This window comes from Protopterus annectens, chromosome 11.part0 (assembly GCF_019279795.1).
Source record: "Protopterus annectens isolate FY-2018-M chromosome 11.part0, PAN1.0, whole genome shotgun sequence".
Classification (NCBI taxonomy): Eukaryota; Metazoa; Chordata; order Ceratodontiformes; family Protopteridae; genus Protopterus; species Protopterus annectens.
This window is the reverse complement of record NC_056745.1, coordinates 1210162878-1210234966: the sequence shown is the minus strand read 5'-3', so window position 1 is coordinate 1210234966 and position 72089 is coordinate 1210162878.

Sequence of the window (72089 nt, the reverse complement as noted above, 5' to 3'; positions counted from 1 at the left end):
ACCTTTGGATGGTGCATTATTTCTGTAAGCAGAGGACCTCCCCATCTTTGGATGGTGCATTATTTCTGTAAGCAGAGGACCTCCCCATCTTTGGATGGTGCATTATTTCCCTGTAATCCCCACCATGTAGGGCATCATTGCGCTTACACATATATATACATGTGTGTGTGTGTGTGTGTGTGTGTGTGTGTGTGTGTGTGTGTGTGTGTTATATATATATATATATATATATATATATATATATAAAATATATACATATTTATATATATATATATATATATATATATATGTATCCTAATATATGTATGTGCCTATATGTTTATATAGCTATACCTATCTATATCTATCTATATGTATATACATGTATACAGACACACACACACACACACACATACACACACACATATATATATATATATATATATATATATATATATATGTATGTATGTATGTATAGGGTCGATGTTAAATAACTGACAAACAAAAGACTGAAAAAAAAAACATGTCAATCATTCATAATATCGAAAACTAAAATAACTAATTCCAAGTATATCAAAAAAGAAACAAATTTCCTTTCTGATTTACTTACTGTAAGCCTACCAGACATTCAATTCAAATTTGAATAATGGTAGTGTTACAGAAAGTTTTTTTTTTAAGGTAAAGTGCACCATTAAGGTTGGGAAAGGGGCAGCTTTAGGATTAGCACACATTACTATGGTAGGCGGGGAGGGGGGATTGTACGAAATGCATTATAGATCACATAGTTACACACAAGTGTTCATATAAATTAACTCTAACCATTTATATAAATACAGATATAGATATAATTATGTGTGCATGATTTCATATCTATATATAGATATATATATATCTATATATATATCTATATATATAAATACATATGCACACACATGCATATGCATATACAAGTATATGCATATGAATATTTTTGTTGTAAAATAGTTCTTCTACCTGATGGTTCAAAGTCTAACCCAAAGGGTTAAAAGGACACACAGACAAACCAATCAGTAAAAACTGAAAGAATAACTCAGCCAAGCTACTGCTTTCACTGAGTAGTACCTTAAACCTCCTGTAATGGAGGACCATGGGATATATATAGATGACCCCGGGCCCTTAAAGACATCAAGTGTTTCAGCTACATTGCTTCTGAATATCCATGACTTTTTTTTTCACTTTTTAAGTCTTTATGGTCACATTCAGGCTAATGAAGCCAAACTCCACTGGCTGTGGACATGCATATTTCAGCCTTTTTATTGATCTCATCAGCACCGCATAAGTGGATAGTTTGGCTGTACTTCAGAAATGCAGGTTCTTTAAACCTGGCCGATGACCATAAATATTCAAAGTTGGTGTAGTATATGTAATTGTTGTTGAAGAAAGTATTTTATGCCCAAAATGTAAGTTGTACAAGTATTGATGTCTTCACATGCACACACAAATAGACATACAAACAGATGCAGTCCAATGGCTAAATGGCTTACTGATAGAACCCACACTGTAAAAGTAGCCGACTCCAAATCCAGCAACAGACAAGTGACAAGTGGAGTACCTCAGGGTTCAGTCCTGGGGCCGCTCTTGTTTGGCATCTACTTCTCTGAAGTACAGGTCAACACTAAGGGACTCTGGCTAACAAAGTTTGCAGATGACTGCAAACTGGGAGCCATTATTGAATTCCCAAATGATGTGGATACTCTACAAAAGGGCCTTACAGAAACAGATGCTTGGTGCCAGAGCCATGGGCTCAAGCTCAATGCCAAGAAATGTATTGTTATCCCCTTTGGGAAAAAACATGTATCCGTGAATTACCATATAGGTGGCAGTACACTAAACACAGAAAGTGTGATAAGAGACTTAGGGACACAGGTGGACAGTGGTCTCACCTTCGATAACCACATTGCCACAACAGTCAGGAAATCCTTCTATGTGGCACACCTCATCATGAAGGGCTTTTCATCCAGCAAAAAGGAGGTCATTGTCCCACTGTACTCATCCCTCATTAGACCCATTATAGAATACAACGCCCCATTTGGTATGTACCTCTCAAGACCTGCAACAACTGGAAAGGCCTCAGAAATACCTCACTAAAAGAATCACAGGCCTAAAGCAGATGCCCTACGCTGACCGCCTTAAAAAACTCCAGCTATACTCTGTCGCATATCGTCTACTCAGAGGCGATCTCTGCTTAACATACAAGGCCATGTCAAACCCAGAGCTGTTGGACATGCTACACTTAAAGAAATCCCAATCCCTCAGAGCTACACGCTCCAGGGATCTAAACCTTGTCATCACAGTAAACAAAACATGCTGGAGGGATAGATTCCTGACCCAGAGACTCCCCAGACTCTGGAATAGATTGTCCATACATGTCAAGCAGATTGCCTCTTTGGACCTCTTCAAGAGGAACCTTGACGATTGGATGGGAGAAAGGAAATTCACCCCAGGGATCACGTCAGTCGCCCTGCTAGACAGGGGTCCAGGAAAGTAAATAATGTGGGAAGAAATAACCAGGGAATTGTTATGGCTAGGCTTGTATAGGCCCTAGGGCTGATAGCCTAGTACCAACCTATGAACCTATGAACAGGCAAACAGTCCTTCTGAAATATACATATACTCAGAGACACACACACACATAGATGCAGAGGCACCTATTCGTAGACTCACACGTATTTACACTAAAGATCAGTCAATGTACCTGTCCAAACATGCACTTAGAGATTCATTCATACATACATAAACACCACAAACAGACACAGAAATGTGTCCACCAATTGCAGCCACTTTCTTAGCTGTGAACACCTCAAATTTGAAATGTCTGTGATTAAGGACTTCCAAGATGGCTACACATTGAGTAATGGCTTACTTTCAGCTCTCCCTGTTTGAAAATAGAAACTCAGAAGAGAGAGCCAGTAAACTCATATTTTTGGGTAAATTTTAGTAACTGGCTAGTAAGTGCACTAACTGAATGCCAGCAAAAAAAGAAATTCAGTGAACCTGAAAGAAAATCAATCACAAAAGGTGAAGAAAAAACACTTACTGGGAAGAATTCTGAAGCTGTTCAGCAAAAAGCAGTGCAAGCTCCAGCTTTGGTGCAAAACATAACGTTGAGTAATCTAGAGGCAAAAAATAGTCAAATGTACTCAGAGGTGATTAATATAAATAAAACTCTGAAGGAGTATATCAACTCAAATAAAAAAAGGCTGGAAAAATAGAGAAAGCTTTAAAAAGATATTAAGATGACGTGATAAAACTGCAAAAATCAGAGATTAGAATGAAGAAAAAGCTGGCTGAATATGAGACTACTGAAGAAGAGATGTTTAAAAAATAATAGAATTAGAGGACAGAGCACATAGGGAAAACCTGAGATTTTCTGCTGTACCAGAGAAGCTGGAAGGAACAGATTGTGTTAATTTTATGAAAGCACAAATAAGCAACTGGACTTGTATTCCACAGCAGGAGCTGTTAATTGAAAGACCACAGCCTGTGTATGCTCCACACCTGGCTGTGAGAAAGCAACCTAGACCTTTAAGAGTAAAGATGCAATCCTACGAGCAGAATGAGTTGATTCTGACAACACTGTGGCAGAAGGACAAAATACTAAAAGTGGGAGACAGTAGAGTGTTTGTGGAGAATGATTACTCGTACACCAGGCAGAAGAGGAGTAAATTTATTCCAATAATCAGGGAATGTCAGAAGCAGGCATGAGATTCAAGCTGCTGTACCCAGCTATAAAAGAAAGAGAGATATGGTGAAGAAGTAATAGAGGGACTGACAAAGGTTAAAGTACTGCAGAATAAGAAGATTCTCACAGAACAGGAAGAGGGGCAATTGCAGAGTGCTAAACAGAAAATAAGGGATTACCTTGATAATACGCATAAATTTAAAAAGATTGCTGTTAAGCAGCTATTTTTTGATAATAACTCCAGAGAACAAACACTTTTAGCTCAACAACTTAAGCAACAGAATGAAGAAAGGTTTGTCACCAAGCTTAGGGAGCCTATAACAAGGAAGATAACAAGAGATCCTGTAGATGTACTACAAATATTTTGAAAATGTTTTGAAAGTCTGCATAAAGCACAGAAATATGGAAATCAAAAAAGTTACAAATGGAAATGTTCATGGAAGACTTAAATATGCCAAGGTTAGAGGTAGATGAGGCTCAATTACTAACAGGATAGGAGAAGATGAGATAAAAATGTGATGCATAACCAATTCTAAGAACAACAGTTGTCACAGAAACACAGAACTTTAATGAAGCTTTCGGGCTCTCAACCCTTCATCAGCATTACACAATGTTACAATTTACATCATTTAAATAGAGGAACAGTTAAAATCACATGATCAACCAGCCAATGAATTTTAAAAAAGTTTTTTAAAAGGGAAATGTTTAAAACATGAAATATATGCAAGTAGCGTGTTGTGCATAATATATTACTTAAATAATATTTTATAAGTTATTTAATTGGCGTTTAACTAGTATTGGTTTTATACTAGTAGTGTTATTTAATCCTGGTGGAGTTTCAGCCTGTAGTCTTATTATCCACTCTAGTTCTCTTGTTTCTACAAGGTTATTTATATCGCCCCCCCCTCATACCCACTTGTATTGCATCTATACATCTGAATCTAAAAGTATGTGTATTGAACTCATATATATGCTTATATAGGGCATTGGTCTGTATTTGTCTGTTTATTTCAGACCTATGTTCAATTATACGGTCTTTCAACCTCCGTATAGTCTTTCCTACATAAAATGCTTGACAATTCACACAAGTGGCAAGGTAGATAATTTTTGTGGTGTTACATACATAACGTTGAGTAATCTAGAGGCAAAAATTAGTCAAATGTACTCAGAGGTGATTAAAATAAATAAAACTCTGAAGGAGTATATCAACTCAAATAAAAAAAAGGCTGGAAAAATAGAGAAAGCTTTAAAAAGATATTAAGATGACGTGATAAAACTGCAAAAATCAGAGATTGGAATAAAGAAAAAGCTGGCTGAATATGAGACTACTGAAGAAGAGATGTTTAAAAAATAATAGAATTAGAGGACAGAGCACATAGGGAAAACCTGAGATTTTCTGCTGTACCAGAGAAGCTGGAAGGAACAGATTGTGTTAATTTTATGAAAGCACAAATAAGCAACTGGACTTGTATTCCACAGCAAGAGCTGTTAATTGAAAGGCCACAGCCTGTGTATGCTCCACACCTGGCTGTGAGAAAGCAACCTAGACCTTTAAGAGTAAAGATGCAATCCTACCAGCAGAATGAGTTGATTCTGACAACACTGTGGCAGAAGGACAAAATACTAAAAGTGGGAGACGGTAGAGTGTTTGTGGAGAATGATTACTCGTACACCAGGCAGAAGAGGAGTAAATTTATTCCAATAATCAGGGAATGTCAGAAGCAGGCATGAGATTCAAGCTGCTGTACCCAGCTATAAAAGAAAGAGAGATATGGTGAAGAAGTAATGAATTATTTAGAGGGACTGACAAAGGTTAAAGTACTGCAGAATAAGAAGATTCTCACAGAACAGGAAGAGGGGCAATTGCAGAGTGCTAAACAGAAAATAAGGGATTACCTTGATAATACGCATAAATTTAAAAAGATTGCTGTTAAGCAGCTATTTTTTGATAATAACTCCAGAGAACAAACACTTTTAGCTCAACAACTTAAGCAACAGAATGAAGAAAGGTTTGTCACCAAGCTTAGGGAGCCTATAACAAGGAAGATAACAAGAGATCCTGTAGATGTACTACAAATATTTTGAAAATGTTTTGAAAGTCTGCATAAAGCACAGAAATATGGAAATCAAAAAAGTTACAAATGGAAATGTTCATGGAAGACTTAAATATGCCAAGGTTAGAGGTAGATGAGGCTCAATTACTAACAGGATAGGAGAAGATGAGATAAAAATGTGATGCATAACCAATTCACAGGAAAGTCCCAAGGAACAGATGGTTTTATTGTGGAAGTCTGAAAGCTAGGAGGGAAAAAAGCTGATACAGATCTGGAAGGTTTTGTTTAAAAGTATTTTAAGAGGAGGAGAAGCACCAACATCCTGGAAGAAAGTGGTGATGGCTATAATACCTAAAAGGGTAAAGACCCATCAAATCCAGCTTCATGCAGATACATTTCAATCCTAAACCATAAATTGAAAGTGTTTATGTCTATAATGGCTAAAAGAATGGAAAAGATGATGCCAAAAGTAATGGATATCATTTAGTGTGTGGTTTTGTGAAGGGGAGGCAAACATTTGACAATTAACAAAACAGTGATAATCCAGAGGGAAGCGGAATGTAAGAAAATCCCACTGTTGTTGGTAGGTCTTGATGCAGAGAAAGCATCTGACACAGTAAGCTGGGACTTTATAAGCATGGCAATGGAGGCATTTGCATTCCCTGATAAAATTATAAGGTTGAGTAAGAGGATATATGAGGGATTGGAGGTGAAAATTAAAGCCCTTGGGTTCCTCTCTGATAATTTCTGTTTAAACAGAGGAACCAGACAAGGGTGTCCTCTTCCCCTTTTTTATTTGTGTTATATTTAGAAACACTGGTAAAGAAAATAAGCGACTCATAAATTCAGGGATATAATTGGTATGGTAGTCAAGAAAAGCTGGCTGTATTTGAAGATGATATTATTTTATACCTGACAAAAGCAGAAGGAGACATTACAGTGTTGTGGAACATTTTGAGACAGTTTCATATCTTTTTGGAATACAAAATTAATGAAGTTAAAATAAAGGCAAGAGCTGTAAATTATGTGCCCACACAAGAATTGGTTCAGCAATATCCATATTTATGGGGACATGTTAAAATGAAGTTCTTAGGAGTATGGTTTTAAAAGGATTCTGGTGTGGCAGCTAAGGATATGCGGGAAGAGACTGAACAAAAGATAAATCAAAAACTGAGAAATTGGAAGCTCTGTTTTATGGATATGGATAGCAAGATACAAGCAATTAAAATGTTTTAGTCCCTTTAGTTTTATACACAGGTCAGGCATAGAGGTCAGGCATATTTTTATCAAGACTCCTATACATAGCACAAGCATAAACCTATAATTCAAAGTGAAAAGGGATGATGATGAAACAGAGGGGAAGCTCAAAAAACAAGGAGAGACTGGGATTTTGGATTAGGTTCATAGGTTTATAGGTTTGTACTAGGCTAATGGCCCTGGAGCCCTTACAAGCCTAGCCCATAGAATTGCCCTGGCTCAACTTTAGTTCCCAGTGCCTCTATCGAGTAGAGCCACTGGAGTGATCCCCGGGGTGAACTTTCTATTTCCCATCTACTCTTCAAGGTTCCTCTTGAAGAGGGCCAGTGAGGTGCTCTGCCTGACATGTATGGGAAGTCTATTTCATAGCATCGGTAGTCTCTGGGTTATGAACCTGTCCCTTCAGCATGCTCTGTTGATTGTGGTAATGAGGTTTAGGTCCCTGGAGCGTGTGGTGCAGAGGGACTGGGATTTCTTTAGATGTAGCATTTCTAACAGAGCTGGGTCAGACATGGCTTTGTAAGTCAAGCAGAGATTGCCTCTTAGTAGACGATATGAGACAGAGAATAGTCAAAGGTCTTTGAGTCTGTCCATGTAAGACATGTGTTTAACCCTAGGATCCTCTTTGTGAGGTACTTTTGTGGCCTCTCCAGCTGTTGCAGGTGTCTAGTCAGGTACATGCCAAATAGGGCATTATATGTGATGACTGGTCTAATGAGGGAAGAGTAGAGAGAGAGAGAGACAATATCCTCTTTCTTCCTAGATGCAAAACCCTTGGTAATGAGATGTGCCTCATAGAAGGACTTCTGACCACAGTGGCAATGTGGTGGTCGAAGGAGAGGTTACTGTCAACCTGTGTCTCCAGATCTCTTATAACGCCTTCAGTGTTTAGTGGACTACCATCTATGTCGTAATTTGTGGGAACTGAGTTTTTCCCAAAGGGGATGATGATGATTTTTGGCATTAAGCTTAAGGCCATGGCTTTGACACCAGTCGTTTGTCTCAGCGAGGCCTTTCTGAAGAATGTCTGCATCACCTGGGGAGTTAGTAATGGCTCCCAGCTTGCAATTGTCTGTGAACTATGTCAGCCAGAGTCCCCCCGTGTTGGCTTGGACTTCTGAGAAGTATATGCCAAACAGGAGAGGACCCAGGACTGATCCTTGAGGGACTCCACTCATGACTGGTCAGCAGTCAGACTTGCTACTTTCACACTGTGGGATCTATCTGTGAGCCAGTTTGCAACCCATCTAGTGATATAGGGGTTGATGCCTAGTTTGGTGAGTCTATCAATAATTCCTGAGTGGAGAATGGTATCAAAGCCTTAGCCAGATTGAGGTAGGCTGTATGAACCACCTTGCCTTCATCCGTAGCTCTGGTGACTGACTCAAAGAAGTCCACCAGGTTGAACAGGCATGATCTGCCCTTCACAAAACCAAACTGCATTGGGTCCAGAGTTTGAAGATTCCCTATATGCTTATTAATTAGGTCCATGATGATGTGCTCCATAGCCTTACATATTAGACTCGTTAGGCTGATGGGTTGATAGTTCCCAAAATCTGTAGTCGCTCCCCATTTATGGAGAGGGATGACTGTAGCAGTGCGCCATTCGGAAGGGACAAAGCCTGAGGTGAAGCTATGATTGAACAGGGCACACAGGTGTGGTGCCAGTTCACGTTGTATTTCATGTAGAACACAGCCAGAGATATTGTTTGGTCCCATGGAAGCTGTATTCTTGGTCTTGGACAATGCAGCCTTAACCTGTGCAGCAGTAATGCTGGGTGCCTGGCATTCTTCCGGTATTGTGATTGGTCCTTTGGGGGGGGGGGGGTAAAGTTGGCTCTGAATCTGTAGGTGAGTATGTTGGCCATATCTGTTGGCTCACTATAGGAGGTACCATTGTGCAGTATCTCAGAGCAAATCTGGGTATTGCCATGGAGATTCTTGACAAAGAAAGTTAGCTTTGGAGAAGTTTTTCATGGTGGTTACTTTTGCTGATTAGTTTGTGGTTGGATCTAACCATGGAGGAAATGACTATTGGTGTAGAACAACGATCCCCCATGTTGGTAATAACCAGGTCAAGGATGTTGCACCCACTAGTGGGGTTAAGAATGAGCTGATCCAGGGCATTGGAATTAATGAATTCCAGGAAACGTTGGGCAAGTGTATTGGTTAATAAATAGTATTCCCAGTTAAAGTCACCCAGTATGAGGGTATTGGGTTGGACCATAATATTTTCCAGGGTGCTTAGGAATGTGGAGTGAAAGTCTTGGGACATGGTTGGGGACCTATAGCAGGCTACGACCTGAATCACTGTCTTGCCCAATGTTAGTTGTACCTGTAGTATCTCCGATGCATTATGCTGGATGCAGATCCTTAAGGAGAATAATAATAATCATAGGAAATATTATATTCATAATATAGAGAAAGTATTCTAAGAAATAAGGCAAGATGGGAATGGAGAAAGGAGATTCTGCTGCTAGGAATGATTGCAATTAGGGATACAGACAATAGGCAAGAAGGGGCTGGAATTTATTGCAGAAAACTGACAAAAGAGTCAAGCTATTGGGAGCAAGTAATAGACAGGGAAAGTTAAAAGAATGGGAAGAGGCCAAGAATTTATTTGGACTGCAGGCCAGAGATTGCTTTCCCTATCAAGGATTGATATCAGAGCAGAGGCAAAGAGAAAGAAATAGGAGGATCCTAAGTGAAAGATCAGCACTGGCAGAGTTTTTAGTAGAATATAGAACAGAAGCTGCTGTTAAAAAAGGAATAATTAGTAGAGCATATAAAATATTACATAATAACTGCAAGAGTCAATCAGAGGAGGTTAGAAAAGATTGGTAAAAGAGACGGGATAAGCAATTCACAAAGAAACAATGGGGGATATATGTCTCTCAGATATGTAACAAAGTCTAGAAGATTTAGGATCTTTGCTTGGATATGTTTTTATACCCCAAGTAGATTCCAAAGAATTTTTCCTCAGGTACATAGCAAATGCTGAAGGTGTGATGGGGAAGAAATAGGTAATTGAGAACACATTTTCTGGGGGTGTGATGAGCTAGCAGACTAAAAATTCCCTGTAGACTACTCTATCAGAAATACTGGGTGAGCAAATTGGTATGACTAAAGAAATTATGTTTTTGAGCTATGATACAGTATTGGAATTGCCTAGACATATTAAGGCCTTGCTGAGTCTATTTTATGGTGGCTGCCAAAAAGCAATTACTAGGAAATGGAAATCAAAGTCTAAACCAACTGTACTAAAAGTAGTGAATATAGTAACAGAGATAAAACAACTGGAAATGGGATCTATAGAAAAGGGTAGGAGCCAATTCCATAAAAAATGGAATTTGTGGGAACAATTCATGTAGAAAAGAAATGTGGTTTAAAAAATGCAGGATTTGAATGAGCTATGTAATGTTTGACTGACAGTGACTGGATAGATTATAAGTGATGTATAATGTTTGCAAGTAAAATTATGTCAATATGGTTTGTTTTCATTTATATAAATGTATGATTACCTATGTCATAAATGATAACTTAAAGATGTATCTTGTTTAATAAAAAAATGCCTGTGATTAAATTAATAAGTACATAAATACTAACCAAATTAATATGTTTGAGGTTATTCCTATTATTATACCTTCCCCTCACAAATACAATTCTGTCATTATACCATCCCTCACAGATACACACATGTGCGAGCACACGTGCGTGCGCACACACACACACACACACACACACACACACACACACACACACACACACACACACACACACACACACACACACACGCACGCACACACACACACTACCATATGGATGCAGAGGTACAGAGACACAGACTCATATACATATACATAGAAATGCACACACACATGTAGCCACCTTTTGACTGTGTATAGCTCAGATGTCTGATTGTGATGAAATGAATGAGGTAATACTTAAAATTAGCACAATAATGCTTTTTGCCTAGTTGTCAGATGCATACAGTATATGCGCACACACACACACACACACACACACACACACACACACATATAGATATTTTGTTGATTGTGTAAAGAACAGATGTCTGACTGTGATCAAATGAATTAATACATAAAAATAGACACCATAATTTATTTTTGGATGGTTGCTTTCAGATATCACAGTATTCACACACACACACACACACACACACACACACACACACACACACACACACACACACACACACACACACACTTGTAAATGCTTCTATTGCAGTTACTAACATTATTTTTCCCACTTTATAACCACAGTTCTAATGAACAGAAAGAAAATGGTGGTTGTAGTAAAATATTTCAGTCACCATACACGACTTTTGTGCTTAAATAAACATACTTCTTTTTAACAACCTCTCCCTGTACATTAATACATTCATTTGGAGCACTGCGTATCCAGTGGGGTTTGGTGATTTCTCTAAGCCCATTTCCTAAGTGCCTGTGCTGCTTTGGGGATGTGCCTAAGCTATTTAAATGTCACATCTGTGAAGAATTTTCCAGCTGCACATTAAGAATTAGGAAACACCACCATAACTGTCATTTAACTGAAACATTTTATCAGCCAAAGATACTGCTGAAACTTTGCTTCTTTTTCCTTCGTTTCTCCAGCAAGAAAAGGTAGAAATGGTATTGGGTAGCCAATCACATACTTAAAATGCAAGTCCTTTCCTACTGAATTTGTCAGTCAAGTCTCTCCATCTTTTAGTACTTATGAATAAATCAGTGTGAAAAATTATTTTCAACATTTATGAGTTTCTTTGTGATGCAATAAAGCTGATTTGTTTAACTGAATCTGTACATTTTTGGCTCTAAGACTCAGACAGGGCTATCTCCCCTGATGCAAAGAGATTGAGGGAACCTAATCAAGGGAGGAAAGGCACTCTGGTGCCTCTTTCCCTACTCTTTCTTGGGATTGTTTTGCAACAACATAGGAGACCTCACCATTTCTCACCATCTCCAGTACCACAATATCTTCTCCCTGTACTGGACCTGAGGATGTTGGCAGCAATCCCTATGACATCAATTCCTTTATATGTGCCTATATCAACACTGAGCACTGAGGTGTCAATTTCTGCAGTGTATGAATTAATAGTAATGCTTCTTACATTAGACATCACCTCAACACTGATGTTTATTTATTTATCCTTTGTTGACTGGGTTAGTCTCAATAGGCTAGTAGCCTGCTTTCAGGGAAGACCTAAGGTGGTGTTTATACTAGTAGGGAAATTTGGCCAAGGCATTGGGATACTTCCCCCACTCTTTTCAATAGGTGCTGTGAGATCTTTAATATCCACCTGAGCTACCACCAACTCAAGCAGATAGAGTTTTGGTTTAGTGTCACATCTGAAGAACAACACACTCAGGAGTGCAGTAATCCCCTTATGGTGCACTGCAGTGTCAGCAATCTGTCTACCTGGTGTGGGAATCAAACCCACAGCCTTCTCTACCAAAGGCAAGTGGGCTACCTGTTGTGCCACTGACATGATGTCACTGCCATTGCTCTCATAGCTAATAGTGCTCTTGATGCCAGTGCTGGTGTCAAGTGCTCAGCATAGATTTCAGTACTAGACCTTTCGGTATCAGTGCCTGACCTGACTTACTTGGTCCTGGGTGTCTCAACAAAGAGTCTCTGTTGATGTATCTTTCAGTGCAAATTATGATCAGCAAGCAGCCTTGTAGTGGTTCCCACTGATGCCTTATATTCCAGCCCTGATGCTGGCATTCATTACACCAGAACAGCCTGTTCCTAAGCTGCCACCCTGCAATCTATCCAGCACAAGCAAGTCAAGCAGGCTGTAATCCCTATAGAGCCTTCCACCATGACACCTACGCTAATGAAGGTCTCATCCTTCTGTTTGGATTTCCCCTTTCAAAGAAAACCTTGTAAGGCCCTGTGTAAGAGGAAGCATTATGACCCCCCTCATGAGTGTAAGCTATTTATATCAATGACAAAGAGAATACCAACTTCCAACATTCTCCCACTTGCACCTAGAACTGCTATAACAATGGGGGATGGACCACTGACCCGGCATTCATCCCACAAAGGAAGCTTCAGAAGGCCTGCGGTCTGCCCAACAATCTACTTGATGGTACATCCTTTAGTTGACATTCTGAGGATGCCACCAAAGTGGCTTGGGAAAACCCTATTACAGGTCAACCACATCTTTAACCTCTGAGAAAGCTTTACTCAGAGAATTTCATACCCAATACCTTTCCCCTACAACAGTCCTTAAAAAGGCTCAAACTACCAAGACCCCACTGCCATCCTACAAATAAATAATCTATAGTGATAGGCAAATTAGGGAAGCAGGAGTACAGATTGACCACATTTGCTGTGTGGAGGTTGAATTATGTAATGCATGTGATGGATTTCAAGTGTGACATCACCAGTGAATTGGACTGTGTAACCAAGGGGTTGCTGGATGGGCCCATACAAGATAAACTGCTTTTTCAGTCCACAGCTGTTTCTCATATAACCAGCCTCATGATGTACTTGTTTTATAATGGTGCAGAAGGCATGGTCAAAGCCTCAGAATTTGGTATTTCCATGTGCCAGCACACTTGCCTTTATCTAATATACTTCACCGAAGACACAAAGACAATGTTTATGCACACACCCTTCCAAGATTCATACATCTGTTAAATGATATGGAGGAAGACAGCATGATCTTCATGGCTGTTAGCATAAACTTTTAGCCATTTCAGTGCTCCTTTCTGAGGATGTTAGGAGTCAGCACTACATGTATGAAGGTGGTGGTATTGAATGTAGATTCATGATTATGTTTTGAATGCTTCTTGTCAAATGGACAAAATAGTAAAATAAAATCACTGAAGGCCATTTTCAGCAAATAAGACTTTATGGTTCCTATTACCTTATTGAAGTTTTACAACTTTGAATGTTATATGGTCGAATCCATATGTTCGAAGTTGTAAAACTTCAAATACCTAAAAAAGAAAAAAAGAAAAAAGTTTCCTAACAGTTGTAAGTAGTGGGGCAAGCCCCCCGGCACCCCCATGGGGGTTCTGCACCCCCATACCCCCCACTCTTTAAAAATACCAACTCCAAGATTGCACTACAGTGTAGTAAAGAGAAATCTTCCCTTTCTGCACTGTACTGCATTGTAGTGCGGTCTTGGAGTTAATATATTTCAAGAGTGGGGGGTGCAGGGAGGCTTGCCCCCCTGCTTACAACAGCCTGGTAAGTTTTTTTTTTTTTTATGTTTTTCAAAGTTTTACAACTTCGAACATATGGGTTCGACCATATGACATTCGAAGTTGTAAAACTTCGACAATGTAATAGGAATCCAAGACTTTAAACCTTTTTTGCAGGGGACAAGCTCCATTTGAGGGAAATCCCTCCCTCTCCCCAACTTATATATACCAATTCCACTGTTGCACAACAGTGGAGAAAGGACAACAACACCTGTTTGCTGACAGCCACTTTTAGTGATTAAGACATCACACTGTTGTCAGTCAGACAAACAACATTCAGCTGAAACACACTGTTAGTATGTATACTAGTCTGTCAGCATGTGTTCAGATATGCTTGCACTGTATAGGTCTGTATGTCTACATATAAGGGTCACACATTTGGCTGTTGGCTGGGAAAAGGAATGAAGGGTATAGGTGGAGAGCACTAAGCTCTATTTGCTGTTCTGAAAGCTTTTTCCATCAGTAATCACAGTCCAGCAATATGTACCTTATTCTTACAGCACACGATAAATGCATTTAGGCTCCCACAGGAAGCAGCATTGGCTATCAGCAAAGTAGGGGTAGCATGAGTAAATTATGCTATAGTGTACTGTAATTCAGGTGCAGATTTTACACTGATACACTTATGACACCCTTTTGCACTGTGTCTCCACTTTACAATTCTGGAGGAGCAAGAAGATGGAGTCTTGATGACTCTACCATAGTCTGTCTCTGTTGAGGGTACAGCTGAGGACAGTGTCTGGGTGGGAGTGCCTCATTCATAGGCAGTGGTGGTCACTCTCAGGCAAGTAGCCCTGCCTCATTGCCTGTGTTGGCCCAGCCACAGCTGCAGCAGATGGTAGAGGCTGTGGTGTGGTAAGAGTTGGATGTCCAACTTGGTTGTATAGAATCAGTCCTGGAATTCACTCACCCAGCAGGCCACAACCATTGGACTACCAGAGGTTGAACCAGCCCATGGCACCAGCCATACAGATTCATCATCTGGCAATGGTTTAATGTAGGTTGCCGTCTGGGCCAGATGGCAGCCAACATAATGTCAGCATCCCAGCCCATCCCCAGCCTGGTGTGCTTCCTTCCATTTATGTTCCAATACCTTGTGCATTATCCAGTCCTTCCCATCATCATTTGGCCACCCTCTGTATGTCTGTAACCAACCCTTGTCTACTCTCCATGGTGTGACTACAACCACTCATGTTTATCTGTACTGCCTTGCATATATATGTTTGCCCCCACAAACTCAACTACACTTTTTTCCATATCCTAGTTCCCGCCAGACTAATCTGCTTATCTCCAGTCTCTCTTGTTCTTTCTCTCTCTCTGTGTATGTGTGTATATATATGGATCTACTGCTTTACAACGAAAGTGAATTTCACCAAAAAGCAAATCAGCTGTTGTATAACATCGAAAGTATATTACAGCGAAAATTCAAATGGTAGAAACGTTAATGTTCAAAACTTATTTTATCACAATGAGAAATACCGTCACCTATAAGTAATCTGCAATGCTTTCAGGAGGTATACTTACATACTACATTTAACAATGGCGGATTACTGCAAACTCCCACCTGGTGTACTAGGTCAGGTGTATCAGACTGGAACATTGCAGCGTGGAGGTGAAATACTACAAATAGAAGGTTACGTATACCATTTAGAGAAAAAGACTAAAACAAAGAAGTATTGGTGTTGTAAGCACAAAATGTCAGAAAAGTGTAAGGGATGAGCTATCACTATCTCAGTAACTACTGGCAAAGAGTTGGTTAAATCTGTTGAACATGACCATTCAGGAGAGCCGCAAGAAGTTGAAATGTATAACATCTGTGACACTTTAAGGCACAGAGCAGCTTTATCTAGGGATTCACCATGTTTAATAGTGGATGAAGCATTAGCATCATCATCCTTAGATTTAGCTCCACAGTTACCTAGTAGAAAACTGCTGTTAAATAGTTAGAAGAATTTGTGTCAAACAAAGAGGATCGAGTTTAACTTCTCCGTATTCTCGAAGTGACATTATCCCTGAGAATTTCCCTTTAAAGGGTAAAGTTTTCATGAGAAAAATGATGACTGACAGTAGTGGTCAAAATACCATTGTGATGTTAACCACGGAGGAAAACCTAAACGACATAAGTCTGGCAGATATTTTGTTGATGGATGGCACTTATTTCTGCAGAGATGCACAGTGCTGCCAACTTTACACCATACACTCAGTTATGAAGTATGGAGCTTACTCTAAGAGTGTCCCGTTGATCTATTGTTTAATGAAGAAAAAGTCTTTCCGTTGCTACAATTTTATGTGGCAGTGTTTCTTTGAGTTCATTAAAGAGCAAAAGTTGTCATTGAATGCATCATATATAATGTGCGATTTTGAAATTGCAGTCATCAAAAGTATTAAAAGGTTGTGTGTAGCACTAGGAGTTGTCTACAGTAATTCGCTAAATGTTTATTTCAGTAAATTTAACGTTGTGCAATTACGGTTTGGGCAAAATGCAGTTTCTGTGTATTAAATACGTTGTTTTTACTTGTGGTGAAATGCACTTTCGTTGTAATGCAGTAGATCCATATATATATATATATATATATATATATATATATATATATATATATACATATATAGTGTGTGTGTGTGTGTATGTGTGTGTGTGTATATATTCAGCCATCACAATGCTCCTTTTTGAGGATGCAAAGAAATCAGCACTGTATGTATGAAGGTGGTGGTATTGCATGTAGAAATCATGATGATTCCTTGAATGCCTTTTGACCAAAGGGCCAAACTGCAAAATAAAATGACTGAAAACCATTTTCAGCAAATATGACTTTAAGCTTTTTTTTTTTTTTGCAAGGGCAAGCCCCCCCTGCATCCTTCATGTGAGGGAGACCCCTCCCAGTTTTACAGGTTATACAGTGGATATAAAAAGTGTACACACCCCTGTTAAAATGCCAGGTTTTTGTGATAAAAAAATGAGACCACAATAAATCATTTCAAAGGTTTGCAAGCTCTCTGTGAACCATGGCTTTTGCTGTAGCAGGCAACTGAGTAAATGTCAGGAAAATCCTAGTAGGACAGCTGAACTTTATTTGGGGTTAATCAGAGTCTCTTTAATTGATGGCAGGCGTGTACCCAAGAAGACTGAATGCTGTAATTAAATCAAAAGGTGCTTCAACAAAGTATTAGTTTAAGGGTGTGCATACTTATGCAACCAGTGTATTGTACGTTTTTTATTTTTTATATTGTTTCCCCTAACAGATTTGTTTGTTTTTCAATTGAATTGCACAGGTTATAGGTCACATTAAAGGTGGGAAAAGTTTGTATATAAAAAGGGAGGCTGTATTCCCACAAAAAAGATATTCTGCCTTTACCCAGTCGTGCAATATCTGAGGCATTGTCCCTCTACTTACTGTCATCCTTTACCACTGTCCTAGACATCCCTTTTCCACTCCGTTTTTTGACAGATAAGAGTGGCCATTGTTGTGGACCAATCACGTTATATTATACAGTACAATGCTGCTTTTGCCACCACAGTTTTGAGATGCTCTTCTGTACCCCACACTACCAAGCATGGCACAACTCCTATTTATACAAGTACATGCCACTATGGTCTTTCCTGTTCATTGAGAGCTTAACTACCAGCAGCCTCTTGCCTTCTTCCTGCTTGACATGGAGTTTTTTTAATCCCTCCACATCCACATTGGTTTTCCTCACCAGATGCCACAATATCTGCACCATGTGGCACACTGCCATACATGGTATCTATACAAGAAATGCTTATCTATACAAGACCTGCTCTACTTTACAAAATACCATTGTCTGTATGCCTTTACATGATTGTACAGCTGCTATGCTGCTCATCTAGTTGCACCTGAGCTGAGCAATATGCTCAGTAATGCAGTATGTCAACAAAGCTGCCATATGCAGACGGTGTGGCATTACAAGCAGACTCTCAACAAGAAGTTCTGCAAATGATGGGGGAATGGAATGCAAAGCTGAAGGAACATGGGATGAAATCTGAGTACAGACAAGGCAGTTGTCATGGAGCAAATGGGGAAATCAGAAGAAGATGAAAAGTGAGACAGAAAGAAAAATAGTATAATGGTTGAACAGCTTCAAGTGTCACAGAATGGGGGTTGAAGAGAAGGGATGTCTACATAAGGAGGGCAGGGCTAGAATCAGAGGGGCTGAAGCAAACTGATACGGAGTGCTGGGGTAGTGTGTGACAGAAAAATGCAAAGGAAGCTGAAAAGTAAGGTGTAGAAAACAGTGGTGCAACCAATACTACTGTATGGTACAGAAACCTGGGCAGCAAAGGCAATGCAGTTGAGGAAGTTAAAAGTAAAGGAGTTGAAGTGCCTGAGATGAATAGTAAGGTACACACTGATGGACAGACAAAGAAATGAGGATGTTAGAGTGCAAGCCAAAGTGGCTGCAATTGCAGAGACGGTCAAAGGTACAGATTACTGCAATTCAAGTACATGTTCAGAAAAGCAGAACATTATCTGGTTAAAAAGCTTTGTAAAAGGCAGGAAGAAGGCAAGAGGAAACAAGGGCATTCAACAAAAAGACAGATGGACTTCATGAGAGAAGACCTCCTAAAGAAGGTAAGAGAGTGGCATTGAATCGAGAGAGATTGCAACAGTTGAAATGACACCTCAGTCCCATATGGAAAATGTGAAAAGGGGGTGATAATGATGATGATGATTTGACATGTATAAATATCTGTGCTCATACTGCAATAGATATTTCTGAAAAATATTTACAATTGATTTCACAAGTCTGTGGATGTGTTTGGAGTATATGTGCATATGTGGGAGAGTGTGCATTAAAGAGTAGTCTGTGGTTTCATTTATAGTTGTTATTAATATGAAAAAAGTATATAGAGAGTTCTTCCACTAAATCGGTGTTAATATACATACATACATGCATATATGCATAGATCCATAAAAATATTTCGGGCATTGACAATAATGCCCTTCAAGTCTGCCAGTATAACAAAACAGACATCCTCAAAAATAGGTGTCCAAGTTGTTCTGAAACCATATCAAAATTGGAGCTTGCTTTAATATAACTTAATAGTCCATTTAAGCATTAACTACTGTCTCAGAGAACCAATTAGTACATATCTCATTCTTATATAATATCCTACACAGGTTGTCAGATCTTCTTTTCTTCTTCTTCTTTTCCCGGCTAGGGGTCGCCACAGCGGATCACCTGTCCGCTCATGATTGGCAGTGGAGTTTTACAGTGTTGAGTTGCCAGCCCGGCGCCCAACCTTCCACAGAAGGCACACACATGCACGCACTCACACCTAGGGCCAATCTAGAGTGTTCAATCCACCTACAGCATGTCTTTAGGGTGTGGGAGGAAACCGGAGCACCCGGAGAAAACCCACATGACCACAGGGAGGACATGCAGACTCCAAACAGAAGGCACCCCAGCCAAGGATCGAACCGGAGAACCTCTTGCTGTGAGGCGGCAATGCTAACCACTGCACCACTGTGGCCACCATCTATTCTTTGATAACCCCGAACATTCTAAAAGAGGGTTGCCTCTAAATGCCTTATATACCTGAATAAAGTATTTTTTAAAATATCTATATGAGGCATGTACAAGTTCATATATTTTAATCTTTTATAATAACTTACACTATCACATCCATGGATACCCTTGATATATTGTCACTGTAGTCTTTCCAATTTACACATGCTAGTTTCTTATAAGGTTTCCATATTATTGTTATTCCATACTCTAGTTTGGGTCTAAAGTAACTAACTTACAAACAATAATTTCATCATTTCTGTTTCCTAGACTTTCTAAATCTTTTTATACAGCCTATCATTTTATAATTGTCATTTATCAATTGATTGATATGATCAGAAAATCTCACAGTTGGATCTTTTCTTATATCCAGGTCCTTAAATCCACAGTTTCAATCATTGTGTGCTGTATTAAATATTCACTCTTTCTGTTTGTCTCCCAAATATCCTACGTTTAGTTTTTGATGTATTTATTTGCATATTTTAGTTCTGTGCCTTACTGGTTAATTTAGTCAAGTTCTTTTGCTGACATGCCTTATCTGTAACAGATGTAATCAGTCTTCCCATGTTCAAGTCATCTACATACAAACTACAGAACACTTTAGATATAAAAGATAGATCAGAAAGATACAACCTCAAGAAATATGGATCCAGGAGGGAGCCCTGTTAGACATCTTGACTGCAACTTAGAATTTTACCTAATTGCCCTGTGGTCGCGTGGGTTTCCTGCGGGTGCTCCGGTTTCCTCCCACATCCAAAAGACATGCTGTAGGTGGATTGGACACTCTAAATTGGCCCTAGGTGTGAGTGTATGCGTGTGTGTGCCTTCTGTGGAACATTGGGCGCCGGGCTGGCAACTCAACACTGTAAAACTCCACTGCCAATCATGAGCGGACAAGTGATCCACTGTGGCGACCCCTAACCGGGAAAAGCCAAAAGAAGAAGAAGGAGCTGTTTTTAACTATTGCAGCTATTCAGTCTTATCAATATTGTATTAATGCTGAACTGTTCTAATTTATTGATTAGTGTTTTGTATATGACCCTATTAAAGGTGAAAGACAGGTCTATATAGATTACACCACAACACACTTTTTCATTTACAGCTGTATATAGAAGCCACGGTGGTGCAGCAGTAGCATTGTCACCTCACAGGAAGAGGTTCTCTCGTTCGATTCTCAGCTGGAGCACCTTCTGTGTGGAGTCTGCATGTCCTCCCCATGGTCGAGTGGCGATCAAAAGACATGCATGAATGGGCGTGCCTTCGCTGAAGGTTGGGCGTCGAGCTGGCACCTCAGCACAGTAAAAATCTACTGCCAATCATTAGTGGACCGTAGTTCCTCTGTGGCGGCCCCTAACTGGGAAAAGCCAAAAGAAGAACAACATTATATTATTATAGAATATTGAGTTGCAAGTAGTTATAAATCTATTTTCAATATATGCATGCCGATATATGGTTTCAAGCCCCAACCTTTCCAGTTCTCACAGTAACATATCTAAAATAACCTTATCCATGATTTTATTTATTTATTTAACATTTGTTTACTGGGAAAGTCCAACTGGGAAAGAACCAATTTACAGTGGAAACCCAGAGAGAAATGCTCTGGATGCATGTCTTTGGAATGTGGGAGAAAACTGGAGCACCCGGAGGAAACCCACAAGAACGTAGGGAAGACATGCAGACTCCGCTCACAAGGCACTCCAGACAAGAATTGAATGGGAGGACCTCTTGCTGTGAGGCAACAATGCTAACCGCTGCACCACTACAGTCCTCTTGTTTCAGATTGAGGGTAGGCTACAAATGCAATTTCTATTTAGATGAAGATGTTACCATGTTAGAAAACAATATCTTAATTTTTGAAGAAACATATTATATAAAGAAACTGAGTAGCAATTGGTACAACTTGTGCTAATTCTTTTTTTAAATAGGAAACATCTTTATTGAATTATCAGTTATTACACAGGCAATCATAAATGTATATAAATGAAAACAAACCACATTGACATATTTTCATTTGCAAACATTATACATCACATATAATCTTCTGCACATTGTCATTCAAACATTACAAAGCTAATTCAATTCCTACCTTCCCTTAAACCTCATTCCTCCTCCAAAACATCATTCTGCATTCACTATTCCCACAACTCCTGTTTTTCTATGTCATTTACTCCTACCCTTTTCTAAAGATCCCACTTCCAGTTGTTTTATCCCTTTTACTATATTCACTAATTCTAGTATGGTTGGTTTAGACTTTGATTTCCATTTTCTAGTAATTTTTTTTGACAGCCACCAGAATTAAACTCACCAAGGCTTTATTATGTCTACGCAATTCCAATTCTGTATCACAGCTCAAAAAATAATTTCCTTGGTTACACCAATTTAGTCGCCCAGTATTTCTGACAGAGTAGTCTGCAGGGAATTTTTAAAGTCTGCCAACTCATTACATTCCCCCAAAATATGTTCCCAATTACCTCTTTCTTCCCCATCGCATCTCCAACAAATTCTTTGGAGTCTGCTTGGGGTATGATTGTGCTAATTCTTAGATTGCTCAAAACTAACCCTTTTGCATAAATATATGGAATCTACCACCATTTTTTTTAAGATTTGATTTTAAGTATTCATATGCATCTATTGAGTTTTTAGATGTTAAAGTGTTTAAAACACCATCAGGACTTATAATACTCAATTATATAGGAAAGAATGTAAGAATAACTCATACTTTTTATAATAAGTATTAACTTTATTGCCTCAATATAATATGATAGTTTAATAGAGTTTTTATCTTTTCTTTCCTTTCCTTTTAGAGCCTGTGGTCACTACATCTGACCTCGATACTGCAGGAGCTCTGCCACAAGGGCCAATTCTCAAACATTTTCACTTAGAATTTTGACTTTGTATAGTGTAAGGTTCATAGGTTCATATATTAGTACTAGGCTAACCGCCCTTACAAGCCATTATAAGCCTAGCTAATTATCCCTTGTGAGACTTGAACCCTGCACCTTGTGTTTGTAAGGCAAACACATTAGCCATTAGGCCACCCTCCCAACCCCTTTTTAATATTAGTACGGAATACTTCAGAAAACTAAAAGTGAGCTTTATTTGCATTTGTTTATGGTTTATTGCCAATCCTTCATCAATTCCCAAATATTTATATACTCCCTCCTGCTCAAGTTCCTTTATATCACAATCCTGTCCCAGGTTGATATGTACCTGGTACTGCAACTTTCCTTCTTTAAATGTTGCTTTTGCACATTTATTACAACCAAATGACATTTTTATTACCTGGGAAAGTCTTAACCACTTGCAGTTGTGTTTACAACTATTCATCTGATGAGCTATACAGATTTAAGTAATTCACAAAAAGATAATGACAGATCTTTAAGCAAGGTTGTTTCCTGGTAGCCAAACTGTAACCATAATCTAATATGTTAAGTAAACAACTTAATGTGTTAAGGACAAGGCAAAACAGCAAAGATGACAGAAATTCAACATTTAATATACCCCTTTGAATTTTTATCCTTAGGATACTAATTTGCCTTTTGTCAAGGCTTAAACTACAAAGTGGTTTGCCACTGTTTCATGGTTACTGCAATGTAATTGATCAATGTAGACTGCATCTTACACTTCTATAAGCACTCCTTTATCCATGAATGTGGGATGCTGTTAAATGCTTTTTTGTAATCTAATCTCTATTAAGCAATAAATGATTCTCTGTTCTATATGATTTTATTACCCAATTCTTCTATTGCCATGATTGAGTTTTTTTTCTCTAACTAACTATACACTCTGCATCAATTCCAGTATACAGTTTGTAGATCATTGGAAAGCAAGTTACTGGTTTATAGTTTTTACGATGGCTTACAGGTTCACTCTTAAGGAAGGATATTGTTTTTCCTGTTGTTAAACATGCTGGTCAACATGATCAAATCACAACAAAGAAACGAGGACACAAGAGCAGAAGCCAAAGTAGCTCCAGCTGCAGAAAAGATCAAAGAGAACAGATTACAGTGGTTCAGGCCCATGGGCAAAAAAAAGCAGACGAGAATCTGATGAAAACGATTTACGACAGACAGTAAGAAGGTAAGAGGAAATGAGGGTAGTCAGCAAACAGAAGAATGGATTGTGTGAGAGAAGATCTGTGACAATCAGGCATAAGTGTTGAAGATGGCAGGAGTGTGGCACTGAAGCGAGAAAGAGGACAAACGTTAACACGGCACCCCGACCCTACATAGAAAAAGGGGAAAAAAAGAGGGTTAATGAGGATGATAAACTAGGTTGATGTCTGCTAGCAATAACCTTACAAGTAATTCTTACTCAGAGCTACTTTTAGGCAGAAGTTAGGTACTGCAGCTGGTCCTCAAGTTTTCCAATCTTACTCTCGTTACATTTTCTCTGGCCGTTACTTCATCCCATTTCATATCCTGTACATTCCATCTCCTTGCTGTTTCTTTTAATTTTTCTGTTCACTCAGCATCTTTATGTTCCACAGGGACTTAATAAATATTTCTCCAAAATATCTCTAATTCTTTTTTAGGTGGTATTTCTATTCCATTTGATTTATTTCCCAGTTCTGTATAAAACTCTTTTGAGTCATCAATGAATTGCTTATTTTGTTCTTTTATAATTATCTGAGCTGTCCAGTAATCACTGAGGCTGCAAATATTAAATAAATATATTTTAATCAGCTGTACTTCAAAAAGGGGGGGGGGTCAAAATTGACTCAATACAGAGTAAATACAGTTTAAGAAGGCAGCTTGTAATTTAAACTGTACGAGGTTTCCCTTCAGTTAGTTCTGGAAACTGCATGACTGAAATAAGACCTTTATTTTTGAGAAGAAGTGTGGAACTCGTAAAAAAGGAGCATGACTTCCAAAGTGGAGAGGAAAAGCATAATGTGATGCACAAAATGGTGCATGGAAATAGCCTCACAAGTTATATGGTTAAAGCAGCAATCTGAATTACTACAAAAGGGAGAATATGGATTTTGTTAGGCAGGCATGCATGTTAAATATTTACGTGAAGCACAACATATACTTTTGGTTGTCTGTGTGTGTTTGTGCACATGCATGTGCATACTGCAGTCTTACCACTAAAATTATGCACACTATAGCCTCAGTTATACATACCAACGATAAAAGTGTGATCATACCATGTATATTGGGGTACTGAAGCCACCGTCCCATCATACGCTGTGTATCTATACAATGGTGTGCATTTCCAATAATACAACTGCACTTATTTCCTTTAAACTGTATCTGTACAGCCTCCTGTGTCATACAGAATGAAATGTTAACTGTATATACAAATTTTGGTGTCTCAGTGAAAGGTGCATATTATATTTTTTAAATGGTATTAATGTAGCATACAGCTATGCTTTTTGCTCTGGATTTACTCCCACCTACTAGCAAAGGTGAGATCATGCTGATAGTGGGCATGGCCAACAAGCAGCAGCCACCCCCAATATGAAGCAACCCCATCTTCCCTGCTAACACAATCAAGTTCTGGAGATGCTATTCGAACTTTGGTCACTTGGGTCATAGCCAGGGCTTTCTCTCTCTCTCTCTCTGTCAGCAGAGCAGGTTGTCCTTGTAGGGCCTTTAACAAGCAGGTCCTACAAGGTAGCTCCTGAAAACGGACTATACATCCAGGGGTGGGGGTATCTAGGTAATTTTTTTCAAGGATTGCAAGTAACTTAACTGGTTCTACACAGCACTTCCTTAATACTAACCAACTTTGTGGGGTGTTGTTTATGAATTCATTCTTCTCTGAAAAAATAAGAAATCACTCCTCTTTTTTGACCATCTGCTAGGTGTTTTAAAGGCCATTGCTATATTTTAAATACTTGAGAGCTTAAAACTTATGCAACTTCTCTTTATCAAACACATAGCCATATCGTCAAAAATGTAGAATAATCTGGCAAAACATGCAGAATGTTTCTGGAGTCCAGTGTAAACGTTTAAAATACTTCATGCTACATCCACAAATTAAGTGTTTAAATAGTTCTACAATCCCTCTCAGCACCAAGCCAAAATCAGCAGCAAAGTCAAATGTCAACAAGAATGCCAAACTTTTACATAAAATAACTACCTGTTACTCAGAAAATCGAATCTATATAGATAATGCCCATTAATATCCGTTTTCTGAAAAACAGCACATAATGCAACAAGAATGCATAGTTATTTCATGACTGCCATTCTTACAGTCTTTCAGCATTTTTATATAGGGAACAAAATAATACATCTATGGATAAAAATCAGTAACAACCATAAAGTAAGTCTGAATACAATGTAATAAAATTCAAGAGACACCAAAAGAGAGAAAACTTCGCAGTGCTAAGGAAAAACAAGTATGATTCAACGTCTATAAAACTAAACAGTCCATATACACAAATAGCTCTCTCATCATTCACAGCTACACCTCTCTTTGAAGTCCGACTCTTCTAAGTCATCAAATTTAACTTGTACATACTCATCCTCCGATCCCTGGATGAATATTCCCTCTCCCTGCACATTCCAGATACACCCAAGGGCCCTGTGGGCAACCCAGGCTCCCTCTCCCTACGCCGCAATTTTAACTTAAAGAACCTTGCTGTGTATTGACTTCAGTTAGTCAAATATGCGTTTGCCTTTGCTGGAAATTGGCTTTAACACCCCCCATGAAAGAGTAGTCCTTGCATTCTAAGGATGACTTACTAAGTTGGCCACTGCCCTTTCTCTTGACCAATAGATAACACTGTATATGCCAGTTACTTAGTCTTCCTGGCTGACAGGTTTCTGCATTCAGCAAATGAAAGAAAACCTGTTCCACGTGTACCTCTCTGTTAATTGCTCTGTATTGGCTATACACTGATTACTTTCTATTATAATTTAACCAGAGGGTAGGAGTCTACTATACTCCCCTACCCACCCCTCTTACTCTACTATTATAAGTCCTATGTACATATTTCACTTGTGCTTCCCATTCCCTAGCCTTCCCAAACAACCTGCCTACTGTCATGCATGTCCTGTTTCTTTTTACCTAATTCCCAACTTCTATTTAATTTATTAGCACACCTGCCAACTTCCTTTCTCCCTCCCATACTGCTTTGCACTATATTTATTCATAGTCTCACCCCTCCCTAATAGCACCTATCTCTTCTACATTGTATCTTCTACTTTTCTCAAATAAACCCTCCCCTCTTCCTATTTTAACCACATTCTCATACTCCATCATTTTAAACCCCTCTATTCCATACATTCCAGAAAAGATACTATGACAACCTAACTTTCTTCCTTCACAGAAAATAATTCTTTCCTACCTACCCTCTATCAGTTTTCAGACTCCAGCAGCACTAAATATTCTTCTGCCCTGCCACTTCTTTTTCCTTCTTGATCCCTACTAGGCCATCTCTAATCCTAGCTTGACTCTACAATTGCTCTCAGCATATCTCCATCTCTGAAAAACACCTATTCATGCTTCTTCCCTACACTTTCTACACATCACACCAAACCTATTTAATAATGCCCCTCATCTTTACTACAAATATACAATAATTAACTCCATTTCAACTCAAACCAAAACAAAAAAGTGGAAAAATACTCTTCAAAAAACAAGTATCAATAAATCCGCAATACACTATAATCCTTCTAAGAGGAGACATTCACCCTAATCCTGGCCCCATCTATCACAATGAACATTAAGACAATTCTCTTCTACACACCAATCTAACCCTGCAATGGTCAACCCCCAACCCCAGTAATCTAACGTTTGCTGCCATAAATGTTAGAAGCATAAGAAATAAAACTGCTGAACTACATGCCTGGATTACCCAACATAAAGTTGATATTCTCACTGTACTGAAATTTGGCTTAAACCCAGCATAAATGACTCCAAAATTATACCTCCTGCCTATAATATCATCTATAACGATGGTATAAATAGGAAAGGTGGTGGGATTGCTTTAATATTTCCCAACAACTAACACATTGGCCCTTACAACAGACCAATACCAAAATTCAATTCAGCAGAGTTTCTTAGTACTTTCCTGAAATTAAACAATTATAAACATATACATATTCCTGTTCTTTACATTCCTCCTGGTGACAATACAGCTATACTAGAAGACATCCTATATTGGATATCCATAACATAATTCCACTAGATGATGTGAATGTCAATTGGTTAGACATAAATTCTAACTCCCCTACATCTAGCATGAACTTATTTGTTTTCACACAGCTAATTAATAGTCCCACACATTATAGCAAGACATCAACATCTCCATTAGACTGGATCCTAGTATCAGATACTGGCAAATACACCACCTAATGTACAAGGTCTGAATGTCTTAGTGATCATCTCCTAATCTATACAACCAGGCATCTCACACATCCACTTAAACAGCATATTTATAAAAGAACAGGCAAACTTTCCAAGTTTAACCCAGAAATGTTTATTACTACCCTATCACATATCAACTGGAGCTTCCTAAAAATCCTCCCCTTAGATGATGATGTAAATGACTTCAGTATTCTTCTTCTTCTTTCGGCCTTTCCCGGTTAGGGGTCACCACAGCAGATCACATGTCCGCTCAAGATTGGCAGTGGAGTTTTACAGTGTCGAGTTGCCAGCCAGGTGCATAACCTTCCGCAGAAGGCGCACACATGCACACACTCACATCTAGGGCTAATTTGGAGTGTCCAGTCCACCTACAGCATGTATTTGGGATGTGGGAGGAAACCGGAGCACACGGAGGAAACCCATGTGACCACAGGGAGGACATGCAGACTCCGCACAAAAGGCACCCCAGCTGAGGATCGAACCGGAATGTAAATGACTTCAGTATGACTTTCATAGATAGCCTTGCACCTCCCAGAAGGAAGAGACTAACAAACTAAACAAGTAACTAACAAACTAAATAAATAATACAATTTGGCTATTCAGAAAGAATAGAACACTAATGTAGGATAGAAAACAGCATGGAAAGAGTGGCAAGAGTTTGCTTCTATAGAAGGTCCCCTGATTGACCTTTCTTAGGACAGAATGCCAGAACAGGTCAGGTTGACACCAGAGGCGGACATGGCTTTTTAAAAATTAAACGGTGCCTCTGGGTGGAGACAGTCCTGGTAACCCTTTACTTTTCCAAGCCCTTCGCAGTATATATCTATGCATCAGAAGTTGGATTTGGGGGGACATTCTCTCAACCTCTTAGCAGAAGAATGGAGAGATGATAAGTTAGCAAGCAAAGAAGAGTAGAATTGCTGAAAGTGAATTCATCCTCCGGTCTTGGTGAGTACCTTCACAAGGTGGACCCTGTTTTTTCATAAAATCTCACCAAGATGACACTGATATATAGACTGTATTTTATATAGCATATATCATGGACAGAAGAAGGTTAAAAAATAAAAAAGATACTTGGGTGCACAAGACCCAGGATAAAAAGTGGCTAATCCTGGTAGACACATTGGTGCCAAGACTAGAAACAAATGACAGTGTAGAATCCTCAAGGAAACATTCCTACAATGGGGCTATTCCAGGCACAGTGGGAGGATGCCCCTCTGTTGTACAAGGAAGTAGCAGTCCACAAAAATCAGAAAAACTGATAGGCTGAAAAAGAGCCATAAAGATGATAGAGTGGACTATTCAGGATAAGAAAGAAATTTTGTATTGTAACTATTATTCAAGAAGACCAGAATTTCTAGAAAGAAGATATACAAAAAGATTAAGAGAGAAATTAGAGGAAAGAAAAATTCTTCTACAAGAAAAACTGTCAGAAGACTCAAATAAAAATTTGTGCTCATTAATACAACAGATTTATGAAAAAACATTATATAGACCAAGAAAACTTGGACCGTTTGGGAAAAGAAGTGACTGAGGAAGTGAAAAAATATAAAGAACAAAATCTGAAGACTTTTGAAAGGTATAAAAAAGAAATATGGACATGGGGAAGAAAGAGAAGTCTGATATGGTGCAATATTTATACAAAGGAGAAAACCAAATTAATCAACACAAAAAAGGCAGCCCCAACAATATTCAAAGAGAAATACAAGCAAAGACTTCCAGATATGGAAAATTTCACAATAAAAAAATAAGATCACAAAGAGGGAATGTAGAACAGAAGATTAGTGAAGGAGAGGTTAAAAAATAGAAGTTGAAGTTATGGAATACTTGCAAAGTAAAGGATTAAGTGTAGAAAGTCTAACACAGGTTACATCACAGGATGATGGAACGAGTCTCCAAAGTAAGGAGAAACAGGAATATCAGAAAACATCTGAAGAACAAATATGCGCATGGGAAAAAAAAGACATTTAATATGGTGCAATCGTTATGCAAAGGAGAATCTGCGGTGGTGGTGCTGCGGTAGCATTGTCACCTCATAGCAAGACGTTATCCCGTTCGATTCTCAGCTAGAGCGTCTTCTGTGTGGAGGCATACATGAATGGGGCGTGCCTTCGTTGAAGGTTGTGCGTCAGGGCTGGTAACCCGGTACATAAAAATCCACTACCAATCATTAGCGGACCGGAGTTCTGCTGTGGCGACCCCTAACCGGGAAAAGCCGAAAGACACAAACAAAAGTTATGCAAAGGAGAAAGCAAAACTAATCAATGCAAAAAGGGCAGCACCAAAGATATTTGAAGAGAAATATAGGCAAAGGTATCTGGACATGGAAAATTTTACAATACAAAAAATAAGAAAACAAACAAGAAAAGCAGAAAAGAGGATCAGTAAGGAAGAAGCTAAAGAAACAGAAACTGAGGTTATGGGTTACATGTGAAGTGAAGGATTTGTTGTAAAAACATCTAACTCAGATAACATCACAGTAGGGTAGAGCAATGGATCCCCAAAGTAAGGAGAAACCAGTGAAGCAGGAAACATCTGATCATCTGCCATATGAAGATACTTTACAGTCTTCCATAGGAAACCAGTACAAATGTCAGTTGAGTTGCACAGCAAGGAAAGGAACAGGAAACTGTAGCAATTCTGACGCAGTCAGTGTTGTGGAGTGATAAAGTGAGATTCCATATGAAAGAACAATGGATGACACAGGATGAAACTGAAGAGAATGTGACACAGGAAGATAAACTGGAACTTTGTCTAGAATGCCCACAGAAAATGGAGAACAAAGAATGTGCACTCAGTTTAGCAGAAAAAGATCTAAGACAAGAGTAGCTTGATTTAATAGAGATGGACAGACATATTAAGGTCAAGGAAAGAAATAGACTACAGCAAGTCAATAAAACAGAAAAAGTTAGAAGTTTGAGAAAACAAATGGACACAGTAATTAGGAATGTCCATAGAGGTTAATGCAATATAACAGAAATAAATAGTATATATTACTGCTCTTACTGCTCAGCTAAATTAATAACAGATAAAAGTCCTTCCACAAAAACACAGGGTAGTAAGGGGAAGGAAGGGGAGAAACTGAATGCCATTATGGAATTATCGAATAGAGAAAACTATAAAGCAATTAAGACAAGAACTGTCACTGTTACAAGAATATAGAAGAGGGAACAGATCAACAAAAATACTCAGAAAGGTAGACATGATAAAAGCATTGCACAGTATCGGAAGATATCAGGATCTATCATGCACCATTGCAAATAATAAACTAAAAGTATCAGCACAGACAGAAAAAACTTAGAAGATATGCAAATAAATATAAAGGAAAAGTACAACATAAACAATTTATTGCAACGACCACAAAAAAAAACAATTTATTGATGACCCAAAAAAGTTTTATAGATAATTGGGAAACAAGACCAAAGGAATTGAAACACCACCAAAAAAAGATGAACTCGATACATTTTGGAGAAATATCTATGAAGATCTTGTGGAACAAATTAAAGATGCTAAATGGATAGAAGAAGTAAAAGAAACAATAAAAAGTTAAAGTGTACAGGATATGAAATGGGATGAATTAATGGCCAGAGAAATTGAAAGAAAAGATTAAGAAAAGCTCCTAATTGGATAAACCCAGGCCCAGATGCATACCTAACGTCTTGCTAAAAGTATTAACATCTTTAATAGAAGATTTAGCCATATTTATATGCACACCCCGAACAAACACCAGCCTAGTTAACAACAGGAAAAACAATACTCCTACTTAAGAGAGAACCTGCAAGCTACCCTAAAATCTACAGACCAATAACTTGCCTTCCGACAGCATATAAACTATACACTGGAAATGATGCCAACAGAGTTTATAGTCATTTTGAAGAAAACTCAATCATGGCAATAGAATAAAAGGGTAATAAAAGAAAGCCAAATGGAACAAAGGATCATTTGTTGTTAAATAAAGTCATAACAGAGAACTGTAAAAAGGGGAAGAATTTAAGTATGGCATGGATAGACTACAAAAAGCATTTGACAGTATCCCACATTCATGGATAAAAGAGTGCTTAAACATGTATATGATGCAACCTAAACTGATCAATTACATTACAGTGACCATGAAACAGTGACAAGCCACTTTGCAGTTTAGCCATGATAAAGGACAAATTATTATTCCACAGATAAAAACTCAAAGGGGGATATATCATGGTGACTATCTGTCACCACTGCTCTTTTGTCTTGCCCTTAAGCTGTCTACTTAATAGATTAGGTCATGGCTGGAATTTGGCTCCCAGAAAGCAAAAAGGTGTAAAGACATTTCATCTTCTTTTTGTAGATGATTTATAACTGTATAGTTCATCAGATGAGGAACTGAAAGCACAACTGCGATTGGTCAAACTTTTTCAGATGATATAAGAATGTCATTTGGTCTTGATAAATGTGCAAATGCAACCTTTAAAACAGGAAAGCTGCAGTACCAAGAAAACATCAGTTTGGGACAGGAATGTGATATAAAAGAATTTGAGCAAGAGGGAATGTATAAATATTTGGGAATAGATGAAGGATCAACAATAAAACATGAGCAGATGTGAATAAAACTTAGTAATAAATATTTAAGAAGACTTAAATTAATACTGAAAACAGCCTTGACATCTAGGAATAAAGTCCAGGCTATAAACCAATTTGATATTCGTGTCCTAACTTACAGGTTTGGAGTGATTGACTGGGCCCAAAAGGTGTTGGATAGGTTGGACAGGAAAGCAAGAAGAATGCTTCATCTCATCAAATGATTTATAAAAATCAGTGCATACCAAGACTATATATTCCCTATTTTGAAGGAAGTATGGGCCTCTATGAAATTGATACATGTATAGATCTTTAATCGTGTGACTGCATACATATCTGCTGACCTCACAAGACCCAAATGTAGTGAAAGTTTTGAAACATGAGGAGAATAAGTCTAAGATGACTTCCTGCTTAGTTTAGCAGAAGCATATCAGCATCAAACGGGAATGAAAATCAAACCAGAAGTAGATAAAAATCAGGCAGCAACTGAATGTGCCAAAAAAACAAAAGAAAGAATATAAGGTGAAGGATCAGATGAGAAGGCAAGAAATGTGGAAAATGCATAAATATAGTTGCAAGTATAGAAAACTGTTGGAACAACCTCATGTTGGTCAGGATCAAATTCAGGAATGGTTAAGGAGAGGTGAATTTAAACCAAAAGTGGAAAGGTTATATTAGCGGCCCAAGATATTGGACTATGTACACGGTGGTTTACAAAGTCCATTGAACATGTGGGATAGACAAATGTAAGTTTTGTAAAACAGAATTGGAAACACTCGCACTCCTTGTTGCTCGTTGTGATATGCTAATGGCAGAAGGACTTTATACTGAAAATAATAATAATGTAGCAAAACTGTTGCATTGAGGATTGTGCAAACATTATAATACTGAAGTAGCTGAAAAATACTGGAAACATGAGCTACAAAGCATTGCAGAAAATTATGAAGTTTATATCATATTAGATCACCCATTATCAACAGTTCAAAAAGTAGATGCAAGAAGACCACATATACTAGTCCATGAAAAGAAGACAAAAGTATCATTGATCAGGACTTCCAAGATGGATGCACATTGGGTAACAACTTAATTCTATCTCTCCACGTGTGAAAACAGAAACTTAGCTGGAAAGCCAGTGGACCTGGGTTTCTGAGTAAATTTCAGTAACTGGCTAGTAAGTGCACTGACTGGATGCCAGGAAAAAAGAAATGCAGAGGTCCTGAAGGAAAATCAGCTACAAAAGACAATGAAAAACACTGACAGGGAAAAGTACTGTAGCTGTTCAACAAAAAGCAGTGCAAGGTCCAGACAAGACTTCCAATAACCTTGAGGAAAGTGTAAAGAATTGTACACGGACCTGACTAAAATAAATGAAACACTGATGGAGTATATCAACTCAAACAATAAAAGGCTGGAAAAATGAAAGAAGTTTTAAACAGATACTCAAATAAATGATAAAACTGCAAAACTCAGAGGTCAAAATGAAGAAAAGACTGTCTGAATATAAGACTGTGCAAGAAGAGATGTTTCAAAAAATAATAAAATTATTGGACAGAGCACTTAGGGAAAACCTGAGATTTTCTGCTGTACCTGAGAAGCTGGAAGGAACAGACTGTATTAATTTCATGAAAACAGAAACAAGCAACTGGACTGGTATTCCAGAACAGGAATTGTTAATTGAAAGTGCACATTGTGTGTATGCTTCAAACCTGGCTATGAGAAAACAATCTAGACCTTTAATAGTAAAGATGCAATCTTACCAGTAGAATGAGTTGATTATGACAAAACTGGAACAGAAAGACAAAGTACTAAAAGTGGGAGACAGCAGAGTATTTGTAGAGACTGACCACTCATTGTACACCAGGCAGAAGAGAAATACATTTATTCCATTATTCAAGGAATGTTGAGAAGTAGTCATGAGATTCAAACTACTGTACCCAGCTAGCTTCAAAATAATTTTCCCTGGAAGAACAACATCATTTTGATGAAGTACACGCTAAGGAAGAAGTACAAAAGTTTGTCCAACAAAAAATGAGCTATGAAACAGAAGCAGATTCTGCTTCTTGTTCTTCTGGTAATAAAGACTACAGAGAGACTGTGCCAGTAAACCATTTCCTAGTGTTTCAAGGAAAATACTTGAGAGAGGGAAAAAAGCATAGGAGATGAGTAGAAGAATCTAGAGTGCACTGGAGATGAAGCAGAGATGGTTCGGAAGATGGAGATGAACAGGAGTAGAACAAGAAAATCTGGAAATATTGACTTTCTTGGACTTTGTTAAACTTATAGGGGACTCTAAAGCATATCTCCTACTTCATGTCATTAATGTTTTAAAAAATAGTCATTAGAGGGGAAGAGGAGGGAGAAAGTTAACTGTAAGTAAAACATTTTTTTTTCTTAATACTATTTAAGTGGTGCATGATTTTCTTCCTATGTTATAAAGTCATTTTTCAGTTATTTTAAGTGAGGATACCAATGAAAATATATACTCCTGCTTTTCTTTTGTTTCTCCTTATTCAGATTTAAGAAATGGAGACACTGCAATGTAAAAAAAAAGATCTGGTGAAAAGGGCATGACAAAAGAAAAAATAGTGTCCTTTTTCATTCTTGCATAGGGGAATGATTGGGTTAAGGCAATTAGCTTTATATAGTAACATGTTTTAACAGAAAGCAAGTAAATGTAAAAGAATATTGAATAGTATAAGGTTTTTTCTAGTAAACAGTTTTGTATCTGGTTCTCATGTCTCTGGCAGACAATCTGATAAAGAGAAATGGCTTGGAAAAAATGTTTTCTGAAAGCATTCGTGTTTTTCCAAATGCGAGAGCTATAAAGATAAGGCAAAACTAGACAGCACCTAATAGAATCTCAGGCTCTACCAATGGTCTTAGCATGGATAATCTTTCTTTTTGTTTAGCTTCATACAGGTCCATTTCAATACTAAATCATCATCATAAAGTGTTTATGTCTATAATGTCTAAAAGAATAGCAAAAGTGATGCCAAAATTGATAGCTATGGATCATTGTGGTTTTCTGGAGGGGAGACAAACATTTGACAATATTAATAGAACAGTAATGATCCAGAGGGAAGCAGAATGTAAGAAAATACCACTGTTGTTGGTGGGTCTTGGTGGTGGGCCTTGATGCAGAGAAAGCATTTGACAGAGTAAGATGGGACTTTATGAGCAGAGCAATGGAAGCATTTGCATTTCCTGATAAATTTATAAGGTTGATTAGGATGATATATGAGGGATTAGAGGTGAAAATTTAAGTGGGTGGGGTCCTGTCTGATAATCTCTGCTTGAGCAGAGGAACCAGACAGGGGTGTCCTCTCTCCCCTTTGTTATTTGCATTATATTTAGAACAACTGGCAAAGAAAATAAGGGACTCAGAAATTCAAGGATATACTAAGCTGTATTTGCAGGTGTCATTATTTTATACCTGACAAAACCAGAAAGGGATTACAGGGCTGTGGAACAAACTGAGACAGTTTCAAACTTTTTGGATATAAAATTAATGAAGCTAAAACAAAAGCAATAATGGTAAATTATGTACCCAGATACAAATTGGTTCAGCAGTATCCATACTTATGAGGACATGATAAAATTAAGTATTTGAGAGTGTGGATTAAAAATGATACCAGTGTGACAGCTAAAGATATGTGGGAAGAGACTAAATAAAATATAGTACAAAAACTGAGAAAAATGGAAGCTCTGTTATATGGATATCGATTGTAAGATACAAGCAGTTACGACTGCTGAATCCTACACAAATGCACTCTATAAGCACTTACACGAGTGCATGGATCATGCTATCCCAAACAGAACCAAGACATCTCAAACAGAACCAAGACATTATCCTCCAAAAAAAGGAAACCAATCTGGTGGTCCCCTACCATAAACAAACTCTACAACAGAAGGAAGAAACAGTTGCAAAAGAGAGTAAAATCCCATGAGTGGAGGAGCTCCCCTGTCAGCCTCAGTAAGAAGCTGAGATCCCTTATAAGATCCTCCAAAGCTAGCTACGAAAACAAAATCATCACTGATTCTAAGGGCAACCACAAAGCATTCTATAGCTATGTCAAGAATCTCAATGGCAACACTCAGATCTGCTCTGAGTTACAGCACGACACAAAATTTACAGAACCAACTGATATTGCCATCATCCTGGCAGATAGGTTCAGTCTAACTTTACCCCCCTCTTACCCCCTAAAAGGCCCATATATACAGGAAGAATGCAGGGTCCCTGTAATCACATCTGTGCAGGTAAAAGCTGCACTCCCTAAAACCAAAGACCATAGCATCCATGGAACCGGACAACATCCCAGGCTGCGTCTTACATGAATTTCAGAATGAAATGGCTTCCCACCTAAGAACCACGTTCAATCATAGTCTCACATCAGGCTTTGTGCCCACTAAATGGTGCACAGCAACAGTTATCCCACTCCACAAAGGGGGAGCCACCACTGATCCTGGGAACTATCGCCCTATTAGCCTAACAAGCCTGGTCTGCAAGGCCATGGAACGTATAGATTTTTTTAGTTTAGGTTCATAGATTAGTACTGGGCTAGCTGTCGTTCTGAGCCATTTTAAGCCTATCCAATTAACCCATGTGAGCATCAAACCCTGTACCTTGTGTCTGTAAGGCAAATATCTTAACCATTATGTCAACCTCACTCATGGAACTCATAAACAAAGACATTGGTAACCTCCAAACTCTGGACCCCATCCAGTTTGGGAATTCGAAAGGCAGATCATGCCTTCTGAACCGGATCGACTTCTTTGAGGCAGTCACCAAAGGCATAGATGAGGGTAAGGTGGTTCACACAGCTTATCTTGACCTCGCCAAGGCTTTCGACACCATCCCCCATTCTGGAATTATAGCTAAACTCACTAAACTAGGTATAAATCCCTACGTCACAAGATGGGTTGCTAACTGGCTCACTGACAGAGCCCACACTGTAAAAGTTGCAGAATCCAAATCTGACTTCAAACCAGTGACAAGTGGAGTACCACAGGATTCAGTCCTGGGACTTCTCCTGTTTGGTATCTACTTCTCTGAAGTACAGGCTAACACAGAAGGCCTCTGGCTAACAAAGTTTGCAGATGACTGCAAACCAGGAGCCATAGTCGAGTCACCAAATGATGTGGACATCCTACAGAAGGCCTCTAGCTAACAAAGTTCACAGATGACTGCAAACCAGGAGCCATAGTCGAGTCCCCAAATGATGTGGACATCCTACAGAAGGGCCTCACTGAGACACAGATGCCTGGTGTCACAGGCATTGCCTCAAGCTCAATGCCAAAAAGTGCATTGTCATCCCCTTTGATAAAAACTCTGTACCCATGAACTACCACATAAACGGCAGCCTACTTAATGCCGAATGTGTGATAAGAGACCTTGGGACCCAGGTGGACAGTAGTCTCTCCTTTGATAATCACATCACCACAGTAGTCAGGAAATCCTTCTATGTGGCACACCTCATCACAAAAGGGTTCTCATCCAGGAAAAAAGAGGTCATTGTTCCCCTCTACTCGGCACTCATTAGACTCATTATAGAGTGCAACACCCCTTTTGAAATGTACCTCACAAGACATCTGCAGCAGCTGGAAAGGCCACAGAAGTACCTCACAAAGAGAATTACTGGCCTCAGACAGATGCCTTACACTGACCATCTCAAAAAACTCCAGCTTCACTCTGTAGCATATCACCTACTCAGAGGCAATCTCTGCCTAACATATAAAGCTATGTTAAACCCAGAGCTGTTGGACATGCTACACCTAAAGAAATCCCAATCCCTCCAAGCTACACACTCTAGGGACCTAAACCTTGTCACCACAATAAACAGGACATGATGGAGGGATAGATTCCTGTCCCAGAGACTGCCTATATACTGGAACAAGCTACCCATCTATGCCAAGCAAAGTTCCTCATTAGCACTCTTCAAGAAAAACATTGATGATTGGACAGGAAATAGGAAATACACCCCAGGGATCACTTCTGTAGCTCTGCTTGACAGGGGCACAGGAAATTAACTTTCTTGGGTGGCGTAAGCCAGGGAACCTTGTTGGCTAGGCTTACTTAGGCCCTTAGGCTGATACCCTAGTACCTACCTATGAACCTATGAGCAGTTAAAATGTTTTTAGTCCCTTTAGTCTTATGCAGAGGTCAGGCATATTTTAATCAACCAGAGGAGATGTTGTGGATAGCAATTAATAAAGAGTTGAAGAATTTTATCTGGGAGGGGAAGAAGGCAAGAGTCAAGTGGGATAAGTTTATTCTACCAATAGAACAGGGTGGATTGGGATTACCCAACTTGAAGGGATATTTCAGAGCAACACAGTTAAGGTTCCTGTACATAGTACAAGCAGAAAACTATAATTCAAAGTGGAAATAGTTGATGATATAACAAGGGTGAAGTTCAAGAAACAAAGGGAGACTGGGAGTTTGGATGCAGACCTGTAAGGAGGACAACAATAATCATACAGAATATTATATTCATAACGTAGCAGAAGGTATTCTAAGAACTAAACCAACACAGGAATGGAGAAAGGGGATTCTGCCAATAGAGATGACTGCAATTATGGATACATACAATAAGCAAGAGGGGGCTGGAATACATTGGAAAAACTGGCAAAGGAACTAAGGTACTGGGAGTAAATAACTAGAGAGGGAAAGGTAATAGAATGGGAAGACATCAAGAACTTATTTGGACTGCAGATTAGAGATTACCTTCCCTATGAAGGATTGATATCAGAGTATTGGCAAAGAGAAAGAAATAGGGGGTGTCCTAAATGAAAGACCAGCACTGGTAGAGTTTTTAATAGAATCTAGAACAGAAGTTGCCATTAAGAAAGGCATAATTAGTAGAGCATATAAAATATTGCATGATAATTATAAGAATCAATCAGAGAAGGTTAGAAAGGATTGGGAAGAGTGGTTAGATAAGCAATTCACAAAGAAACAATGGGGGATATATGTATGTCTCCCAAATATGCAAGAAAATCTAGAAGATTTAGGATCTTTGCTTGGAAGTGTTTACATAGGTATTTTAATAACCCAAGCAGACTCCAACGAATTTTGCCTCAGATGTACTCCAAATGTTGGAGGTTTGATGGGAAAGAAAGAGGTAACTGGGAATATATTTCCTGGGAGTGTAATGAGGTTGCAGACTTTAAAGATTCCTGCAGACTGCTGTGCTGGAGATGATGGGTGAGCAAATTGAAGTAACTAGGGAAATTATTTTTTGAGCTATGATACAGAATTGGAATTGCCAAGACATAGTAAGGCCTTGCTGAATCTAATTATGATGGCTGCCAAAAAAGCAATTACTAAAAAATGGAAATTGAAGTCTAAATCAACTTTACTGGAAGTAGTGAAGATAGTAACAGAGATAAAACAACTTGAATTGGGATCTTTAGAAAAGGGTAGGAGTAAATTACATAGGAAAAAAATAGGAAGTGTGGAACAATACATCCAGAGGAGGAACAAAGGAATAAAGGAATGAGCTATGTAATGGTTGACTGACAATGACTGGATAAATTATAAGTGACGTATAATGTTTGCAGCTACAGTTGTGTTGGCATGTTTGTCATGTATAATGTTTGTAACTGAGATTGTGTCGCTATGGTTTATTTTCATTTGTATAAATGTAAGATTGCCTATGTCATACATGATAATTTAATAAAGATGTTTCTTGTTTAAAAAAAAAGTAGCATTGATCATTGAAATTGCTACATGCAGAGACTACAGTGTCTTATGTACAGACAGACAGACACAAAGTCATAAAATACCAGGATTTGCAGGCGGAAACAGGGTCTATGTGGAAGGATACCCAGACAGTTCCAATAGTAGTAGGAGCAATGGGTCTTATAAAAAAGAATTTACAATTATACATTACCAATTCATGTAACTCCATACGAAATGCAGAAGCTGTCATTACTGGGCACATTGCGGGTGCTGTGAAGAGTACTTCTGGCTAACATCAAAGATTGAAATAATACTAATTTCATGTACTTTAATCATACTTTGACTTAGGAATGGGGTCCATTCCTGTCATGGTATTCAAAACCCAAAAGACTTAGAGAAATTAAAAAAGGCAGAAGACTTCTAGACAAAGCCAAACATAATGGGGGGTAAAGGCCCAAAATCATGAACAGATTTTAAATATTGCTTTTATGAACATAGACAGTTGCTAGACTTCCAAGTCCTGCCTTATTATGTATTTTCAAAGTCTGAAACTCAAGTATTTGTCATTATTTAATGACTTCAGTCCTGAATGATTTGCCAGAAAGCCTCAAATTATATGAGGAACAGACCAAAAATATAAGGCAAAAATCTGGACAATCTGTGAAATTCTGTACAATTGAGAGGTATGTTTTGGGCAGTGTTAACACAAAAGACTGAAAAATGAAGAGTACACAGTCTGTTATTTAAGTAGAAAATTCAAAAAAAACTGAAATGTTCTATTCTACTATAGAGAGAGAATGCCAAGCAATAAAATGGGCCTTGGGGGTCCTTTGGGTACTATTTACTAGGTAGGGCATTCACATGACTATAAACTATAGTGCCTCTTCAGTGGCTTCAGTAGAAGGAGGGTAAAGTAAAACTTTGCCAGTGGGCCCATGCATTACAGCCATTCCACTTTAAGATTTAACATCATCACAGCATTCACTATTGCAATGTAGATGAGCTGTCTATTGCTCACAGACCTTTTGTGGGCTCAAAGCCAATAACTTCACTATGGCAGGGGGGCATCCTCTGTAAAATAGCATAATGCTGCACCAGGAATTTACTAATGGGTGGTACTGAGAGGTAAGGGCAGAACCTTGAGGCACATCAGTTACATCATGGCACATGAAGCATCCATAAGAGAGCAGTTTTTAGCAATGGACAGTGTTTTAAAGCTAGGATTTGATGGTGGTCCTCTTAAAGATTACTTGAGCTGTCTGTCAATCAGAGGCAGCTGGAGGGAGGCACCCATGTTTGGGAGGTTCACTGATAGCATGGCAGAAGACAGTGTTTGGGAGTCTAGACGAATCTGGAATGTTTTTCTTTGAAGTAAGATGCATTAAGGCCAGAGCAGTTATTCCCAAGACAAAAAGTGTCTTTCTTGAGGTGGTTGAGCTACCAGTGGAAGTCCTGGTGGTTGGAAGGGTAAGCCATATTTTCCATGATGTAGTGGTGAGCAAGACACATTTGTCTACATGACTATTTAAGGTATAGTCCAAGAGGCTTTTTACATGAAGACTTTTGTTTACCACAGACTTTTATTTGTAAGTGACTTATTTGCTAGAAGCTGTAACAGTGGGTCAAAGACTTTACTTTATTTGCCAAGACTTTTTGCCAGAAGGTGAAGCACTGTGTCAAAGATCTCACTTAATATGCCAGGGACTTTTTATTTCTTATGTCACAGGTACCACTTGAGACATTTTATTCAAATGCCCCAATTAATGATGACTTATCCGAAAGGCACAAACTGAAATAATAGTTTCCCCTTCCCAGCAGGAGGTCTGGCAAAAAAGAAACTTTTACTGAGATTGGTGCTGTTTACACTCACCAATGCAAAACCTGGGAGAAAAGATGGCATGTTACCTGTTTTGTTTTAGGAAAAGAATCGTGGCTACTCGTCATTATAAGGTCTGGCAAGCCAAATGAGAGAGAGAGACATTTCAGTTGTGTTTTGACTTCCTTAAAGTTCTATCGCTTGAGAACTGATTGAAAGGTACTATAATGCCTGTATGTCTTTCTGCTTTAGCACCTTTTCTAACATAGTTCTGCAGGAGGGCTATATGTGATCCTGCAGTGTAGTTACATAACAGAAGTTATTTCTTGCAAAACAGTTCGTTTCCACTAGATGCTATATTTTCATTTCAAGTTTTGGCAAGTCTGCTTCTCTTTAAGCTTATTACAACAGTTGTTTTATATGAAAATAGTGGTGCTTTCTGCCACTACCTCCTACAAGACATATATTTACACAAGTGCCTGCCTGAACTTATGCACATACATATGTATTTGAGTATATAATGATTTATTACCAATGAAACTGATTGAAAGCAAACACATTGAACAACCTCATCAGTGATAACATTTATCGCAAGTTAAAATAATCTAACAAAGGTAAACCAATGAGTTCAATTTGTGATCACGAAGAAAGAAAAAAGAACTTGATTTTACATGGGGGGGGGGGCTCTACTCCCACACCTCTGGAACTCAAATAAACTCTCTCTGTAGGGTCACACAACTGAGAGTAAAGGGAAAACTCCTTAATTATCTTATGGATGATCTCCTCTTTTTCTCACTGTTGCTTGAAAAGGGGGTCTGAGGAGTGCCATGGGCTTGCTCCCTTGCAAAAACACTGTTTTCTTTATTCTTTTTTTTTTTTTCAATTTTTTATATTGAAGATGTGTGTGTGCATCAATATCTAATTCTGTGTGTGTGTGTATATATATATATAGATATATATATATATATATATATATATATATATATATATATATGAGTGTATATATGTATATATATATATATATACATATATATATATATATATATATATATATATATATATATATATATATATGTGTATGTGTGTGTGTGTATGTGTATGTATATATAGATGTGTATATATATATATATATATATATATATATATATATATATATATATGTATATATATATATATATATATATATATATATATATATATATATATATATATATATAGGTCATAGGTTCATAGTTTAGTACTAGGCTAACTGCCTAGCCAATTACCCCATTATGCTAACCTCCCCCATATACATATATATATATATATATATATATATATATATATATATATATATATATATATATATACGGGTCTACTACATTAGAACGACAGCTCAGAAGATCGACACTAAAAACACCGACACCACATAGTCGACAGCTCACAACAATGACCGTTTACAACACTGACATGACAAATAACCAACAAAGTGTTAGGATATATTTACAATCACATTAACGTAGCTGTTATTATACCAAGTTCACAATCACTAACATACTGAACAACAGGAATGTGATAATGAATATGAACCCACTAGTAAACGTAATAGGTGATCCGGAAGTATAAATACAATCTCAAAAGTAGAATAGAATGAATGTCCCACACCAAAGACAGCATGGCGGAATATATCACTGCAGCTCCAGGAATGACTGGACAAACATATGGAACAGTAACGTTACAAAAAGGCAAGCATTTACTGCTGATAGAAGGGTATTTATACCACTTAGAGAGGACAAGACATAGCAAAAGATACTGGGCTTGTAGATTAAAAATAACAGATGGATGTTAACGTAGAGCTGTAACAACTTTATTGCCTGAAGGAGACTTGTTAAACAAATCGGTAGCTCACCATCACCCAGCCGATCCAAGAGAAGTAGATAGGTACACAGTATGTAGTGATTTGAAAATGAGGGTTACATATAGTAGGGATACACCTTGTTTGCTAGTAGAGGATGCTTTACAGACAACGTCCTTAGACAGTATAGAAAGTATTCCCAACAGAAGAGCATTGCTACAGCAAATCAGAAGAGTGAGAGCAAAACGTAAAGTATGAGACACCAATGATGAGCTAACGCTTCACACTATCAACTTTAATGATTATCCTCTTAAAGATGGCATGTTTGTTAGCAAAGTAATGTGTGATGTTAGTACAGACACTACAGTACTGGTTTTTAGTACAGTTCACAACTTATACGATCTAAGTCAAGCTACCATTTGGTTGATGGATGGTACATTCTTTAAGAAAGGTATGACCATCCGACAGCTATACAGCATACTTGGCTTAATAAAATGTGGCACATATAGTAAAACTGTACCTCTACTATATGCTTTAATGTCAAAAAAGTCTTTGAAATCCTACAATTATTTATAGCATTCAACATACCATTTGTTATCAGAGCAGGGATTTGAGGTTGCAGTTAAGTTTGTATTATGCGACTTTGAAGTTGCAGCACTGAAAAGTGTATGGTTGAACATACCCGGAGCCCGTTCAAAGGGCTGTCTGTTTCATTTTGGCCAGAATGTCTGGTGTAAAGTTCAAACCCTCGGTTTAGCTGCAACACACAATACTAGCTCTACGTTTCAATTGCACGTAAAGTCACTCGTAGCTCTAGCATTCTTACCAGAATCAGAAGTGATCCCTACTTTTGAGCTTTTAAAAGGTGTGTTCCCTGAGGAGGGTAAAGACCTTCTGCGTTATTTTGCAGATTGGTATGTTTACGGAAGAAAATGTAAGTTTAATACCCGTACCTCTGGCAGTATATGCTTTCCACCCCTTTTCTCTGTCACATTTTGGAATGTCTCTGATTTGAATGAGCTATTTCCTCCACACACCCAGAATTCAGTTGAAGCGTGCCATCATAGATTAAAGTGCTTGCTAGGTGCACGTAATACAGACTTACATGTTCTCCTCCTTGCTTTAGTCCGTGAACAAAATCGAGTTGATGAGCTCAGAGTTCGGATGGAAACAGGATGCTCTCCTTATCCAAAGAAAAGAAGACTGGTAACCCGGCATGAACAATTCAGAACTGTTATTTCTCAGAGAACGTGTTACTCAAGTGTGGACTATGTCAAAGCTATAGCTCATCTGTTAAAAATGTGATGTTTATCTCTGTACTTTACGGTATCAGTATTGGCAGAAATCAGTGTGTTAGAACGTGCTTTACAGTACTATACATGAAGCATATCTGACATGCTTTACGGTGGGACTACGTGGACTGTGGGATTATTTGAAAGTTTGCATTATGTCAAAGCACTACTTGGTTGAATTCCTATTTTTGGCAGGTATTCACTGTTTGCAGTTTACAGGGAAAGAGAAACTGATTCACATTTCTGTTTGGTGTTGTCATTTGCAAAGTGGTTGAATATTGTTTGAACACGGATTTCAATTAGTTGGTGTGGGGCTCGCGATTATGTTGGCGTTTTAAACGTCGGTGTTGTGTTGGTCGGTATTTTGGGTTGTCGTTATGAGCTGTTGACTATGTGGTGTTGGTGTTTTTAGTGTCGATTTCTGAGCTGTTGTTCTAATGTAGTAGACCCATATATACATACATACATACATATATATATATATATATATATATACATACATACACACACGTATATATATATATATATATATATATATATATATATCTTCTTCTCTTTCAGCTGTTCCCATTAGGGGTCACCACAGCAGATCATCTGTTTCCATTTCTTCCTGTCCTCTGCATATTGCTCTGTCACACCAACCACCTGCATGTCCTCTCTCACCATGTCCATAAACCTTATCTTAGGCCTTCCTCTTTTCCTTTTCCTGGCAGCTCCATCCTTAGCATCTTTTTCCGAATATACCCATCATCCCTCCTCAGCACATGTCCAAACCAATGCAATCTCGCCTCTCTGACTTCGTCTCAAAAGCGTCTAACCTGAGCTGACCTTCTAATATACTGATTCCTAATCCTGTCCATCCTTGTCACACCCAGTGCAAATCTTAACATCTTTAACTCTGCCACTTCCAGCTCTGACTCCTGCCTTTTTGTCAATGCCACTTTCTCCAACCCATACAACATAGCTGGTCTCACTACCCTCTTGTAGAACTTCCCTTTCACTCTTACTGGTACCCGTCTTTCACAAATCACTCCTGACACTCTTCTCCACCCATTCCACCCTGCCTGTACTCTCTTCTTCACCTCTCTTCCACACTCACCATTACTTTGAACTGTTGAGCCCAAGTACTTAAACTCATCCACCTTCGCCAACTCTACTCCCTGCATCTTCACCATTCCTCTATCCTCCCTCTCATTCACACACACATATTCTGTCTTAGTCCTGCTGACCTTTATTCTTCTCCTCTCTGGAGCATATCTCCTCCTCTCCAAGGTCTCCTCAACCTGGTCCCTACTCTCACTACAGATCACAATGTCATCTGCAAACATCATAGTCCATGGGGCCTCCTGTCTCATCTTGTTTGTCAACCTGTCCATCACCATTGCAAATATGAATGGGCTCAGAGCTGATCCTTGATGTAATCCCACCTCCACCTTAAATGGATCTGTCACTCTCACTGCAGACTTCACCATGGTCACACTACCCTCATACATATCCTGTACCATTCTTACATACCTCTCTGCCACTCCTGACTTCCTCATACAATACCACAACTCCTCTCTAGGCACCCTATCATATGCTTTCTCCAAGTCCACAAAGACACAATTCAACTCCTTCTGACCTTCTCTAAATTTCTCCATCAACTCGCTCAGAGCATACATCGCATCTGTAGTGCTCATCCCCAAGATGAAACCATACTGCTGATCGCTAATCATCACCTCCCTTCTTAACCTAGCTTCCACTACTCTTTCCCATAACTTCAAGCTGTGACTGATCATTTTTATCCCTCTGTAGTTACAACTCTGCACATCACCCTTATTCTTAAAAATAGGTACCAAAACACTTCTCCACTCCTCAGGCATCCTCTGACTTTCCAAGATTTCATTAAACAATCTGGTTAAAAACTCCACTGCCATTTCTCTTAAGCACCTCCATGCTTCCACTGGTATATCATCTGGACCAACAGCCTTTCCATTCTTCATAGCTGTCCTTACTTCCTCCTTGCTAATCTGCTTCACTTCATGATTCACTATCCCCACATCATCCAACCTTCTCTCTCTCATTCTCTTCATTCATCAGCCCCTCAAAGTACTCTTTCCATCTACTCAACACACACTCCTTGCTTGTGAGTACGTTTCCCTCACTATCTTTTTATCATCCTTACCTGCTGCGCATCTTTCCCAGCTCGGTCCCTCTGTCTAGTCAATCGGTACAGGTCCTTTTCTCCCTCTTTAGTGTCCAACCTTTCATACAACTCTCCATATTTTTATTTATTTATTTATTTTATTTCCAGTTTGATTACCTCGGAGGTCCACTGGGCTCAATGAGCCCATTTTCAGTGGAGGCCTGGGGATAAAAGCTCCATATTACATACAAGTAAACAAAAATGAAATTATACAAAGTAATGTGAAAAAGTACAAAGGCATAATGGTAAGACAATTCTTAAACATATTTACAAAGTTGCTTAGAGAACTATTTGTACAATAATTAAGTTGATAGAGGCAAGAGAATAGTGCTTACTTAGTTAAGAGTTCACAATTATAGCGAAAACATTTATTAGTTATAGGTTAAACATTTGATGGTTGTAGTATATTTAAGTTTAGCAGAAATGGAAGAGATAAAGGTGAGAAGTACATAGTTAGTAGAGCATAGATTATAGTTTCTGGAGTATTCATGGAGAGGTGGTTTAACAATAGTAAAAGTGGAGTTCACACATGGAAGGTGTGATTGCCATAGTTAAACAGCATCAGCTAATATAGGTAGTTAGTAAAGATTAATTGTTCTCAGTAAGAGGGATGAGATCAATAACTATATACAGTATTTACATTATTTACATTTAAGGTAGAAATGCAATATTATTAATTTAGTATTACATTTGACTTAGAGGGAGGCAGATGTTTAGGACGTCTTTAGATTTAGAGTGAGGTAGTTGTTTAGGAGAACAGCCTGGGTGGAGGAATATGTAGAGAGGTAGCTGTTTAGCAGAACAGCCTGGAGTGGAGGAATATGTAGAGAAGTTGTATGAGGAAGCATACATAGAAGAGTCTAAGCAGGTTAAGTAGGGAGAATACAGTTGCATTTCCAATGCTGGACAAGGTAGGAATGAAGCTGAGTTTTAAAGTATTCATAGTTTTCAAAGAGTCTAAGAGAAGAAGGGAGGGAGTTCCATTTTTTGGCTAAGGAAGAAGATAGGAGAAGGTGACCAGCAGGACGTTTAGGTTTGTATACAGAGAGGAGATTCTGGTGTGCAGATCTTAGGGCTCTGTGGGGGGTGTAAAAGGGTAAGATATTTGCTAAAGCAGGGCATAAAGTTTGTTTGAAAATTAGTTTGTAGACAGTAGTGAGTTGAAGGAAGTCGAGTTGATTTTGAAGTTCTAGCCACTTTAGCAGGTGGAGAGATGTGCAGTGGTGGGAGGAGTGATTAGCTTTAGTTGTGAATTTAGCAATTTTGTTGTAACATGTTTCTAGCTTGAAGAGATGGAAGAGGATAAGTTGGTAAGTAGGGGAGCACCATATAGAAGAGAAGGTAGTAAGTATGTGGTGGCAAGAGTTTGTCTAGTAGATGAAGAGAGGAATTGGGAGTGTATACATAGCATGCCAAGTTTCTGGTGAGTTTTTTAATGTTTAGCTGAATATGTGTGTCAGATTTTAGGTGTTCTTCTATGGTTACTCCAAGTAATGTAGCAGAAGGGACAATTTCAATAGCGGAGTTAGTATGGCTGAAGATACTGAAAGATTGTTTGTTTGTCAAGGTGGAGGGATTTTGAGGGGAAGAAAAGAAGAATTTTGGATTTATTAGCATTTAGGGAGAGATATGCCTTATCCTTAGCCTTCACCACCTCTCTCTTTGCCATGCTCCTCATCTCCTTATGCTCATGTTTACTTTCTTCATATCTGTGACAATCCCACCTCTTCGCCAGCCTCTTCCTCTGTATACACTCCTGTACTTCCTCATTCCACCACCAGGTCTCCTTGTCCTCCTTCCTTTGTCTAGATATCAAACCAAGCACCTTTCTAGCTGTCTCCCTTATGTATGGTTCCACTTCACAATGTAGAATTACTGAAAAGTCGAACTTCATAGGTTCATAGGTAGGTACTAGGCCATTGGCCCTAGGGCATAATTAAGCCTTGCCAAAAAATGTTTTGCTTATGCTTCCCTCCCAAGTGGTCTAGTTTCCTGCACCCCTGTCTAGTGGGGCCACCGAAGTGATTCCTGGGGTGAATTTCCTGTTACCCATCCACTCATCCAGATTCCTCTTGAAGAGCGTTAATGAGGAGCTCTGCCTCATATTTATGGGGACCTTATTCCAGAGCAAGGGAAGTCTCTAGGACATGAATCTGTCCCTCCAACAAGTCCTGTTTATTGTTGATGTCAGGTTTACATCCCTTGAGAGAGTAGTTCTGGTGGATTGGGTTTTCCTTAGGTGGAGCATTTCTAGCAATTTGGAGTTTGACATAGCCTTGTATGCCAGGCAGAGATCACCTCTGAGTAGCCGGTATGCGACCGAGTACAGTCTGAGTTTTTTTAGCCTCATGGCATAGGGCAACTGTTTGAGGCCCGTTATCCTCTTTGTTAGGTACTTTTGAGGCCTCTCCAGTTGTTGCAGATGTCTTGTTAGGTACATCCCGAATGGGGCATTATATTCAATAACGGGTCTAATAAGTGATGAGTAGAGGGGGACAATAACATCCTTATTCCTGGATGCAAAACCTTTTGTGATAAGGTGGGCCATGTAGAAGGATTTTTTAACCACTTTAGCAATATGGTTGTCGAAGGAGAGGTTACTGTCCACCTGAGTCCCTAGGTCTCTTATCACACTCTCTGTGGTAAGTGGGCTACCACCTATGCTGTAATTTATAGGTACTTGTTTTTTTCCAAAGTAGATCACAATGCACTTTTTGGCATTTAGTTTGAGGCCGTGGTTTTGGCACCATGTATCTGTGTCCGTAAGACCCTTTTGAAGGATATCTATGTCAGTAGGGGTCTCAGTTATGGCACCCAGTTTGCAGTCATCTGCAAACTTTGTTAGCCATAGTCCCTCCGTGTTTGCTTGTACCTCCGAGAAGTAGATACCGAACAGGAGGGGTCCCAGGACTGAGCCCTGTGATACACCACTAGTCACCGGTTTGGAGTCAGATCTAGCGTTTCCTATGCTCACTGAATGAGTTCTACCCATGAGCCAGTTAGCAACCCATCTTGTACCACAGGGGTTTATATTTAGGTTGATGAGTTTGTCAATAATTCCCAAGTAGGGAGTGGTATCGAAGGCCTTTGCAAGATCAAGGTATGATGTGTGAACCACCTTTCCATCATCTATTGCTTTAGTGACCATTTCGAAAAAGTCAACCAGATTTCGGAGACAAGACCTTTCCTTTATGAACCCAAACTGGGTGGGGTCAAGGGTTTGTAGGTTCCTAATGTCTTTGTTTATGTGTTCCATGATAATGCGCTCCATGGCCTTGCAGACGAGACTCATCAGGCTCCTTTGTGGAGTGGTATAACTGTTGCTGTGTGCCACTCTGTGAGCACATAACCTGAGGTGAGGCTGTGTTTAAACATGGTATTAAGGTGAGGGATTAATTTGTTTTGTAGTTCATGTAGTACGCAGCCTGGGATGCTGTCTGCTTGCCTTAGAGGTTTTTATGAGGGTTCTTAGCTTTTTGTTAAGGTTGGTCAGGGAGCTCCTCCATTCCTGGGTTTTTACTCTTTTTTGCAATAATTTCTTCCTTCTATTATGGACCTTATTTATGGCCGGGGTCCACCAGACTGGTTTCTTATTTTTGGAGAAGTGGGCCTTGGTCTTGTTTGGGATAGCACAGTCCATGCACTCATGTAGGTGCTTGTAGAGTGCTTTTGTGTAGGATGTAGCAGATACAATCATATTGCCTTTCTGCTGGGGAGTAGCGAAGTTTGCCACCTCTGTCTTGAGTAGCATAAAGTTCGCCTTGGAGAAGTTTTTCACCATGGTTTCTTTTGAGGCAGGGGTGAGGGCGGTATGTGGATATCTAAGGTGATGAGTTTATGATCTGATCTGACCAATGAGGAGTTTACCACAGGTGTGGAACATTTGTCCGTCATGGTGGTGATGACCAGGTCCAGTATATTTTATGGTTGAGACCATATGATTGAGTTTTCAGTAACTCAAAATTATGAAGTGGAATAAAAAAAAAAAACCCAAACACATCAATTCTGCAGGGGGCAATCCCCACTGCACCCTCCCTACTTAAATATACCGTCTACGTGATCGCACTATAGCAAGGAAATGGGAAATCTCACATTCTGCTCTTCTGCATACAGCATGGAATGGGAGATTTCCATTTTTTCCCACTGTAGTACGATCTCGAAGTTGGTATATTTCAGTGGGGAGGGTGTGGGGGGTGCAGGGGGCTTGCCCCCCCTGCAGAAACAATGTCTTTGTTTTGTTTTTTTTATTCCACTTTGGAATTTCAAGTTTCTGAAAACTCAGTCATATGGTCTCGACCATATGAAGTTCGAGTTTTCAGTAATTTGAGATTCTGAAGTGAAACCGTATATATATATATATATATATATATATATATATATATATATATATATACACACACAAATAGATATTGATACACACACACACACACACACACACACACACACACACACACACACACACACACATATATGTATATGCATACATACCTGGGCATTTATGGAATGTTTTATTTCTGTAAGGGATATCTCTTCTTATTCTTCTTATGAGATGCAATTTTTGTATTATTAAGGACAGTGAAATTTTATTTATTTATTTATTTTAAAACAAGGGGCATCACAGTATCATATTAAAGTTCTGAGTATCACTGAGCATGGTTTGAAAGAAATGCAGTCATTTTATGTTGTCATTCTTGTTTCTGAATTATTTTTCATGAAGTTTAAATATCTAAGGTATGTTTCAGTTTTACCAGACGTAATCATTTATGAGCAAACTGTTAAATATTTGTGGCTATATTCATGTTTTGATATGATTTAGTAGGTAATATTCATTTAGTAGGTAATATTCATTAATGCTCTTGACAATTGTGTTTTTCTCAAGGGAATAATGAGGTAAATCGAATAATTGGTTTTAATTTCAGTGATGCCTTTCCCTGAAAACAGAATAAGGCTAACTTGTGGACACATTGTCAAAACATTTCTGAAGATGGTTAAATAATCCTGTTTATCCATGGTACATCATAATGTTGCACAGTCCCAAAAAAAACAACAACTCTGGGTAAGGTATCACCTCACAGAAAAACAGCAGACAAGTCAAAAAAGAAAGGTGAATATGCCACAGCAAAGCAAACCAGATAAAGGTCAATGCACAAAACGATAAGTCCCAAGATTGATGTTAAAAAATCATTCCTTTATTCGAACAAGTGAGCGCTTTCACGTGCTCTTTATACATTGTATTTGGTTTTTGATATATGGGGTATATTTATGTATTTTTATTTTCTATTTTTTATTTTTTATTTAGTCCTATACTAATGGAGCAAGTTTCCTTTGTCATGTGTTTGTTATTAAGTGTTTCATTGGTGTTTTAGTGATATTTAAGTAGGTTTGAACACAGGATTTTGTTTTAAGTCTGATGAAGCATCCAGAGTGACGTGAAAGCGCTCACTTGTTCGAATAAAGGAATGATTTTTTTAACATCAATCTTGGGACTTATCGTTTTGTGCATTGACCTTTATCTGGTTTGCTTTGATTGCTGTGGCATATTCACCTTTCTTTTTTGAATTGTGTACATCATAATGTCTTTGAAATAATATGAAATTGTTTAAGTACGTTACCAGTCTTAATGAACACATATTATCTACACATACCTCACTTAGATGTACTTGTTAATTGTTACTTTGCCTAATGAAATTGGCTCCTCATTACGATAAAACAACCTAATTGCTGTTTAAGTCAGTATAAATCAGCACTCAAGCAAGAAGTGATGAGTTCTTACTGTATTTTTATGTTGAATTAATTGCATTCATTATGCTAAGATTTTTGTTCATACAGAGTAGCAAATATTATGCTGTGAACATCTGTGCAAATTTAAGTGTCATACTGCAGCATGTAAAACTGCAGATTTGGCTGTTCTAAGACATCATTGCAAATATCATTTTACAAGGTTGCATCTAAAATACATATCAAGAAATGATGTACTATATGGAGCAGAGTAAATTAATCAAAGCAGAAATATCTTTCTTCAGTTTAAATTTAGTAAAATGTTGCAACAGTTTTGCCTACTTATTCACTATATGCAGAACAGTAATGGTTAGGTTTGCCAGGTTATGGTTTACGGTAAATTAGTTAATGTTCTAGTCAAGATAACCTGTGAGTGATTTATTTTTCTTTACTATGGCAATCCATTTGAACACTATTAACTGTTTTAGCCTTGCTTTTGTAACTTGCAACATATGCAGCCAACATACACTACCATGTAACATTTCATGATACTAATTTTGTTTCAAAATCACTCATTCATTGAGTTACATACATCAGTATCAATGAACAAAAATTAAACCTGTAGTCTAGACCACTGCCCATAATTTTGCAGCTATTATATTGCTAGAAATCCCATTTGTAATGTTCCCTGGTATATTCAGTAATGAGTTTTCTGAACATTAAAACAGTATTATCAACATAAATGGTCCTTAAGTCCTGCACTGCTTTTTCAAGTTTAAGTGATAAATGGATGGGGTTTGAATCCCACTGCAGTCACCAAATAATATGAGCTGAATGAGATAAGGATCCTAAATCTGTGCCACTGCCAAAAATATATAGACAAGAGGGTGTGCTGTGCACTATTACCTTGAGTTAAGACCAAAATGCCTAATTTATTTAGTTATCTATCTGTAGTTGTTTACAAAGATAGTCTGACTGGGCAAAGCCCCTTTTCCTCACATTCCTAAGGAGATACTCTCCCCCAAAAAATGCAATAGCAATTTGAAAGTGATAGCTGAACATGTGAAAGAATGCAGCAGCATTTACACTTGTTCAATGACAGATTCCTATATGATATATATTATTTAGACAATATGGATGAAAAATATATGAAATATATATATAAGTGATTTATGGCTTAAAAAGGAAAATTGTTATAGGGTATCAAGAAAAAAAATTATTTATAATATTTACATGCACTGTAACTGAGATCTCAGAATTCTGTAATGTATTTATTTACATGCATTATAACTGAGAGCTCAGAATTCTATAATATATTTATTAAACCTGAGAAAGTGGACAGATGGTGTCAAAAGCAAAATGTAATAGTGGTATGGATAAAGTAGTGGTAATAGCTGGATACAATTATTATTTAGTTATGGAGGAAACTAGAGTTGTTAGCATTTGGTAAATTAAAGAGTGGATTTTCTGTTGTTATAGATGATACAATGTTGGAATGGTAGTCAGGAAAAGAATAAAATTATTGCTCAAAAAAGTAAGTAGTATTGCGTTTCTGAAGTTATATGGGTTGAAAAATGGGAGATGAGTAAATAAATTGTGTTTGGGCTGTTGTTTGGAGTCAACAATGTGGTGGTATGTTACAAGGGCAACACCATCTTTATGTTAGATACTGTTTTAATTGTATTTAGAACTGTCTTAAGGTTTTGTTCTTTTCAGATATTATTTGGTATTAAATTATATATTTTCAGTAAATAGCTGGAGTATAAGGACTCTCCATGATGATTGTTTGATTTCTGCATTAGTAGCAGGTTTTGTGTTTTAAATCAGAGCTATCTAGGTGGAATACATTTTTTTAATTTAATGCTATAAGAGGGAGCATTTGTTGTTTGTAGAGAGAGTTTTGGCCTATTTTAGTTGGGAGAAATTACTATGTTTTAAACTTGTAGCCATTTGAGTTTCTTTACTGCAATGCAGTGATGAATTATGTTGTAGATTAGTTCCATATTATCTATTTTATTATGCTTCTGTTATTTTTAAGGTGGTTTTACTACATATTTATTAGGATAGTGGAATCATAAATGAGATTTGGTAGTAGGAAGAACTGAGAAGTAGTTAGATTACTCAAGTTTATAAGGCATGGTTTTACTTTGTATAGTAATCCAAGTTTTAGTGTTTTTAATGATGCAATTGATATGTTGTTCAAATTTTACATGTTGGTCAGTGATAACTCTTAGTAATTTAGTTTCAGTTACTTGTTCTATGACAGTATTATTTTTGATATAGTGTTAACTTTTATAGTTTTCTTTTGAGGAAATAGATGTAAAGAGTATTTGTTTTTTGCTATTTAAAAGTAGCTGGGAGTTTATTAGGAATTGCTCTGAAAAGGTAAAGTTGTTTTGTGTTAGTTTTTGAAGCTGAGTTTAGGAGGGTACAGAACATATTAGTGTGGAGTCATCTGTGTATTGAAAAATATTTCTATCCTTTAAAAATGTGTGAGTGCCATTTATAAAGATTTTAAACAGAAGATGCCTTAGGACAGATCCTCAGGATACTTCTGCTGTTATGGATAGGGTCATAGGATCATAGGATCAAAGGATCATAGGGGGTTACTAGCCTAACAGCTGCAGGGCCCTTACAAGCCTAGCCCAGTTCAACCCATGTTCCCAAGGGTGTCTGATTCAAGCAGACACTAAAATCATCACCTATTGCTCCTGTCCAAGAGGGACACAGGTTTTACCCTCAGGGTAAATTTCTGGTTACCCATCCAATTGTCCAAATTGTGCTTAAATAGGGCCAACAAGGTGCTTTGTTTAACATGAATAGGAAGCTTGTTCCAAAGGTGGGCCAACCTCTGTGAGACAAATGTGTCCCTCCAGCAAGTTCTGTTGATGTCACATACCAGGTTAAGGTCCTTTGAGCGAGTGACCCGTGTACCATTTGACTTGTGAGTGTGCAGCATTTCTATTAAAGCTGGATCAGAGATTGCTCTATATGCAAGGCACAGATTGTTTCTGAGCAGTCTGTATGACACAGAATAAAGTGACAATGATTTCAGTCTGTCCGCATAAGACAGATCTTGAAGACCCTGAATTTTCTTTATAAGGAATCTTTGTGGTCTGTCCAATTGCTGCAGGTTTTTCGAAAGGAACATACCAAAGGAAGCATTGTACTTTATCATTGGTCTGATGAGGGAAGAGTACAGGGGGGGTTACAATCTATTTTTTTCTGGAGGCAATGCCCTTACTTATAAGATGAGCAGTATAAAATCCCCTTCTGTGGAGACATGGTGATTGAAGTTAAGGTTGCTGTTCACCTGTATGCCCAGATGTCTCACCACTGATTGTGTACTTAGGGTATTGCTATTGATGTGGTAGTTTGCAGGAACATCACACTTGCTGAAGGGGATGATAATGCATTTTTTGTGTTAAGTTTAAGACCAAGACTTTGGCACCAGTCATTCGTCTGCATAAGACCTTCTTGCAGGATGTTGACATTGCTAGGTGCTTCAATGATCCAATGATTGCTGCAGTTTGCAGTCATCAGCAAACTTTGTCAGCCAGTCCTTTAGTTTTAGTTTGTACTTCGGAGAATTAGATTCTGAACAGTAGGTGTTTCAGTATCGATCCCTGTGGAACACCACTGGTTACAGGTCTACTGGAGGAAGTGGAATCCCCTATTTTGACAGTATGAGTTCTATCAGTGAGCCAGTTTGCAGCCCACCTAACAATATATGGGTTGATACCCAGCTGGGTGAGTTTATCAATGATGCCTGAGTGGGGGATTGTGTCAAAGGTCTTGGCTAAGTTTAGGTAGGCCATATGCATAGATTTGCCGTCATTTAGGGCTTTGGTGACTGTTTCATAGACGTCCACCAAGTTTAACAGGCATGATCTCTCCTTGACAAAGCCAAACTGGGTGAGGTTGAGTATTTGGAGATTTCTTATATCTTTGTTAATAAGGTCCATGATGATTCATTCCATGGCATTGCAGATAAGGGCTGGTCAGGCTAATGGGTCTATAGTTCCCGGGGTCGGTGGATGCACCCCCTTTGTGCAAAGGGATGATGGTAACTGTTTTCCAGTCTGCTGGGATGAAGCCAGTGCTTAGGCTGTGATTGAAAAGCTTGCTCAATGGTGATACTAATTCCTGTTTCAGCCCATGCAGAACACAGCCCGCAATGCTGTCTGGTCCCATACAGGCTGTGTTTTTGGCCTTAGAGATAGCATTTAAGACCTGCTGCTTGGATATTTTAGGCTGGGGACATGTGTTAGGGGTGTTTTGGGGTATATGTGGAGGGGACAAGGGAGTGAGGTTTTCACTGAACCTGTCAGCCAGCAGGTTTGCTATATCCACAGGTTCTATAATATGTAGTACCGTTAACTAAGAGTTCAGCGCAAATCTGGGCCTTACATTTGAGGTTACGGATGTAACTAAAGAACACCTTGTAGTTAATCCTTAGTTAGGTAAGCTTATTTGGTTTTGTAGGTAGCTTTGGAAGACTTCACTATGACTCTTATTTGCTAGTTTAAGTTGTAGAGGGAGTGTTTCCAGTTTTGCGACCATTACTTCCTATTCTTAAACAGCAATTTATATCTCCTATTGTATAGGCTATTAATGGCAGTTGCCCACCGGACAGGTTTGTTTCTCCTTGAAGATCTTGCTTTGGTTCTATCAGGTATGGCAGAGTCAATACATTTATACGGGTGCTTGTATAAAGCACTGGTCTATAACTCAGCATAGGTGTCTGTTCCATCAGTGGGGCTAGGAGTTATGAAGCTAGTTATGCCATCACACAAGAGGTTGTAATTGGCCTTGGTGAGGTTTTTAAGTCTAGTTGTTGCTAAGAGGGAGAGTTTGTATTATAGTTACATCTAACGAGACTGATTTGTGATCAGATCTCACCAGGGATGACCACAAACTGGGGATGGTGCAGCGGTCCCCCATGTTGGTGAACACAAAGTCCAGGATGTTTGAGCCCCTTGTATGTGTGTCAACCAGCTGGTCTAGCGCATTGGAGTTATTGAAGTCCAGGAACCTTTGGGCAAGTGAGTTAGAACACACATAATTTACCCAGTCTATGGACGGGTAATTAAAGTCACCCAGAACCAGGGTGTTTGGTCATATCTTGACTGCATCAAGTAGATACACATAGGCTGAGTGGATGTCCTGATTCATGGAGGGGTTCCTATAGCTGGCAATGACCTGAAGAGGGGTCTTACCTACAGTCAATTGCACCTGAAGTAATTCAAGGGAATCGTGCTGTTTAACAAATCTAGAGGTGTATTGATCTTTAATGAATATTGATGCACCACCTCCTTTAGTTCTCATGCCTTCATTTTGTGGCTGAATGTGTGGAAGGAAATGTAACCTGGTATAGTTGGGGTGTTCTACACAGCTTAAAACTAAGTCTCAGTGACTGCACAAATGTCAGCATCTTCCAGGGTGAGGACTGCTTCCAGTGAGTTCAGTTTCTAGTTTAGACTCCTAGCATTTAGCAGCATAACCTTGAAGTTGTTTATAGAGAGTATTTTTACACCAGGAATTTTGTTCTTGTGACATTGCCTAAAAAAGCACTGCAGGGATGGCAAGAGCCTTAGCCAGAAACCAAAATCCCAGGGGTGAGAAATGAAGATCATCTGTGGCAAAGCATTGAGGTCTATTGATCGTGTCATCCCAGGCTGACAGATACTGGATCCCCTTTAAATGACACAAGAAACTAAGCCAATTGTTGAAGTCAATCATTTTTTGTTTGCATTGAGGTATCATCCTAGGTGAAGGTAAAATGCTGCTTAAGGCTAGGGACATACCTGCCTGAGATACATAATCCAAGAGCTCAGTCATGTCTGTCTTCATATAATCTAGTGAGGTATGTCTCAAGTCATTTACATTAACCTGAACTATGACAGAGTCATAACAGTACCTGTTGTTGAGAGATTTGACTGCGTGTGTGATGTAGCGGATCCTGGCACATGACAGACAGCTGACTGTGACCTTTTCCTTACCCAATCTAGTGAGAGGAACATCTTTGTGTCTCGCAATTGAGTCACCTATGACTAAGATGTTTGTTTTTGAGTTATGCCTTAGGGGCTTGACTGGTGAGACACTGGTGTATGATATATTATCTGTACTATGTTCTGCAGAGGATGTGTTATGTGAAGCATATTTGTGTTTGGGAGGTCTCTGATGTTTAAGTAAGCTTCTTGTAAGGACCTCCGCATATGTAGGTTTATGTGTTACTGGTTTGCTAGGTGCAGGAGGTGAGGTGTGCATGCTGACAGCATGCTTAGTATCAGGTGGACTGACTGGTGAGTGACAGAGCCTGGATTCTAGGTTCTTGACATAGATCCACCTCTCACATAATGAATTAGTGTGGACAAGAAGAAGTGGGTTGTCAGTGTACATGAGGCAATTGTTACATTGCCTCAGGATGCCCATGTAGACCGGGCTGGCTGGAGAACTGTGGGAAATTGTCCATCAATAATGCTAGGTAAGTTGATGTCGTCAGAAAACAGGGAGAATACAGGAAGGAACAGGTAAAGTAGAGGACAGGAGAAGTGGACAAAAAATACGAAGGGCTAGTGAAAGGATCTGTGTTGGTACCTCAGGAGCTATGCTGAATGTATCACCTGTCAGTGAGGGACAATCACAAGAACTCACCGATGGAACACCAGCAGAGTACTAAGGGAAAATTTGCAGGCAAAAGTGTTTGCATCTATAACCACCAACGGTGCCCACTTCTGAGCGGTAGTGCACGATGCACAAACACAGTGCTATGTAGCAAACGAGCAGAAACTGATCTAAACAAATTAACCAATAAAAACTCAAAACTGAGCCCTGTTCCAGAAACCTTCAATCAGATGAAGGAGGAATATGTGTTATGCCTGCAGACACTTTCAGAGAGGAGATCAATATAGCTTTTAAACTACTGTAAAGCTGAATTATTGAAACCTAGCTTAGCTAATCAAATAAGTATTGATCTTGATAAGCTATGAAAGTCTAAGAATAGTAATGTTCCTAGTTGACCATAATTTATTATTTGGTATTAATATTATTATATAAAGGACCAGTATTAATGTTGTTTCTCTTCTTCATCCTGATCTAAAACCATGTTGAATGAAGGAAAGCAAACTGTTATTGTTTGTGTTGTACAAGTTGAGTAGTTTGCATCTCTCCATAAGTTTAGATACTGGAGAGAGTATATACATCTGTATGTAGTTGGTAAATTCCAATGAGGTACCATATTTGTGTAATGGAACTGTACATGATTGTTTCCATTATGTGGGTCTAAAATCTGATAACCCTCTAATTCTTAAACAAACGGATACAATATGTGAGAAGTGGAGTTACATAATGTCACTGGAGGCAAAGTTCTTGCATACAAACACTTAACACCAAACAGGTTGTCAGAAACACAGATACTACACCCACCACACATGAGTATGAACCACACACAAAAGCACACATATGTTGAGGTTCTTAAATTTAATATTTCTGAACCCCAAAGACCCTCCATGCATTGCACTAACAATAAGTATTCTCAGCAACTGCAAAAGCACTCTGCCAAAACAACACTCACATCTTGTGACACATACAGCCACATCTCACACTGTCTCAGTTTATAAGCCTATAAGGCAAACCACCACAGAATCTAATATTTTGCTTATAGAAGAGGCTTCATTGTGAGACACACAGATGTCCCATTCACCAGTTCATAGATTCATAGGTTGGTACTAGGCTATCGGCCCTAGGGCCTATACAAGCCTAGCCATAACAATTCCTGGCTATTTCTTCCCACACTATTTACTTTTCTGGATTCCTGTCTAGCAGGGTGACTGACGTGATTCCCCAGGGTGAATTTCCTTTCTCCCATCCAATCGTCAAGGTTCCTTTTGAAGAGGGCCAAAGAGGCGCTGTGCTTGACATGTATGGGCAGTCTATTCCAGAGTCTGGGGAGTCTCTGGGTCAAGAACATATCCCTCCAGCATGCTTTGTTTATTGTGATGGCAAGGTTTAGATCCCTGGAGTGTGTGGCCCTGAGGGATTGGAATTTCTTTTAGTGTAGCATGTCCAACAACTCTGGGTTTGACATGGCCTTGTATGTTAAGCAGAGATCACCTCTGAGTAGACGATATATGACAGAGTATAGCTGGAGTTTTTTAAAGCGGTCAGCGTAGGGCATCTGCTTTAGCCCTGTGATTCTTTTAGTGAGGTATTTCTGTGACCTTTCCAATTGTTGCAGATGTCTTGAGAGGTACATACCAAATGGGGCGTTGTATTCTATAATGGGTCTAATGAGGGACGAGTACAGTGGGACAATGACCTCCTTTTTTCTGGATGAAAAGCCCTTAGTGATGAGGTGTGCCACATAGAAGGATTTCCTGACTGTTGTGGCGATGTGGTTATCGAAGGTGAGACCACTGTACACCTGTGTCCCTAAGTCTCTTATCACACTTTCGGTATTTAGTGTACTGCTACCTATGTGGTAATTCACGGGTACATGTTTTTTCCCAAAGGGGATAACTATACATTTCTTGACATTGAGCTTGAGCCCATGGCTCTGGCACCAAACATCTGTTTCTGTAAGGCCCTTTTGTAGAGTATACACATCATTTAGGGATTCAATAATGGCTCCCAGTTTGCAGTCATCTGTGAACTTTGTTAGCCAGACACCCTTAGTGTTGGCCTGTACTTCAGAGAAGTAGATGCCAAACAAGAGCGGTCCCAGGACTGAACTGTGAGGTACTCCATTTGTCACTTGACTGGAGCTGGATTTGGAGTCGGCTACTTTTACATTGTGGGTTCTGTCAGTAAGCCAGTTGGCAACCCATCGAGTGATGTAAGGATTAATGCCGAGCTTAGTAAGTCTATCTATGATTCCAGAGTGGGTGATGGTGTCAAAGGCCTTGGTGAGGTCCAGATAGGCTGTGTGGACCACCTTACCCTTGTCCACTGCTCTGGAGACTGATTTGAAGAAGTCAATCAGGTTCAGGAGACAAGATCGTCCCTTCATGAACCCAAACTGGGTGGGGTCCAGTGTTTGAAGGTTGCCAATGTCTTTGTTTATTGAATTATCACTTGTGAAATAGGCAAACTTATACTTATATAGAAATAATCAAACCATATTAATAAGTTCACATTTACAAATGTAATACATCACATATAATTTTAGATATCCTATAATCATTACATTACATAAATTATTCAATTCCTGCCTTCTGTTAAATCTCATTCCTCCTCTGGAACATTTTTCTGCATATTTTGTTCCCACAGTTTCCATTTCTTTCATTGTAATTTACTCCTATCCCTTTCCAAAGATCGCACTTCCTGTGCTCTTACTTCTGTTATAATATTCTCTATTTCAAATATAGTTGGTTTAGATTCTGATTTCCATTTTCTAGTAATTGCTTTTTTTGGCAGCCATCAGAATTAAACTTAACAAGGCCTTACTATGTCTAGGCACTTCAGATCCTGTATCCCAGGTCAAAAAAATAATTTCCTTAGTTACACTTATTTGCCTGCCCAGTGTTCCTGACAAAGTACTCCGTAGAGATCGTTTTAACATCTGCCCACTTATTACAATCCCAAAACATATATTCCCAGTCACCTCTTTCTTCCCTATCACACCTCCAACATTTATCATCTACCTGAGGAAAAATTCCCTGGAATTTGCTAGGGGTTAAAAGTATCTATGTAAACACTTCCAGGCAAAAATCTTAAATCTTCTGGACGTTGTTGCATATTTGGTAGCCATACAAATGTTCTCACATTGTTTCTTTATGATTTGCATATCTAATCTCTTTTTCCAGTCTTTTCAGACCTCTTCTGATTGATTCTTATAGTTATTGTGCAAAAATGTATATGCCTTACTAATTATCCTTTTTTAACAGCTGCTTCTGTTCTAGATTCAAATAAAAAGTCAACCACTGTAGTGTGCATGGTTACAGTGCCTTCCACACATTATGACCAGCTTCTGCATAGGAAGGGACAAAAGTTAGAGGTGTCTCAGTTTACACCAAAACAAACACACCACAAGGCTGGTCAAACACTATGACAAGCTTGAGCTTTTCTACATCCAGATTACAATAGGCAAAGTGCCATATCATACCACTGTAAGCTACAGCCCCTCTTTATGACCCAGGAAACCCATAACACATACATAAATGTACTGGACATACTCCCCATTCAACCCAACACCATATTCATGGGAGACTCTGACTACACCACTGTAAACTGGGAATCTTACACAGCCACAAACATGCAGACACAGAGAGTCATGGACTTTGTAAGCAAAAACACCCTGGAACAGTTAGTCTGTACACCCACTAGGGGTACTAATATCCTTGACCTGATTTTAACAAACATGGAAGGATGTGCAATGTCTTCACTGCTCAGTTCTGACCATAAAACTGTCGCATTTGAAATAAAAATAAAACCCAGGACCCCAGCTAACCCTGGCTCTTTTAGGAATTATTCTAAGGCAAACTTTGTACTAGTAAGTGACACCCTGGCAAAATTTCACCCCCAACCCTGAGAACACTACTGCTTATGCGGAATTGTTCACAGAAACCCTATATAATCATGTTAAGGACTACTTAGAGACAGCTGTACCTATATGGAATAAGCACAGGACAAACTCAAAAAACAAGCCACCATGGTGGAATCCCAGCATCAGTTGTTAAACAAAAGCAAGGAAATCATGGCAAACAGTAGAAAGTACAATATACATCAAGATAAAAGCTCTCTCGTCAATCTAAACAAACAACTCAGGGGGCTAATGAAGTCTACCAAAGCCACATCTGAGGTAAAAATAGCTTCCCTGGCCAACGGCAATCACAAGACATTCTTCAGATATGTCTACAAATGCAAAAGCAATGATCAGTAAATGTGCTGAACTAATTTGGAGCCAACTATACTAAGCCAGAAGATAAAGCAAATCCACTGGCTGACAAATTTAACTCCAATTTTACTCCACCCCTCCACCTCCAGACACCGTCAGAAAATACCCTCAACCATAACACCCCAACTATCACTAGGGAACAGTTCCTGATGCACTTTCCAAGGCCAAGAGCACTGCATCAATGTGGCCCAGTAATATCCCAGGATGCCTTCTTAATAGCATAAAACATGACTTTTCAGGACCACTAGAAGCACTATTTAACCACAGCCTTTAGATAGCCTTCATGCCAAGCGAATGGAAGACTGCAACTATCATCCCCCTACATAAGGATGGGCCATCTATGGTCCCAGCTAACTACAGACCCATAAGTCTGACTAGTCTCATATGCAAAATCCTGGAAAGAATTATCATGGGATGACAAACAATAACATTACAAATCTTCAGACACTGAATCTAACTCAGTTTGTTACTTTCAAGGTCAGGTTATGTCTACTCAGCCTAGTGAACTTCTTTGAGAAGGTCATCAAAGGAATGGATGAAGGCAAAATGGTGCATACTGCCTACTCTGACTTGGTCAAAGTATTTGACACAGTACCTCAATCAAGCATTGTAGACGAACTCATGAAATTAGGTATAAACCCCTGTGTCATCTTCTGGATAGCCAGCTGGCTCACAAATAGGACCCAAGAACTTACTTTCATAGGTTTCTAGGTTCATAGATGTATAGTAGGCTAATGACTTCGTGGGCATTTGTAAGCCTAGCCGTGCAACCCAAATGTATCCTATATACATAGCCGGCCTTAGGCATAGGCCAACTAGGCAGCCGCCCAGGGCTCCACTCTAGTAGGGCTGCTTTTCCAGTACACTGGATGGTGTAAATAAATCAGGACTGGGGCAACAGGTGATGTGTGGGGGGGTTCTGTGGAGCCCTTTTGCCTAGGGCACCATTTAACCTAAGGCCGACCCTGTTGGAGCTTTTATACAGTGATACATATGTAGAAGTCTCTCGCAATGAATTGAATATCGCTTACAGAAACATTGACTTACATATTGAACACCTGCTACTTAATGGTCAGATATCGATAGAGACACATGAGTACCTTTATATAAAGCATCCTAGGATCCCAACAATATTCGGGATTCCTAAAATACACAAGTCTATCACTAACCCCCTCCCTTCACCCTATAGTGGATGCTAAGGCCTCTAAGACATTTTTCCTAGCAAAATACCTTGACAATAAGGTCAAACATGTACAGGATGGGAGAGAATCCATTATTAGAGATTCATGGGATTTTCTAGGGAAAATTAAACCTGAAATGTTTGACGAAGACCTGATATTTGTCACAAGTGATGTGTGTGACTTATTCTCGGTGATCCCACATGACGTAGGGCTTGAATGGTTTTATGACTATCTGTGTACGAAGACATCTTTTGACCATGGAACTATTCTGACCATTCGGGCATGTATGAGAACAGCTTTATCAGCTTTGAGGGACACCTGTTTAAACAAAGAATCGGTGTCGCTATGGGTGTGTGCTGTGCACCAACATTTGCCAACATTTTATTGGCACAATGGAAGGATTTGATCATTATGAACTCTGACTTCAGTGACCTCTGGGCGCTCTACAGGGGCTATCTGGACGACATTGTCCTTTTTTGGAAAGGAGGTGAAAACGACCTGAGTAGGTTTTTCACCTTCATTAATGGGACCACCATTTTTTTGAGGTTCACTATGAACAAGGATAAGGGTATTTTGAACTATCTTGATGTGACTGTGCAGAAGAACTATGCCATGAAGGGTTTTACCTCCCATTTGTTTCGCAAGCCAACATATTCTAACTCATTGTTGCACTTTTCTAGTTGGCACCCTGTACATCAAAAGAAGGCACTGGTCAAAGGGCAGTACGTCAGGTTAGCCAGGATAGTTTCACAACTTGATGACTTTTTAAGAAAATGTGGGGTATTGAAGAACATGTTAATTAAGAGAGGGTATCCTGAAAACTTTATCAGCAGTATAGTGGACGAAGTTATTACCAAGAGAGAACTTGGTAACTTTAGCCCTCTATTATTTCATGGGTTGAGTGGGCCTTCGCATAAGGAGAAATCTGACATTTAGTAAGGCACTTATTTTGCCTTTTAATGTCAAGTTTTACAACATCAAAGAGATTGTGGTGAAGCTCTGGGCAATTTTTAGTTTGGACATTGATGTCCATAATAAACTAGGCAAGAGGCCGCAGATTGTCTATAAAAAGGAAATTTCCCTGAAAGAGTTATTGGAAAGACGCAACATTAAACCAGATCAGGGTGGCAGATACAGATGTGGTAAGTGCCCACAGTGCCCATATATGTCTGACACAAACAAAATTAAAATCAAAAATTATGGGTACATCACTACACGTAGGAAATATTATTGTTGCTCTAAAGGAGTTGTTTATGTCACATTATGTGATTCTTACGACGCCTACTATGTAGGAAAAACAATCAGGGCACTGAGACAAAGAATTTATCAGCATACATACGATATTAAACATAAGAACGAAAACAATGCACTGTACAGGCACATCACCCTTCACCCACTGCATGCTTTCAAATTTTTCATCGTCGACCAAGTTGATTTGGGTCCTCGGGGGGGTCCCTTGGATGAATTTTTAGAGTTCATGGAGCTTAAGTGGCAGATTAGAACAAATGCCTGTCAGGCTCCTAGACTCAATGACAGAGTCTCTATTAGTTCAGTACTTAAACTGAAATCTATGCTGTTTTTGTAATGTGGAAGTATTTTTTATCAGGAATGTGCAAGCTATGCTGTTTTTGTTATGTGTAAGCTTTTTTTTATCAGCAGTACACCAAATATTTTAAAAAATATTTTAAAAAGTTTCTCTTACTTTGGAGGAAGTGATGTTTATTTTTTGGAGGAAGTGATGTTTATTTTTTGGAGGAAGTGATGTTTTTCTTTTAACCAATGTGAGTTGGGGATGGGTTATTTAAAGATGTGTTTTAGCAAACATTGCTATTCTGATGAAGTCTTTCACCTTGACGAAAGCGCTAAATCAATAAAAAGTGTCTTGGTTTATTTGATTGTGTCCTCTGTGGTTCCTAGCTTCAGTATTCATCTGTGGACTTGTATCTTCTATTACCTTAGCATCCACTGTGTAATGCAGCACCATTTTGTTTTATATGTTGAACATTCTATCTCTTTCATCCTTGACAAATTTGTTCAGACCATATTTAATAATAGGTGCAAACCTACCATGCCTTTCAGCCCAGATCTCCTGGACAACAGTTTCTAATAGATGTGGGGGATAGCCCCAACCCCTAAACATTTGCTTAATCACATTGAATTCATCTAAACAATCAACATCCTGAGATGATAAATGTGAAACTTGTATTAGGTGACTTTTAACCACCCTTGGCAACTTGTAAAATATAAAAATGTAATGCAATAGGTAGGTTTCCTGGGTATATGTGTCACCTACTGCCCTTCCTCAATTCAGCACCGAGGTAGGCTCTTGATCGTTCATTAGCCTGGTGAGTAAACTTCAAAAATGTTGTACATGACTGAGTGTCACTCATAAAAGTGTCAAATTGTTCCAACTTACCATCCCAAATGAACAGGAGGTCATCAAGGAACCTAAAGTAAGCCACATAGTATTTGAAAAAAGGAGATAGAAACAAATAATTTAATTCCCACCTCAACATAACTGTGTTGGCAAACAATGGGGCACATGCTGCCCCTATTGATACACCCTGATTCTGTTTGTAAAATTTGCCTTAGAATGATAAAAAAATTGTTGCTCAGTACTATATCCATGAATTCACAGACCAAGGCATTCTCTGTTGCATTCAGCTGACTGTATTTTGAAACAGTCTTCCCAAACCAACATAGACCAATATCCTGGGGGATAACAGTGAACAAACTTTGCATATGACATGTAATGAACAAAAAATGTTCTCTTATAGAAACATTCCTCAATTTGTCCAACAAGTCCCAGGAGTCTTTTAGTATGTTTGAAAATGGGGTAAACAAATGCTTTAACATGCAGTCAATACATTTTGCTAAAGGCTCCATTACTGATCCTCTAGCAGCAATAACTGGACGAATAGGGGAAGTCACTGCAGTCAGTATGAATTTTGGGGATGCTGAAAATTTTGGGAATTATAGGAAGTCCACTTGAAGAAAATCATACAAACCCTGTGGTATGGTGTCAAATAACCGCAATTCATCCAACACCACTTTAATACCATGGTAAGCTATATTTATCTTGTTCGTAGACACTACTGAATGAACATCCTTATCCTGTAATAAATTCAGCATCTGCCCTGCATAGTCAACATTATCCATAATCACAAGACCCCCTCCCTTGTCCGGTTTCATGCATCTAATTTCACTACTGTGCATAAACTCATTAAGGAGCTGTTATTCCTGTGCTGATAAATTGTAAAACTGTTTTTAGTTTTGCTCCACAGTATAGAACAAATGTCTTTCTCACATTGCTTTTCAAAACAGCTTAACACAGGGTGTAAGTGTGGATTTGTAGTGCTTAGGTTCATAGGTTCATAGGTTTATACTAGGCTATCTGCCCTAGGGCATTTACAAGCCTAGCCAGAGTGTGTTTGGCTTTCGCCACCCTTTTAGATTTGTAGACTGTGCCTGTGAATAGTAGATCACAGAATATAGTCCCTTTACAGTTAGTTTATTGTGCCTCTGTCTAGCAGGGTCTCAGAAGTGATCCCGGGGGTATACTTATGATCTCCCATCCACTCGTCAAGATTTCTCTTGAAGAGGGTCAGTGAGGGGCTCTGCCTAACCAGGACTGGGATTTTGTTCCAGAGTGATGGGAGTCTCTGGGATATGAATCTGTCCCTCCAGCATGTCCTATTTATTTCTGTGCTCAGGTTTAAGTCTCTAGAACGTGTAGCTCTAAGGGATTTGGATTTCTTGAGATGGAGCATGTCCATTAGTTCTGGGTTGGACATGGCTTTATATGTCAGGCACAGATCACCTCTGAGTAGGCGGTAAGCAACTGAGTAGAGCTGGAGTTTCTTTAGCCTAATTGCATAGGGCATCTGTTTGAGTCCCTTTATCCTCTTGGTGATGTACTTTTGGGGTCTTTCCAGTTGCTGCAGGATGTCAGGTAAGGTACATCCCAAATGGGGCATTGTATTCAATTATGGGCCTGATGAGTGATGAATAGAGTGGCACAAAGACCTCTCTTGATCTAGATGTGAAACCTTTCATGATGAGGTGTGCTATATAGAAGGTCTTTCTAACCACTTTGGCAACATGATTGTCAAAGGAGAGATTACTATCTACTTGGGTCCTCAAGTCCCTAATTACTTCCTCCGTATTTAGTGTGTTACCGCCTATGTGGTAGTCTGTGGGCACTTTGTTTTTCCCAAAGGGGATAACTATGCATTTTTTTGCATTTAGCTTTAGGCCATGACTCTGGCACCAGTTATCTGTCTCTGTGAGACCCTTTTGGAGTATGCTTATGTCAGCCAGGGTGTTTATTATGGCACCTAGTTTGCAGTCATCTGCGAACTTTGTCAGCCATAGTCGTCCCATGTTTGCCTGTACCTCAGAGAAGTAAATACCGAACAAGATAGGTTCCAGGACTGAGCCTTGTGGAACTCCACTTGTAACTGGTTTAGAGTATGACAAGGCACCTCCAATTCTGACCATGTGGGTTCTATCCCTGAGCCAGTTTGCAACCCATCTTGTGACATAGGGGTTGACATTTAAGCTAGTGAGCTTATTTATGATCCTGAGTGGGGTATTGTGTCGAAGGCTTTTGCGAGGTCCAGGTAGGCTGTGTGGACCACTTTCCCTTTGTCTATGGCCCTGGTAACTGTTTCAAAGAAGTCGACCAGGTTCAGGAGGCAAGACCTGCTTTTAACAAAGCCGAACTGGGTAGGATCCAGTGTCTGAAGGTTACCGATATCATTGTTTATGAGTTCCATGATGATATGCTCCATAGCTTTGCAGACTAGGCTAGTCAAGCTTATAGGGCGATACTTTCCGGGGTCCATTGTGGCACCTCCCTTGTGGAGTGGGGCCACCGTTGCTGTATGCCATTCCTTGGGTACATATCCTGTGGTAAGGCTGAGGTTAAACAGGGACTTAAGGTGAGGGTTTAGCTCATCTTGTAGCTCGTGTAAGACGCATCCTGGGACACCGTCTGGTCCCATTGATGCTGTGTTTTTTGCTTTGGAGAGGGCAGCTCTCACCTGATCATCTGTGATGTCTGGGAGGTTACACTCTGTTGGGATGGAGATTTGCTCGAATTAGGGGAGAAATTTGCACTGAATCTGTCTGCCAGGATGTTGGCAATGTCTGTTGGTTCAGTGTATTTTTTGTCGTTTTGCACTAACTCGGAGCATATCTGGGAGTTGCCACCCAGGTTCCTGACATAACTAAAGAATGCCTTGTGGTTGTCCTTATTATGTTGTGCAATTTTTCTTTCGAAGCTGGCCTTAGATGATTTTATGAGGGATCGTAGCTTCTTGCTAGTACTGATCAGCGATGCCTTCCCATTTTGGGATCTTGCTCTATCATGTAGTAGCTTCCTCCTTTTGTTGTACAGCTTATTTATGGCCGGGGTCCACCAGACAGGTCTCCTGCCTTTGGAGGAGTGAGTCTTGGTTTTATTTGGGATGGCACGATCCATGCATTCCTGTAGGTGTCCATAGAATGCGTTTGCGAAGGATTCTGCAGTTTGAGCCATGTTTTCCACTGGCCCAGGGGCTTTGAAGGTTACCACCTCAGTTTTGAGAAGTATGAAGTTTGCTTTTGAGAAGTTCTTCACCTTGGTTACCTTGGATGGGGGTGGGGACGGGATATGGATGTCCAGTGAGATTAATTTGTGGTCTGACCTTATCAGTGAGGGATATACCTCTGGTGTGGAACATAGAGTCCCTATGTTTGTGATGACCAGATCCAATATGTTTTTCCCTCTTGTGAGGGTGTTGACCAGTTGTTCCATAGCATTTGAGTTTATAAATTCTAGGAACCTTTGGGAAAGGGTGTGTGGGCTTGAGTAGTTTACCCAGTCAATGTTTGGGTAGTTGAAGTCACCCAATATGATGGTGTTTGGAGAGACTTTCATGTTCTCCAGTGTTTTCAGAAAGGCCGAGTGGGGTTCCCGAGTTTGGGAGGGTGGTCTGTAGCAGGCTATAAACTGAAAAGCAGTTTTGCCCACTGTTAGTTGCACATGGATGGTTTCCGTTGCTTCGTGCAGTGCTACTAACCTGGAGGTGTGGGTATTTTTGATGTATATGGATACTCTCCCTCCTTTTGTGGTTCGGTCCGAGTTTTGTGGCCAGAAAGCATGGTATGAAGTATAACCTGGTAGTGCTGGGGTGCTTTCGGGAGCCTTGAACCAGGTCTCCGTTACTGCACAAACATCGATGTTCTCCATACTGAGGAGAGTCTCGAGTGCATTCATTTTGAGGTTTAGACTTCTGGCGTCAAGCAGCATTACCCTTAGTTTCTTTTTCTCTGTATTGTCTATGGAGGTGGGTTTGTCTTTTGAGCCTTGCCTAAAAAAGGCACTATGGGGGTGGCAAGAGCTTTAGCCAGTATTCGAAAGCCCAGGGGTGACAGGTGCAAGCCGTCCCTAGCGAAGCAGCGTGGCTTGTCGAGCATGTCATCCCAGGCTGACAGACACTGGATCCCCTTTGAGTGACACCAATATTTTAACCAATTGTTAAAACTTGACATTTTTTCTTTATACTGTGGCATCATTCTTGGTGAGGGTAAGATGCTACTCAAGGTCAAGGTCATACCAGTCTGGGCTACATGATCAGAGAGCTCCTCTATGTCTCTTTTCATGCAGTCCAGGGAGGTAAGTCTCAGGTCATTCACACCAGCATGGACAATGATGGGGTCATATTTGTACTTGCTTTGGAGTGACCTGAGTGCATGTGTTATGTGGTGGATCCTGGCACCCGACAGACAGCTTACAGTGACCTTCTCCTTGTTCAGCCTAGTGAGTGGGACGTCAGTGTGTCTGACTAT